Source organism: Schistocerca piceifrons, chromosome 2 (assembly GCF_021461385.2).
Source record: "Schistocerca piceifrons isolate TAMUIC-IGC-003096 chromosome 2, iqSchPice1.1, whole genome shotgun sequence".
Lineage (NCBI taxonomy): Eukaryota > Metazoa > Arthropoda > Insecta > Orthoptera > Acrididae > Schistocerca > Schistocerca piceifrons.
The window spans coordinates 385521070-385593158 of record NC_060139.1 but is presented as its reverse complement, the minus strand read 5'-3'; the positions used below and the strand labels follow the sequence as shown (position 1 = coordinate 385593158).

The following is a 72089-nucleotide window of genomic DNA, read 5'->3' as shown; positions in this document are numbered from 1 at the left end:
CATGGAAGGGGCTTGCACCCCTCGTTTTGTATGGCACAATCACGGCACCGGCCTACATTGATGTTTTAAGCACTTTCTTGCTTCCCACTGTTGAAGAGCAATTTGGGGATGTCGAATGCATCTTTCAACACGATCGAGCACCTGTTTATAATGCACGGCCTGTGGCTGATGGTTACACGACAATAACAACCCTGTAATGGACTGGCCTGCACAGATTCCTGACCTGAATCCTATAGAACACCTTTGGGATGTTTTGGAACGCTGACTTCGTGCCAGGTCTCACCGACCGACATCGATACCTCTCCTCAGTGCAGCACTTCGTGAAGAATGAGCTCCCGTTCCCTAAGAAACCTTCCAGAACCTGTGTGAACATACGCCTGCGAGAGTGGAACTTGGCATCGAGGCTAAGGGGGACCAACACCATATTGAATTCCAGCATTACCGATGGAGGGCGCCATGAACATGTAAGTCATTTTCGGCCAGGTGTCCTGATACTTTTGATCACATAATGTATGCTCTATCAAGAAGACACTGGTATAGAATTTTTAATGCTACTGACATTAATGAGATACCCGTGTAGTTACTTCCTTCTGTTCTGTCTGCTGCCTTCAGTAATGGATGAATTAACGCATTTCTCCAATCTTTTGGAATATGTTCTATGTGCCAAATGTCTTCCATGATTTTGTTGATTTCTTTAATAGTGTTTGAGGCTGATTATTTCAGGTTTTCTGCCATGATTACATCTTCTTCGATGTTTTATTATTCTTGAGTCATCTGGTCTGTCTGGCAATTTATTCTTCATCTGGTGGTAATGAATTTGGATTAGTGTCCTCAGGCGGTAATCTTTGTGTTGGCGCTAGGCAGTGTAATAGTTTTTTGAAATTCCTGGAAAGTTCCTTACAGTTTTCGTGGATCCAACTGCCGATTTTCTTTCTTGAAGCAGAGACTTTGTGTTTGATATCTTACTAGCTTCATTTTGATGTTCCCAGAGAAACTTCGTGTGTTGTTTCTTTCGAGGTCCTTCTCGATTTCAACTATTTGAGTCTTTTTGTATTTTCGTTTGGTATTTCAGGTTAATTTGGCTGTCTCTTTGTCTTGGTGCTAGGCAGTGTAATAGTTGTTTGAAATTCCTGGAAAGTTCCTTACAGTTTTCGTGATTTTTTAGATCCAACTACCGATTTTCTTTCTTGAAGCAGAGACTTTGTGTTTGATATCTTACTAGCTTAATTTTTATGTTCCTACAGAAACTTCGTGTGTTGTTTCTTTCGAGGTCTTTCTCGATTTCAACTATTTGAGTCTTTTTGTATTTTCGTTTGGTATTTCAGGTTAATTTGGCTGTCTCTTTCCTCACTGTCAAGTATATTTTGTATTTATCTTTTGTCTTATTCCTGTTCCAATTCTTGCACCCATTCAGTCGAGATTGAATTGGATGCTCACTTTCCTCATTCCGTGAAGGATGTGCAGAGTAATTAGTGTTTGTGCAGTTTCGATCAATTTTCTTATAAGTTGTTGCCAATTGTTTGATTTCTTTTTTTGCAGCTCTTCCATGAGAGATAGTTGGTTCCTGTTAGTGTCAAATATGGAAATTTTTGTCTTCTTTTTCTGAACCTCTGAGGTTTTAAACGTAGTTATAGTCTCAGTCTATGTTTGTACCCTTTCTGACTTCGGAGTTCGTAATTTCTCTGTGGTTTGAGTAAGAGATTCCAACATGGTCGGTTTAGAATTCCTGGAAGAGTGAGTTCGGTCATCTCTATGAGATTTTTTATGTTTTCGTTTTGTTTGTATTGGCATGATTTTCAGGCTGAATATCCTGCAGGGTTCATCTAATCACCGCTCGTTCAGATTTGTCCATTTATGTTCTCGGAATTTTTCAATTGTTTTCCTGTACATCCTTTCCTTAGCTGTGCACTGAAGTCGTCTAGTAGGATTTTGACATGTTTTGTGGAATTTTAGATATTGTTCTTCTAACCTTTCCCATGATTAGTCTACATTTTGGTTGGTTTTATTTTCAGTATTGATTGCCATGTATGATTTGCTTAATGTACATGGTTTATTCGCATATTTCAGGGCGATTGAGATTAATCTGTTGTTTAAAAGCTCAACAAATGTTAAGCTGGAATTTACACTGCCCACATTGGGATGCGATGTGATGCCTAGCCGAGCCGCGCGATGAAGCACTGACATCGCGTCACAGCGGAGTGAGTGGGTTTAACAACGCAACAGCGTGGTGCTGGTTTAGACTGCAAGCTGAGCCGGGAGGTGTGATGCGATGCGGTGACTTCGTCGTAGTGTAAAGCGAGTTTGTGTCGTGGCGACTGTTTGGAGCGGTTTTTCGCGATAGACGTATTATATGCATCATAGAAACCTTAAAATATTCATGCAAATATGCACGAAAAATGCTTAAAAATGCATGAAAAGTGTCGAAATATGCAAGATCAAATAGTACAAAAACATGGTAGTTACTGTTCGCATTACATCTCGAAGTCGAACCTGTGCATATCAGTTACGAGGAAGAGGGCCGGCCACGCCATAAATCGGTACATTTAGAACGCTGATATCATTTTCTGAATACTTTCTGGTAGAGGTTAGAAAGGGGGCCTTTCTAGGTTTATTCTCTAAAAATGTGCGAAATCGAGACGTATACCGTGTTTTAAGAATTGTTCCTTCTTTGCTATTGTTGTCCGTAACAAGCGGATACGATACGAGTGAGTCACAGCGAAACAATCGATATGAACAGAACCAACTTCGAGATATATCTCACGCAAGACACGCTCAAAAACTCCGTAGTATTTTATTTAATAAATAACAAATAATCATGAATTTTTTTGAACAGTATTAACTTTTAATTAATATTATTGGACCAAAGCATCATTTACAATTTATTTTGCATTTTGCTACTATTGTAAACATAAAGGACCAAGTATAAGCAGAAAAGCACTGTTCTACATCAACTGAAGTAACTGGGCAGCATTTGAATTTGGGTGATATGTTGGCGCTTATTTTTTCTAGTAAAAGTTCACCAATTCCATTAATAAAACTATCAGTTTGGCACAAGGGTTCAAAGCCTGGATTATTGTTTAAAATGAACTTTTCTTTAAGTTTTCTTCGGAATAAATCTGGCAATGAGGACTTTACTAGAATAATTTTATTCATTAACTGAATAGATTCATTCAACGCCAGATCTTGAGTTTCAAGCTCTTTAATACTTGCAGGCATATGGGAAAAATGAGTGCTAATCACAGCAATGTCTTTTATAATACCGGAATCATTAAAAGCTTCCTTGCACTGGCAAACTACCAAAGCTTCTGCACTATCGAAGTCGTTTACTACCCCTCTAATGTCCTCGAAATGTTCATTATAAAACAACACAGCTTCGACCCACATAACCCAACGAGTTACCACTGGTTCGGGAGGTAAAGATACATTTGGTAGTTTTCATTTGTAGATCTTGATGCGAGCAGGAGCTTTTAGAAACAGTGGATGAAATCAGTTTATTTACATTCACAAATGCGGAACGCACTTCTTCAGCAAGGCGATGTACTTCACGCGCAAAGCACGTGACATGAATCAAATTGGGATAAAATACTCAGAAGGCTTTTCTTGCTTTGATCATATAGGGAGCAGCATCTGAAATAAACACAAACACCCTTTCATTGCAGAAGATTCTGGAACTATTTTTCTAATACCCTCATTCACAAATCTAGCGATCGTAGAAGGACTGCTTTTTCAAGTTCTTTGCAGAACCCTAAATAGGAAGAAGCACCAACAATTAAATTTGCAATGTAACGGCCACAAGTGTCTGTACACCTGAAATCCACATAATGCTGTCCTTGAGTTCACTGCGCATTTATTCCAGAACATTTACGTAAATTGTCGGTATGTAATTTTTACGCAATGTTGATTCATCTGGTATATTTTGATTTAAGCAATATTTACGCAGGGAACCTTTAAGGATAGGGTTTGTTAAGTTTGTGAAGAGGTATATTGCTTGCAATGAATGCTTCACATAGATCCATATTAAACCGATTTTTTTGCCAGGATGGCCAGCTATCCAGGAAATGATGATTCATTTTTCGGGCGGCATGACGCACGACAAGTTACACACTGCATGTCGTAAACTCGTTCAACTGTGTACAAGCTAAACTGAAACAATGGACGTGCTACTAAAGGCTTGCGTAGTTTAATTTAATTGTTGCTGACGCCTAGGTATGACAGCGTAGGGGATTAACCGGTGGACGCCTATTCCTGTTCCTCTTCTGTAATGATTTCGCTAGACAGTGGCCTCTCGAACGACTGCAAGCAGTTCTAGGTCGCGGTCAATCTGTGAGACATCAACACTAGATCGAGCTACAGACCAGCCGCCTATTTTTTTAAAATATTGTAAACATAGAGCGAAAATATGCGTCGTGACTAGTCTTTAGTTAAAACGTGCAATAACCGGCGAAGCGGAGCCAAATATTCAAATGCATATGCAACATGCAAATGCATATAATCCGGTGTCTACTCATGAACAACGCGCACGAATACCCCGTGTTGTGGAACCGGGAAAGCAAACATTACCACAACAGGATCTGGTACGTCAAACTTGGAATGCAGTAGCTCTAGACTGCGGAACAGACAGTAGGTACAAAACAGTAAAATAAATAACAGCAAAAATGATACCATTACGTAGAACGAAATTTTTCGTATATTATATCTTAATTATGTCCAGATTTTATCATTTGCACAATGAAATGATGTCCACAACAGTTACAGTATACGAAAAATTAGTCATCAAATATGTTTGCATTAACGACTGTTAATACAGTTTTCGAACACCTCTCTGAATTTCCTCGCTCTGTCTGTTGTTTGCTATGTCATTTTGAAGTGATGCTCCCAAACTTTGTTTTCGATTGTGTACTGACCAACACATAATTGAAGGGAATCGTCGGGCCCATCTTTATCGATTATTATTTGGTGCAAGAAGCAGCTGCAATTAATTATAATACCTCATTGTTCCACAGAAGTTTCAGTTTCCATTCAGTGAAGATGTCACTTTCTGGCCATAATTCAGAATGTGCGTTCCAGCAACATCCTTGCCCTCGCTACCCTCTTGTTAAATAATCTTTCTTCCTCTCCCGGCCGCGCGGGTTAGCCGTGCGGGCAAGGGCGTCTTCTCAAGGTTCGCGCGGTTCCCCCCGTCGGAGGTTCGAGTCCTCCCTCGGGCATGGGTGTGTGTGTTGTCCTTAGCGAAAGTTAGTTTAAGTTAGATTAAGTAGTGCGTAAGCCTAGGGACTGATGACCTCAGCAGTTTGATCCAATAGCCTCTTACCACAAATATCCAAATTCCTCTCTCAGTGACAGTCCAGGAAACCGACGTGTTAAATTTTGCAACAGGATAAGGGCTTCATCTCCAGTCAATACCTACGAGGCTTTTACTGAAGCGCCAGGCAGTTCTCACGACGGTGCCCAGTTTTGCGGAACGCTCAAAATATTATTGCACAGATCACTTGCCCTAAACGCCACCCCACACCCCATTCATATTACTTGCCATAACTTCGAACGACAACTAATATTAAGGTGCAACTAGCGTCGGCTAAAGCTAGTAATGTAAGCGAATTTTTTTATTATAATTGTACACTGTCGCAGAATGTGGGGAGTACTTAACCGGAACGTGCTTACCGTTAATGGCCCCCAGACAATTCGGAATATTTCGACACATGTGTTGTGCAGTGGTTTGTAGCTGTGGTGTAGTAGGAGGAGGCAATCATATAGGTCTCAGAATTTCATCTATTACGGCAAACGTTTCATGCGCACATTGTGCGATTGTAGTAACATCCATCCGAAATAACTGTGACGGTGCGTTGAAAGACATTCCGATCGACAAATATCTGAAAAAGAATGAAACAATCATTACTGAACGATGCAAAGAATCTTTGTAGGATTTGCAATTAATGTGATGAGGACCTGAAATATTGTATTTAGTATAAATGCTGCTTAATTACAGGGTTACAATTATTGAACTGTATGAAAAAACCGTAAATTAGTTACAAATTCCGGAGTGCACACACTTTATTCAACATGTAAACGTCACTACAGATATTCGGATTTAGGTTGTGACATGTTCTACACGCCTGCCATCATTGGCAATGATGTGGCGCAGAGGAATAGCGAAATTCTGCATGACCCGCTCAAGTGTCGGAACATCGATGCTGTCGATGACCTTCTGAATGGCCGTTTTCAGCTCAGCAATGATTCTGGGGTTATTTCTGTCCCCATTGTCTTTAATATAGCCCCACAAAAAGGAGTCACATATGTTCAGATCCGGAGAATACGGCGGCCAATCAAGATGGATGCCAGTAGCCCTTGGGTATTCCAGAGCCAGAATGCGGTCCGCAAAGTGCTTCTCCAGGATGTGAAACAGTCTCCTGCATCGAAGGCGTCGAGCTCCGCCTTGCTTGAACTACATCCTGTCGAAATCAGGGTCACTTTGTACAATGAGGATGAAATCATCTTCCAAAACCTTCACGTACCGTTCGGTAATCACCGTGCCATCAAGGAATATCGCAGCGATTAGTGTGTGACTGGACATTGCACACCACACAGCCACCGCTGAGGGTGAAGAGACTTCTCGATCGCGAAATGCGGATTCTCCGTCCCCCAAAAGCGCCAATTTTGCTTATTGACGAACCCATCCAAATGAAAGTGGGCTTCGTCGCTAAGCCAAACAATACAGTGCATACTAATTCCCACCATGCCCCGTGGCCAACGGTGCAGTTTGAACGCCGTAACGCAAACCGTTCAGAAGGTATGACGATTTTATTTCATATAGTTCAATAATTGTCACCCTGTATTTATGCATATATTCATATCTGTATTTCCAGGCGAGGCGGTGAAGACTACTTACGGAACACGTTCCGTTCGGAAACGAAAAAAACTCGAGCAGAACGTTCAGGAAACGTATTGGCCATGGTATGAGGTGCTGACGTTCCTTACAGACGTTTGACTCCAAGTCAGACAAAAAGTAACATTTCACAGTGGAAAAGACCCACCTCTAAACACGCCAGCTTACGGTTGTCAACAACTGTTACATGTACATAGAGTGCTTCAGCTGATTTGAGCAACAATTGTTCACCACAATTAAGCTATTTGAGGCATTCAGTAAGTTCAAAGGACAGCGTTTGACTACCTCCACCCTCACTCTCCCCGTACTCAGGTAATCAAAATAAGAGACGAAGGTAATTTACAAACATGGAGTTGCTGAATATAGGAAAACAAAAGTTGAAATTTATTGAGCGAAAACTAGAATCTGAAGCTCAGCTGTGTTAAAATCAAAATGCAATAGATTTTATTGGAAGAATTTGAAAGCTCTCCGCCGTCTTCCACTGCACATTCTTTCATTCCATGTTGCTGTTGTTGTTGTGGTCTTCACCCAGAGACTGATTTGATGCAGCTCTCCATGCTACTCTATCCTGTGCAAGTTTCTTCATCTCCCAGTACCTACTGCAACCTACATCCTTCTGAATCTGTTTAGTGTATTCGTCTCTTGGTCTCCCTCTACGATTTTTACCCTCCACGCTGCCCTCCAATACTAAATTGGTGATCCCTTGACGCCTCAGAATATGTCCTAACAACCGATCCCTTCTTCTAGTCAAGTTGTGCCACAAATTTCTCTTATCTCCAGTTCTATTCAATACCTCCTCATTAGTTACGTGATCTACCCATCTAATCTTCAGCATTCTTCTGTAGCATCAAATTTCGAAAGCTACTATTCTCTTCTTGTCTAAACTATTTATCGTCCATGTTTCACTTCCATATACGGCTACACTCCATACAAATACTTTCAGAAACGACTTCCTGACACTTAAATCTCTACTTGATGTTAACAAGTTTCTCTTCTTCAGAAACGCTTTCCTTGCTATTGCCAGTCTACGTTTTATATCCTCTCTACTTCGACCATCATCAGTTATTTTGCTCCCCAAATAGCAAAATTCCTATACTACTTTAAGCGTCTCATTTCGTAATCTAATTCCCGCAGCATCACCCGATTTAATTCGACTACATTCCATTATTCTCGTTTTGCTTTTGTTGATGTTCATCCAACATTCCATGCTACAGACCTGAAAATCCTCAAGATGTATGCTTCATTTCGAACCCTCAACCGTATGTAAACTTCGATACTTTCAATAAACTGTCATGAACATTCTTTCGAATCCTTCAGGCTGTCTTATAATTTATAAAATATTATGAACATATCGCAGACTGTAAATTTCAGATAGCAAAAATTGTTTTGTGAGGTTAATAAAGTGTACTTACCTGACTGTGACCGTAAGTTTCTCTTCAGCGCTAATATCCTAGCTGAAACTCGTGTTTTGCTTCTTTAATTTACAGCCCGACACAATAAAATCAAATATCTCTGTTCTCATTCTGAAATAATTCCAAAAGATTTTCCCAGTCACTATACAAATGATGGATTTGTTAAGTCCTTTCCTTGTAGATTTTATACACCAGTTCACGACTGACTTGAATTGTGAGAACACTATTCTCTAATAGAAACAAATTTATTCAGTCAAGGAAGAACGACATCTTTCCAAGAAAGCAACCGCTGCTCCCCATTGAACAGATCGAGCTATCACATCACATGGCATCGCTTTGTCCTTCGTATCCCGTCATACGACACATCCCATCACTCTGCATGGCACTGTATTGCTCTGTGGAATCTGCTTCGCATTCCACCACATCACATCATTTTATGGAATCTGCTTCATATCACATCGCATCACTTTGCATCACTTTATGGAATCTCCTTCACATCCCATCACATCGCATCACTTTGTGGAATCTGCTTCATATCCCATCACATCACATCACTTTGTGGGATCTGCTTCGTATCCCATGGCATCACATCGCACCACATCGCTTTGTGAAATCTGCGTCATATCCCATCCCATCGCATCACATCGCTTTGTGGAATATGCTTCATGTCATCACATCGCATTACTTTGTAGAATCTGCTTCAAATCACCTCACATCACATCGCATCGCATCGATTTACGGAATCTGCTTCATATCTCACTGCATCGCACCGCATAGCTTTGTGGAATCTGCTTTATATCCCATCGCACCTCATTACTTTGTGGAATCTGCTTTGCATCATAACACATTGCATCACATCGCTTTGTGGAATCTGCTTCGCATCCCATCGCATCGCAACAAACTGCACTGCTTTGCAGAACCTACTTTGCATCCTATCACATCGCATCGCTTTGTGGAATCTGCTTCGCATCGCATCACATCGCATCGCATCGCATCGCTTTATGGAGTCTGCTTCGCATCCCATCGCATTACATCGAATTACATTGCTTTGTGGAATCTGCTTAACCTCCCATCGCACTGCACTCCATCACTTTATGGAATCTACTTCAGTTCCCACCGTATTGCAACAAGTTGCATTGCTTTGTGGAATCTGTTTCATGCATCACATCGCGTGCAGTGTAAACACTCAATTGCATTGCTTTGCACTGCATTGCGTCGCATCGCATTGCATCGTGGGCAGTGTAAATTTTGGCTTATGGAAGTGAGTATGTCTTTCTTGACTTCAAAAGTGACCCCTAAATGTGCTGTGTTTTTCAGCATTCGTTTGTCCGTTTTACTCTTAGAAAGCTGTAGTTCCCAAAATCCATTGCGTTTTCGTCGGTCAGTCTTGTTTTTTGGAGTGCCAGTATTTGTAATTTTTGTTCGTGTAGAGTTGGTTCTAGTTTATGTAACTTCCTTAGTTGTTATTGACTTTTTAGATTTCGTGTGCCGATAAAGTGGTTGGCGTTTGGACGATGTTGGCCTGACGACTCTGATTCCCTCTGTTTGCGTGTCATTCCAGAAGCCCCAGAATCCGACAGTCTAGCTGTACTGTTCTTGACAGTGGTGGACTGGTTCCCGCCTGGTGGTAGACTTAGAACTACTTAAACCTAACTAACCTAAGGGCATTACACACATCCATGCCCGAGGCAGGATTCGAACTTGCGGCCGTAGCGGTCGCGCGGTTCCAGTTTGAAGCGCCTAGAACCGCTCGGCCACACCAGCTGGCCATGGGATAATGATACGCACATATAAAGATGGCGAAAGTATCACGTACACAAGGTATAAAAGGGCAGTGCATTGGCTAAGCTGTTATTTGCACTCAGGTTATTCATGTGAAAATGTTTCCCCACGTGATTATGGCCGCACTACAGGAATTGACAGACTCTGAACGCAGAATAGTAGCTGGAGCTAGACGCATGAGACATACCACTTCTAAAATCGTAAAGGAATTCTATAGTGCGATATCCACAGGGTCAAGAGTGTACCGAGAATACCAAATTTCAGGCATTGCCTCTCATAACGGATAACGCAGTGGCTGACGACCCTCACATAACGGCCGAGAGCAGCAGCGTATCCGTTAGGCAAATGCGGCGAGATTTTGCGTTAATGGGCTGTGGCAACAAACGACCGACGCGAGTGCCTTTGCTAACAGAATGACATCACCTGCGGCGCCTCTCCTAGACTCGTGACAATGTCGGTGGAATTGTAGACGAATGGAAAATCGTGGTCTGCTCAGATGAGTCTCGATCTCGGTTGGTAAGAGTTTATTATAGGGTTCGAATGTGGTGCACAACCCACGAAACCGTGGACCCAGGTTGTCAACAAGGCATTGTGGAAGTTGGTGGTGGCTTCATAATGATGTGGGCTGTGTTTACATGGTAGACTGGGTCCTCTATTCCAACTGAACCGATCATTGACTGTAAATGGGTATGTTCGGCTACATAGAGAACATTTGCAACAAACAACGATGGAATTTTTATGAATGACAAAGCGCCATGTCACCGGGCCACAGTTGTTCGCGGTCGGTTGGAAGAACGTTCTCGACAATTCGAGCGAATGGTTTAGCCACCCAGTCAACCGACAAGAGTCCCATCGAACATTTATGGGATATAATTTAGAGGTCAGTTGGTGCACAAAATACTGCACTCGCAACACTTTCGCAACTATGGACGGCTATAGAGACAACACGAGTCAGTTGTTCTGCATGGAACTTCCAACGACTTTTTGAGTCCATGTCACGGCGTGTTTCCGCACTACACCGGGAAAAAAACGGTGCGATGCGGTATTAGAAGGTATCCCATGTTTTTTGTCACCAGTCTAGGATTCACACCTGTTTCAGTGTTCCATCCTGCGGTTTCATTCTGGTCGTCAAATTTGTTTACTAACGTCGACGGCTTAACGCATCGGCGAAAAATAAAGCGGAAAAGGAAACACGATTGCGATAGCAAAACGAGTTCAATTGTAGGAAGCAGCTAATCACTGGCTTCCTCAGACTGAACAGGTAGTGCCGGGCTCAGGCAATCTCTACGAGAACACGTGTTGGGACCTGTGATAAGCCCTTACTATGTTACACGTCTAATAACCGTCTAGTATACTTAGGGACCGCTATATTTAGGTACACATTTGATAATTAAGTTTTCCAACAACTATTCTTCGTTAAACAGATTGGCATTCGCGCATTAAATATATTATCGTCTTAGAACGACATCTTTCGGTAGCAAAATCAAGAAAACCTTTCCAGGTGGTCTCCAGGCAAAACAAAATGAATCTGATTCTCGAGTCGGAAAAGGAAAAAGTCAAAGAAATAAATGACGAAGTTTTATGGCATTCTTAGTATCAGAGAGTAAATAATAAAAAAGGCTACAAGCTGTATAAGGAATAAAATGTAATATTATGAATGAAAACCACCTAATGCATTTGCTCTTCGAATGCAGATCCAATAACAAGTCGGCGGCCGCGGTGGCCGAGCGGTTCTAGGCGCTACAGTCTGGAACCCCGCAACCGCTACGGTCGCAGGTTCGAATCCTGCCTCAGGCATGGATGTGTGTGATGTCCTTAGGTTAGTTAGGTTTAAGTAGATCTAAGTTCTAGGAGACTGATGACCTCATAAGTGAAGTACCATAGTGCTCAGAGCCATTTGAACCATTTGAACCAGTAATACGTCAGTAACTGTAAATGTAAATAGCAAACAAGTTCATAATACGCAAAGTCAGAAGCAATTCTTCGACTCTTTTGCTAAGTAAACGCTTCCGAGCAAATTCTGTGTCGAAAGCTGGGTGTTAAGTAATATTTTAAGTTTGATGGATTAATAGTAAATAATTAATTACCTCACTCACGTCAGCCGTATGTGCATCATATCACAACCACATGTGCAAAGTTCCGATTCCAGACATGCAGTGGAACACGTCTTTTTAACTCTGCTGTTTAATTTAGTGGCCTAATCTATTAATTATAGTAGCAGTGCTACTTAATTCAACCAAGTTACATATTCTAAATAGCTACACTGTGCTATAGTTTTGACGACATTTACAAGTATCTCGTGATTTTTCCATTACATATTAAGTTATTTACTTGACACTAAACGTTTACTCATGCTGGTGTAATTGTTATTGTCAGTTCAGTAATGCAAAAAAACTGCAAGTCACAGTAGAATGAATTCAATGATAGTTATTCAGCTCCAAAAGGATACTTTAAAAATGTTGTAATGATATAATTCCCCACAGTAGAAACACAGTGCAAAGTAAGCACAATGCAAAGCAAGTAAATATGAACAATCTTAAAATGAAATGCTCATTCATACCTGCGTGCAATTGTTACACGGACTAAGCTCACACATGGTCACTAGTGCACATTTGAGGGTTGTTCGGTGATGATATTGGGTTAGGCAGTGAATGAGCAGCGTACGATTTATATAGTCATAATTAAAATTTGGATTAGTAATTTCGGTATATACTAATATTCGCAATTATTAATGAAAGTAGTGCCTTATAATTTTGATTAATAATGTCAGTACTTACTATTCATTTGCAACTGTTAATTAAAGTATTGGTCGAGTCTCATTGTAATGACAATAGTTATCTGATAAATGGCGAAGGAGCAGGATAAAACAATACTAGTTAAAGCTATAAAAAAAACTTTAAAGCTCACTGTTACTATAATGCGAATGCAGTTTCTTAAAGTAATTGAATTAAATCAGGCAAGTGCATGCCTACACTTCCGTTTTCTAAAAGCTGCGGCTGATGAATCAAACCTTTGTCTTCCATCCACATGCAAGCACAATGCTTGCTCAGGTTAGCATTTCGTACAACGTAAGACTGGTCACTCTATCTCTTGGGTACCACTGGTTTCACAACTCAGAACATGTATCACACTTTCATCACGTTAGCCTAAGTGTCGACCACGTCCATTTCTGTCAACAACTGCATACGTATTTCACTGATACAGAAAGCGGACTGTCTCCTACATTCACATCTCATCTCCTTTTAGATGTCTTATTTGAAATAAAGTTAACGTGAATAGTCACGTCGATTAAATGTTTAGGCATAACGTTGCAAAGCGATATGAAATGGAACAAGCACGTGAGGTCGGTAGCAGAAAGGCCAGTCGTCGACTTCGATTTGTTGGGAGAAAAATATAGCTCAATTATAAAGAAGACCTCGTATAGAACACTAGTGTGACCCGTTCTTGAGTAGTGCTCGAGTGTTTGGGATCCCCATGAGATCAGATTAAAGGAAGACATCGAGGCAATTCAGAGACGGGCTACTAGATTTGTTACCGGTAGGTTCGATCAACAAGCGATGATTACGGAGATGCTTCGCGAACTCAAATGAAGATGCCGGAGGTTCTTATCACGAAACACTGTTGATAAAGTTTAGAGAACCAGCATTTGCAGCTGAATACTGCTGCCAACGTACATTTCACGTAGGGGACGCGAAGATAAGAGAAATTAGGACTCGTAGAAGCACATTGACAATCGCTTTTCCCTCGCTCAACTTGCCAGTGGAGCAGGTGGAACAGGAAACGAAAAGAGTATTAGTGGTACAAGGTACCCTCCGCCACGCATCGTACGGTGGGTTGTAGATGTTGATGTAGCTCTTCATTGGTAGAGAGATTTAGTAGAATATGTTGTTGTACACAAGGCTTCGTTCGTGTGATTGTGACGTGTAAGATAAAGACACAAATTAAAAAAAAAGTTTTCAGCAGAATTTCTGTCTACAAACACCTTCATCTTAAAGTTATTATAAATTGCTCTTTCGTTTGCTAGGGACCTAGGTTTCTAAGTTTCCAGAAGCTATGAAACACAATACAGAAGACAGAGGGTAAATCCAGAACTCCCGTTGTTGTCACGGTTCACCTCCTTGATTGATATGCACTGAACACGGCAGAATTGAACTTGAGCATCATAGTCGTTAAACACAATCGAATGACTTGGCGAAGTAGCGAGGGCTGTGACATCCAGTAAGAGATTGTTTCAAGTAATTTCATATTTTATTCGCGTTATTTGCCGACAATGTTGGATCAGTATAATTATTAATTATTTTAAATTACAATATTTAGAAGATTTTAAGAGAAGTTTAATTATTTAAGACTGTAGGTATGAATTTCGTTCAGTCCAGTTTGCATGGGAGGATAGCTATACGACTTCTCCTCTGCGACAGCGTAGAACATCAAAAATGTGAAACGACACAACAAAATTTTTTCGATCGCAAAAAGCTTTAACGGAGGATTTCATTAGTAACAATCGGTGATCTACGCTACACTATAAATAAGGTACACGGCTTATTGATTACCTTAATTTATTAAAAACCATTCATCGTCGTAAAAAAGTGGTAAGACTCGAAGTGTGAATTGGAAATCCAACCAATATCGTATATATAATGATGTGTGCGATTCCGGGAGCAGCCAAAATTGCTCACTGCTTGCTAGCACGTCCAGACAGGAGCCCGACCACAGGGAGAGTTACACAATCGAAGCGAATAAAGCAAGCGCTAGGAGACAGATTCCCACCAGCGATTTAACATCACCTCTGACAAGGCTTAAAGTTGTTATAGCATAAATAAATTAATTAAACAAAAATTAAATAAATTTACGTCGGAGTAGTGGTGAGTGCTACAGATCACGGCACTCGCATTCGGAGGAAAGGGGTTCATTTCCTCTGTCGGTTATACAGACGTAGGTCAGCAATGATTCTATGCGTCACTCAAGGCGAACGCGGGAATGATTACTTTGATGAGGATACTACCAGTTTACGTCCAAGTTCTGAGCTTCTTTCTCTGCTTTGTCGGCGGCGGAAATTTAACTTTTAATCTCCTTTCATTAACGTCTTCCTTCCTTCATGAATCAACAATAGAGCTCTTCATGTCGAAGCTACTTTTGTGGAAACAGCCCTAGTAAATACGAATTAACTAGTCTTATATTTTGCCGGCGATACAGGTGGTTTTATATAGCAGCACACGTAACGCACCTATTGCTAAGCGAATTATTGGTATTACGTTCTTCTTAGAAGCCCTATTAACTAAACTTCTTCTGCTTCATTTCTATGGGTGCTTTTAATGAGCAGTCGCCTAAACTTAACGTCAACGAGGAATCCTTGCACTGCTTCAGAAGACTAAGGTCACCTGCTGGCGCGGAAGAACCCTGCACTGGATACCTTTCACACGTTGCTCGCAGTAGAATGTATCACGGAACTCGCTGATAAACTGCTTTCGAACTAACGTTGATACGACTGATCGGCAACGTGTAACGAGCTGTATTCTACTGAATAAAAGAATATCATATCCTTCTATGAAAATAAATAGAATCAGCACCGCCATCCTTCTCACAAATCAATCTACCGCTTCCCGTGTTCACAAGCCGTTTTTCAAGTCAGGCAGCAACTTTTTTCAGGAGCCCTCAGACGATTAGTATCTGCGGCACAATACAGCGTAGTTCGCTATTGACTGTCTGCGCAATATGCTGAAGAAGTCTGTCGAGCTTTAAAACTGTCACGCAATGTGTTGTTCCATGTAACGGTAGTATTATGCACTACACGGCAGTTCCCGTCGAGGTCTCGTGCTTTTCAGACGTAACAGAAGGTGCTCCAGCGACAAAAATTAACATGCATACTGCAGGAAAGGCAGATGAAAGACGTCGACTCTTTAAGTGCATTCAGGTGAGTAGTTTCATCATATATGTAATACTTATTCAGTTATTACTTGCAAAAACATTCGATAAAAGTGTACAATTAACGAAATAGCACAGAAGCCGCTTATTTCTTCAGGCTGTTGAATGGCAGAAATACTTATAGCACTACCTATCTACCCGTTCCCTACCAAAATCTATCTTACTCGGCTTACAGATCCCTTCCAGCTATTTGGAAAGTAATAGCTGATGAATATCTGAACATTGAATTAAAAATTGATGCCTACAATGTCCTCCTGAAAGCGTATCAGGAAAGATACCCTTTGGCTACGAAGGAGGATATTAAAAACTGTAATTCCCTTCGTACAAATTTTAGGAAAGAGCTGAAATAAGTCAACGAGAGAAAATCAGGGAGTGGACTTGATAACGTGTATGAAAACACTATCTGGTGTTTTGACAAAATTAAGTTTCTTATAGACCAAGAAACTCTAGATTCCTTATTGTCAGCACCTGCAGGGACAAGAAAAGATCATAGCATCATGATAGTAAGTAGAAATGATTATTTTACTTATATCAGTTCTCAGAATTGACAAATAAGATCACGTCATACGTCCAGGGCACATTCGAGGCGGGTACCCAAAAAAGTCCATTATCCCCTTCAAGATACTCTCCATTACAACTAATATATTTGTCCCACAGGTGCTTCCACTGTTTGAAAAATTTTTTGTAGTCGTCTTTAGAAATAGCTGACAGGTCTTCCCTCGTTTTTTTCTTTACTTCTTCAATGTTGTCAAACCGGTGTCCTTTCATACCCCTTTTCATATGTGGAAATAAGAAAAAGTCGCACGGAGCCAGATCAGGTAAGTAAGGCGAGTGGAGCAACGGAACCGTGCCATACTTAGCCAAAAACTGTCTGACAGAAATGGCTGTGTTTGCAGGTGCGTTGTCGTGGTGAAAGAACCAGTCTCCTGTCTGGCACAAATCGGGTCTCTCTCGGCGAACACTGTTGCGCAACCTTCTTAAAATTTCCAAATGAAAGGTTTGAACACAAGCTTTCGAATTTTTTCAATATTTTCGTCGATTCAGGCAGCTGACATACCGCCATTTTTAAATCGCGCAGACGACTCGTACACATGAGTTTTTCCCATAGCGACATCCTGTTAAGCTGTTTTCAATATTAAAACAGTTTCGGTAGCATTTTTACCGAGTAGAAAACAAAATTTGACAGCTGTACGTTGTTCACTTGAACTTACGATCACAAAAAACGAAACAAAAACAAAACAGTGCTACCAAAAACAATCACTGCAGTTGAATAGAACAAGCCAGGTCGACGACACAGGCTGCTCTAAAACGGCAAAGAATTGCATTATACACGCCTAGCGCCAGAAACGCGAACAACACACAAGCTCCGCCCACGGCTTTGTTATTCAGTTTTTTTTCCAAGGGCGGGGGGGGGGGGAGAGGTAGTCCCTCGTTTATTTTTCTTGCACGGATCTCCCTGTACCCACATAAGGTCATGAAAGCATAACTGTTTTATTCACTTTGCAACAGTTTACAGTAAAGACAGAATGCACATATAAATTATACAGATCACAGGTTTAATTTGAAATTAGTTGTTGGTGTGTTGCACGAATCTATGCTGCCATGAAAGAGCCTCTGGCTACTTAAATATCGCAGAAATGTTCTTGGACTTGCTTCGCTCATTCTGTGTCATTTCAGGGCGTGTTTTATAATACAAGTACTGTAACTCAGCACAGTCGTTTCTTCATGTACTGGCAACTGCATAACCTGTCTCTTCAAGCGCCAGATTCACTGATCCTCTTGCCATGTATTCACATTATACGCACATCAAAAAAAGTTTTGCTCACCTCGGTTCCGAGAGTTCCTGAACCTGCATAGGGAATAGGTATAGAGATCAACATAAACATCATTTCCACCCTTTTTATGGCTCATGAAAACCACACCTTGCTTGTTGTACCATCATACAGCGAGACGTTCAGAGGTGGTGGTCCAGATTGCTGTACACACCGGTACCTCTAATTCCCAGTAGCACGTCCTCTTGCACTGATGCATGCCTGTATTCGTCCTCACATACTATTCACAAGTTCATCAAGGCACTGTTGGTCCTCAACGGCGATTTAGCGTAGATACCTCAGAGTGGCTGGTTGGTGATGTCGTCCATAAACAGCCTTTTCAGTCTATCCCAGGCATGTTCGACGCGGTTCGTGTCTGGAGAACATGCTGGCCACTCTAGTCGAGCGACGTCGTTATCCTGCACGATGATGGCGCGAATTGTCGTCCATGAAGACGTATACCTCGCCAGTATGCTGCCTATATGGTTGCACTATCGGTCGGAGGATGCATTCACGTATCGTACAGCTGTTACAGCGCCTTCCATGACCACCAGCGGCGTACGTCAGCTCCACACAATGCCAGTCCGAAACAGCAGGGAACCTCTACCTTGCTGAACTAGCTGAACAGTATGTCTAAGACGTTCATCCTGAGTGGGGTGCCTCCAAACATGTATCAAACGATTGTATAGTTGAAGGCATATGCGACACTCATCGGTGAAGAGAGCGTGATGCCAACCCTGAGCGGTCCATTCGGCATGTTGTTGGACCCATCTGTACCGTGCTGCTTGGTGTCATGGTTGCAAAGATGAACCTTGCCATGTCGGGAGTAATGTTGCGCATCATGCATGCCTGTATTTGTCGGGAATACTATCCACAAGTTCATCAAGGCACTGTTGGTCCACATTGTCCCACTTCTGCCCTGTGGCTGCATGAAAAGCATTATTCAACGTGGAGGCGTTGCTGTCAGGGATCCTCCGAGCCTTAATCCGTAGGTAGAGGTCATCCCCTGCAGTAGTAGCCCTTGGGCGGCCTGAGCAAGGCATGTCATCGGCAGTTCCAGTCACTCTGTATGTCCATGTCCAAACAACATCGCTTTGGTTCACTCCGAGACGCCTGGACACTTCCCTTGTTGAGGGCCCTTCCTGGCACAAAGTAACAATGCGGACGCCATCGATCGCGATATTGGCCGTCTAGACATGGATTAAATACAGACAACACGAGCAGTGTACCTCCTTCCTGGTGGAATGACTGGAACTGACTGGCTGTCGGACCCCCTCCGTCTAACAGGCGCTGCCCATACATGGTTGTTTACATCTTTGGGCGGGTTTAGTGACATCTCTGAACAGTCAAAGCGACTGTGTCTGTGATACAATATCCACAGTTAACGTCTCTCTTCAGAAGTTTCTGGAACCGTGGTGATGTAGAACTTATTTTGATGTGTGTATTTTCGACCTCAGGTAGTTATGAAAATAACAGCAATTCAGGATAATTTTCTTGTACTTTTCCAGGGAAATGAGGAAAGGTATTTTGAAAACTCCAAAATCCCAAAAGCTATTTCTGAAATGCGACGTGTTATGGTACGACAACTGCATATTCTCTGATGATTGTTCAGTTTCCCTCCAGAATAATGCTTCATTACATTCTCTGACACAGCAAAAGCATCATGGATAAGAAAAACATAAGTCAATTTAGTTGTACAATTGGGAACTGCTTCTGATTTTGGAATGTTCAACCGGTTTTCAGCAAGCAGCTTTGCAATGGCAGACTATCCTAGCACGCCTCCACCATATCCGCGGCCATTTATCCCAATATTAACCATAATGAACTCATAACTAGCATTTACAGTTGACAGCAGCACGACGCTGAACGTCCCTTTGTAGTTGTAATAATACGATCCAGAATGAGGTGGTTTCACAATATGTGCATGTTTCCCACCAACTGCTCCAAGGCAGTGAGGGAAATTCAAGCGACCACTAAACTGTTGTGCAACACTCTTCCATTCAGTGACAGTCGTAGGCATTTGAAAAGTAAAGTTATAACTTGTTCTTCTAGCAATTTTTCTGGGTAGTAATGACGCTTAAGAGGGTAGATTGATTTGGTAGTTGCAGTCTGTTGTACTGTCAGGTTAACAGTAGACAGGTAGGTCTTGCGTTGGTCCATGAAGTGCCTAAAAATCAGGGTAATATTTTCAGTACTTTTAGTTACATCTGCGACACATAAAAATTGATTGAAAAAAGTGTTATTTCTTCAGGACTCTGAAATTTCTGAAGCCGAAATGCTATCGAAGGAATCTCCGACAAGAAAAAGGAATGCAGCACACAAAACAAATGAGGATTTACTGAAATTTGGATGCCAAAGGCTGCGGGAACGGGTGTCACCCCAGAAGTATATTGGAATAACATGAGCCATGAACTACAGAAGGTGGACACAGTTCAACAAACATCAGCAAGAAAATTTACTAACGATATTTTATTTGGAGGGGTTACGGGCACATTGCCTACAGACTCTGTGATAAAAAATGGTGCCACATCAGACACAACACGTACTTCTGCACAGCATAATTTTTCAAGTACATCAAGTTAAAATAGGTTCAAATGGCTCTGAGCACTATGGGACGATACGTAAACAAAGAGCACTTCATCTCAGGTTCATGAGAAGTAAAAACCTAGCTCACAAACAAAAGCTGAACGAAGCGAAAATGAGTGTAAGGAAAGCAACGAGAAAAGCTTTCAATGATTTTGAAAGTAAGACGTTGTCAACCGACCTGAGTAAGAACCAAATGGTTCAAATGGCTCTGAGCACTATGGGACTTAACTTCTGAGATCATCAGTCCCCTAGAACGTAGAACTACTTAAACCTACTAACCTAAGGACATCACACACATCCCTGCGCGAGGGAGGATTCGAACCTGCGACCGTAGCGGTCGCGCGGTTCCAGACTGTAGCGCCTAGAATCGCCCGGCCACCCCGGCCGGCCAAGTACATCAAGTCCTTCAGCAAGTTCGTGCGCTGTGCTATTTTGTATTTTTCACATTTGCATCCTGAGTTTAGTAATTACATATATTTATGGAAGTCTGCTCTTCGTCAATTCATCATTAACCTTACTACGGTTGCACATGCACTTCATATGTTTGGGACAAAATAGACGCATTTTTTCTGTTCTTTTGCAGATTTATGAATGTTAATCATAAAGTTATAATTTAGATAGTTTAATGCATTACTCATTCAAACTGCATACTAGAGTAGTACAAAAATACAATAGTCAAATATTAAAATTGTGTGAGTGTTGAGTTCCTTACCCTATACCCAACATTTACGAACAGTTTTTATATGTGTATGTAAGATGTTTCTTGCAACTGAATTTTTAACACTTAGCACACTTCACTGAACTTATCAGTTTTTTCCATATAGATGAAAAAAAAGATTTGGGCTCTCAAGACAACGACATCATTTTTTACATACTTTACTGCACACATATTCATTCCATTGTTGATAAACTGAATATTGTCAGAACTTACTGTAATAATGAAGGATAAAACAAGATGGGTCTGAAAAGACCCGAACATTTGAGAAGTGCTATTTCTATGAATGCGGCTCTAAGCACCAATATTTTTTATCTGGCAGAATATATTTCAATAAGAGGCAAAGTTAATGCATGAAATTTATTAAAACTGAATATTTTCGAAATTACAGACCATCAAGGATCCTTGTGGGATAAAATAGACCCGAATACCTTACAATGAAGGAAATTTATTAAAACTAAATATTTTCAAAATGACAGAGCATTGAGAAACCTTGTGGGTCAAAGTAGACCCAAACAGCTTATGAAGATTAACCTTTAGATTTAGTGTTTTTCTGTATATATTAATTTCCAATTTTTATCATTTTTCATAACGTAACCATTAAATAATTATTTGTAAACAACGGTGTGGTAGAAAACTTTTGTCATGGAAATGTCAATGGCAGTCGAAAAGCTAAAACTAAATTACAAACCTCTTACTCTCTCATGTGACTGCATGCGTTCGTAGGACGTAAATTGTATATGAAAACCAACCCCACACATACTCCATATACAATTTCACTTAACACCTGAGGACAAAAAGTGACCGTAGACGCCCTGTACAATTGCATATTCAAAAAAGTCAGCGTGGAACATTCACACGTGCAACTGCTCCGTCAAGTCGGAAAGACCCCTCGATAGACCTATCAGATTCTGGCAGTAGGGTAAACGTGAATAAGAAAGCTATGAAACCCTTCTCTGACCAATAAGAGAACGGAATGGAGAGCAGTAAAACTGCAATACAAGTAAATCAACCGACAACGGTGGTATCAGAGTCACTGATGATACACATTATGATGAACACTAGAAAGCGCCTATGGAAGTGTAAGAGGAAGTGAAAACGGTATCAAGCGTTAACGAAACTACAGCCGCAGAACAAGGGAACGGACTGGTGAGCGGCATAGCAAACAATGAAAGTAAATAAATAGACGAAGCGTCCATCATCGTCACTGCCAACGTACAGGATTAGGAATATCAGGATGAGTTTCCAAAAGTGGAAGAGGATATGGAGATGCAGCAAACCTTAGTGCCTTAGAGACTGCAAAGAACGGTTCAGACACGGTGGAACTAGTTAGTCTGAATCCGCAAAAACAAACGTGACGACGAATCTATGAACGACGAGGGCAACATGCTGGAACAATCCGTGAAAAATGGGCTTGATATCAAAACATCTTCTACACTGCGACAATCTTCAAAAATCTTTAGTGCGCAAGTACAAACCAACAACAGTACCTTGCATAAAACACATGCGGCGCGTAGCGCAGACACTGAGCAGAGAAACCCAAACTCCAGTCTTGAATATCAGCAAATATAAAGAGAAAAGAAGGACGATCCCATCACGCCAATCTCCGAGTTGCTTTCAAAGAATTTCATGACCTCCAAGAAAGGGCTGTGGAGCAAAACACCGTATCTTGGGAAGACTAACCATCGGACCCCCCCGGATGAAGTCTAACTTGTGTCTACATGTACACCTACATCATACTCCGCAAGCCACATAATGGTGTGTTGCGGAGAATACTTCCGGTACCACTATCTGATCCCTCCAACCCTGTTCCACTCGTGATTAGTGCGTGGGAAGAATAATTGTCGTTAAGCCTCTGTATTGGCACTAATTTCTCGAATTTTCTCCTCGTGGTCAATATATGGGGGGAAGTAATACGTTGTCCAACTCCTCCTGAAAGACGCTGTCCCGAAATTTCAATAATAAATCTCTCTGTGATGCACAACACCTCTCTTGCAACGTCTGCCAGTGGAGATTGTTTACCATCTCCGTAACGCTCTCTCGGCAGCTAAACGGTCCCGTGATGAAACGCGCCGTTCTTCGTTGGATCTTCGCTGTCTCCTCTATCAGTCCTACCTGACAGGGATCCCATATGAATGAGCAATACTCAAGAATCGGGCGAACAAGCGCCTTATAAGCCACTTCTTCCGTGGGTGAGTTACATTTGCTTAAGATTCCTCCGATGAATCTGGGTCTGGTGTCTGCTTTTCACACTATCTGTTTTATGTGGTCATTCCACTTAAGGTGGCTGTAGATAGTTACGCCTGGATATTTTACGGCAGACGCTGTCTCCAGCTGTTTGTCATCAATAGCGTAGCTGTACAGTAGTGGATTTGGTTTCCTATGTATGCGCAATATGTTACATTTATTTGCGTTCGGGATCAACTGCCAGAGCCTGCACCATTCATAAATTCTCTGCAGGTCGTTCTGCAAATTCTTACCATCTTCTGCCGTTGCTACTTTGGTATAGACAACTGCATGATTTGTCAATAGCCTTAAAGAGCATCCGACACTTTCTACTATATCATTTATTTATACTATAAACAGCAATGGTCCTATCACATTTACCTGTGGCGCTCCGGATATTACATCTGTCGATTTTGTTCCGTTAAGAGCGACGTGTTGAGTTCTATCTGATACAAAGTGTTGAATCCAATCGCAAGTCTGCTCCGATACTCCGTAAGCTCGTATTTTTTCATTAAACAGCAATGCTGGGCGGTACCAAATGCCTCACCAAAAATGAGGAACACGAGGTCAACCTGAGCGCCGTTGTCCACTGCCTTGTGGATCTCATGGAGGAACAGAGCGAGCTGACTTTCGCAGGATCTCTGTTTGCGAAATCCATGTTGATTTTTATAAAGGAGATGTTCATTTTCCAAAAATGTCGTAATTCTGTAGCATAAAACATGTTCCATAATTCTACAACAAATTGACGTGAACGATATAGGTCTATAATTTTGTGTATCTGTCTTACGCCCTTTCTTAAAACCGGGAATGACGAGAACATTTTTCCAGTTATTAGGTATCTTTCGTTGCTCAAGGGGGGAAGTTCTTTCGCTTAATCTTTATAGAATCTTATACGTGTCTCATCTGGTCCTGGCGCCTCTCCACTACTAAGCGATTGTAGCTGTTTTCCAATTCCGCGATCGGTTATATCAATATTTGCCATTTCGACGTTCGTAGGACGATTGAAAGGGTCTTCCGCCATGAAACAACTTCGGAAGACCGAATTCAGTATTTCGGCCGTCTCTCTGTTATCTTCCGTTTCGGTGCCTTTGTGATCGCTGAGAAAATGAATAGACGATTTTGACCCACTTACTGATTTTACATTGGATCAAAATCTCTTAGGGTTATTACTCGCCGGCCGGTGTGGCCGAGCGGTTCTAGGCGCTTCAGTCTGGAACCGCGCGACCGCTACGGTCGCAGATTCGAATCCTGCCTCGGGCATGGACGTGTGTGATGTCAAAAATGGTTCAAATGGCTCTGAGCACTATGGGACTTAACTGCTACGGTCATCAGTCCCCTGGAACTTAGAACTACTTAAACCTAACTAACCTAAGGACAGCACACAACACCCAGCCATCACGAGGCAGAGAAAATCCCTGACCCCGCCGGGAATCGAACCCGGGAACCCGGGCGTGGGAAGCGAGAACGCTACCGCACGACCACGAGATGCGGGCTGTGTGATGTCCTTAGGTTAGTTAGGTTTAAGTAGTTCTAAGTTCCAGGGGACTGATGACCTCAGAAGTTAAGTCCCATAGTGCTCAGAGCCATTTGAACCATTTGGTTCTTACTCAGGTCGGTTGACAACGTCTTACTTTCAAAATCATTGAAAGCTTTTCTCGTTTCTTTCCTTACACTCATTTTCGCTTCGTTCAGCTTTTGTTTGTCAGCTAGGTGTTTACTTCTCATGAACCTGAGATGAAGTGCTCTTTGTTTACGTATCGCTTTTCTAATACGGCTATTAATCCATGGTGAATCTTTCCCATCCGTTATAACTTTACTCGGAACATACATGTCTAAGGCATATTGAACGATGTCTTTGAATTTTTTCCATTTGTGCTCCACATCTTCGTCCTCATCACCGAATATTTGATGCTGATTGTAGAGATATTCTGAAATTTGTATCCTGTCACCCTTGCTGATCAAATATATCTTCCTACCTTTCTTAACCTTTCTGTCACCTTTCTGTCACAGCCTTATGATCACTGATACCTTCACTACTTTAAGTGATTCGATAAGTTCAGGTCTGTTTGTTGCCAGGCGGTCTAAGACGTTACCCTCACGAGTTGGTTCTCTATCTGTTCAAGGTAATTTTCGGACAAGACATCCAGAACAATGCCACACGAATCCTTGTCTCTGGCATCAGTTTTGATGGCATAACACTCCCAATCTGTAACTGGCAAGTTGAAGTCAACCCCTTATTACAATGGCATGATCAGGAAAATTCCTAATGATATTCTGCAAGTTGTGTCGGAAGCGCTCTACAACTACAGATCCTTACCCAGGTGGTCTATAAAAGCATCCGATCACCATTTTTGACCGTTCTTTCCTGCTTAATTTGTCCGTAACTCGTGGTCTAGTGGCTAGCGTTGCTGCCTCTGGGTCACGGGGTCCCGGGTTCGATTCCCGGCCGGGTTGGTGATTTTCTCTGCCCGGAGACTGGGTGCTTGTGTTGTCCTCAACATTTCATCATCATCATTCGTGACAGTGGGTGGATTGGACTGCATAAAAATTGGACTGTGTAATAAAAAGTGGGACTTCGTATGGGAGCTGATGACCGCGCAATTGAGCGCCCCACAAACCAAACAATATCACCTTTCATACTCAACTTCACCCAGATTAATTCACATTCGGAATCCGTGATAACCTCTCTAGATTTTATCGATTTTTTTACTGCAATAAACACACAGCCACCATTGGTGACTAACCTACCTTCACAATTAATATTCCAATCTGAACTCAGAATTTCGTTGTCATTGACGTCTAGTTTCAACCAGCTTTCTGTTCCCAATACTATGTGTGCATTATAACCTTCAGTAAGCGATACTGATTCTGGGATCTTTAATTGGATGCTCCTGCAGTTTAAAAAAATCATATTAATCTTTTCTATCCTGATCTGCGAGGACCATGATTCTCAGAGGTCACTGTGGCTGATTTAACAGACAAATCGTCTTTGATCCCAAGGGAGGGGTTCTCTAAATAGAAAAGCCCCATACGCACGCCACACGTACTCCGCTACCCTAGGAGCCGCTTCTTGCGTGTAGTGCACGCCTGACCTATTAAAGGGAACCTTACAAAGAAGGTCGAGAAATTCGCATCCGATACCGTTACAGAATAGCCTGAACCTCAGGTTTACACCTTCCACTCTGATCCAAACCAGAGAACCGCAATCAGCCGTGGGTACGATGCTACAAACAGACAGCTTAGTCTGCACCCCGCGTGCATTGCTAGTCGCATTCACCAAATCAACCAGCCGCCGAAAGGGACCGAGGATGCCTCGGAATCCAAGCGGTAGGCGTCATCCGTGCCGACATGTGCCACTACAAGCAGCCGGTTGCACCCAGTGCGCTCGATAGCCGGCGTCAGGGCCTCCTCCATATCACAGATGAGACCTCCGAATGCACACTGGAATTCTTTCCCGCCTTGCCTGCTATCTCCTTGTTGGGCTCCATCACCCGCCTAACCTTGAAGCTCCCAATGACAAGCATACCCACCCCCCAGTACTTGTCCGGACTTGGCAGGAAAATCGACTGCTGGCCCAACAGCAGAGGCTTCCCGTGCTGGCTCATAGTTAGCATCCACATTGGGTAGCACCTCGCACCTGTTGCCAAGACATAGGGAGCCAGGAGCACGGCCTGTTCCCTCTCTCGCCTTCCGCCCGGTGACACGCGAACGCACCACTGTTAGTGTCATATCTTGCATATCAGAAGCCGAGTCACCAGGGGATTCCAGTGACACCAAAGGTGTCGCAGGTGTCACTGGCTCCCCGACGTCACCGCAACTTTGAACATTATCTAGACGCTTGTCGACGGTAGCCAATGCAGCTTCCGGCTGTTTACGGACAGCAGCCAACTTTCATTGTGTCCACTCACAACCAGCACAGCCCTTAGCCATATGGTACTGTGTGTAAAATAGATATAAGGTCTCAAATGGAGCTACTGAGTTTGAAAATATACCAAAGGGGAATAAAGTAACACTAAAAGTTGTTGTACAGATTTCTCATTGTACTCTGAGACCGCAAGCTATTAAACAGAAATAAATTTCTCTATTTTACATATACCTGTTACTTGAAACCCTGTATACAGAAAAGTTACAGCACGAAGTAAATATTAAAATTAGAATTCACTGATATAAACTGTATGTTTTCTACTAGCACAAAATTAAAACTTAGTGGCGTGATGGAGTTTCTGGCGACGGGAAAATTTACACTAGGAAGCCGCCCTGCACAAGGATATTCACAAGACTTACGCGAAAACAAAAACTAAGATTAATTTTCCACTGTGCCGTGGAATGTAATGGTACTCTGACGCAGAGTGGTACGGATGATATTGAAATGGTCTTTGCTATGCGCTGGAGGAAGTGAAACTCAACTGCATATGTGAAATACAGGCACACTTTTTCTCTTTTATGCGACTACTTCAATAGGATATGTAAGTGTGGATAGTGAACTGTTTCAAAAATCTCACATTGAGATTAAAGATCACTTTTGCATTTGAGTGAAAGTAATTTTTTTCTGTTCTTTCTGATAGCTAAACGAGATTTTTTAAATTTTCTAATAGTTTCTGTTAATATCTTTAACAATTCCAATGGACTATATTTCTCTGTTCATTCCTAAAAGGAATTGTTTTCTAGTTATGTAGTAGTGTACAACCTAAGGATACTACATTGTTTAAATATACTTACAGGTAATGGCATGAATGTTTAAAAAATAAGAAATGCCGTCAATAACTTTCCTTATAAAGATGAATATTTATTTGCTTATTGACAAAAGAGATGTGCTGTGTGGAAATCAAATGTTTGATCATAGACTTTTTGGCACAATTTTGTGTTCCTGATTCCACAAGAGGCAAAAAACGTAAACTCTTGAACTGCGGCTGTATGGTTTTATTATGTCTGTAGACCTTATGTGCTATAACGTATGTCTATCCTAAAACTAAATAAATCTTTCTAATAATGAAGAAAAAGAGATAACATAGTCGGTAGAGCAACTGCCCGCGAAAGGCAAGGTGTCTGTTGTTTCGTTCGATACACAGTTTTAATCTATCAGGAAGTTTCAAATCAGCGCTCATTCCACTGCAGAGTGCAAATTCATTCTGCGAACAGTTTTTTGGGACTTCCCGTGTTTATTATGTACCACCTGCATGACATAGCACTGAGACAAGTGGAATTTGTCCAAATCTATAGCGAGCAAACATATACTGAATTTACATGCATATAGTTTTCGATTCATTATCTGAAACTGAGAAGCTTTCATAGCCTTTTAGTGTCAACAGGTGCAAGTAGCTATTAGGAAAAATAAAGATCTTGCTGGTGGAGCCGGCCGCGGTGGTGTCGCGGTTCTAGGCGCGCAGTCCGGAACCGCGCGAGTGCTACGGTCGCAGGTTCGAATCCTGCCTCGGGCATGGATGTGTGTGATGTCCTTAGGTTAGTTAGGTTTAAGTAGTTCTAAGTTCTAAGCTGTTAAGTTCTCAGCTGTTAAGTCCCATAGTGCTCAGAGCCATTTTTACTGGTGGAGTTGGGTCGATGCGGGCTATGGAGTTTGCACTGGGTTTCCTTCATTTAGCACTAAACCCTACAAATTGTTTGACGTCAGTCTTCTTCTGTTTTTGCGATCTTCCACAGCGGTCTGATGATCCACAACCTGACCGTTGCACAGTTACGTATAAACGGTTCGGTTTATTGGTCATGTTTAAGTTTGAAAATATTAACTACGACTTTATAGTCTCTGATGTTGGTATTCCAACATTAGGAAACGAAAAGCTAAGAGCAAGACAGATGTCTTATAGCACTGCCTAATGTCCATACAAAAAAAGTCAAAAGGGTGTAAACACTGGTCATGAAATGATTACGATGTCTTTCGCGACGACGTCCCAAGATAAAAAGTTCTCGGTCGCGTCAAATTCCGATAAAATCAGTAGCTTCTGATGATTTCCTGCAACATCGTCGCCAGTGGCTGACTCTGGCTGTCACGAAACTGGCGAGGCTCTCACTTTTATGCCCAGAGGTCGGCATTTGACTGGCTGTGAACCGTTACTCAAGTTGTCTGCCAAGCTAATTCCAAATGATTCCTTACAACTTTATCCCAAAAACTAGTCGTACAGGCTGCTATCAGGGTCTTGTCAGATTTCATCCCGAGTACCTCATTAACACAATGTTTCGCCACCGATGATTTTTCAGGCTATTGTAGCCCCTTGTATAGGAATGCGTTGTGTGTGTTCTTTCGGACACGTACGAAACAAGTATGCGGCTGTGGTACATTATATGTAAATTGAAGGTGGAGCTGGGGGAGAAAGGAAATATGAGGCGTGTTTTTTAAGTAAGGTCCGTTTTGTTGTAGACACTAGTAGTTCGCGCGCATACCGCAACGAGTGCGTGTGTCGTGTACCGGCATGCCTCGGGAACAACTGTGCTCAGTTTCAGCTCTGTAGCTAACCAGTAGGGTTCTGGTCTGTGCTTTCAAAATGTTAAAGACTATCAACTCGCCCGCAGCGTGTGAGGTTCGCTCAGTGATACGGTTTTTGTCAGCAAGGAACCTGTGTGCTGCAGAAATTCTTCGACGGATTTGCGAAGTGTACGGTGATACTGTTAGCGAAAGCAAAGTGCGTAAGTGGGTACTAAAATTCAAAGATGGCCGTGACAACGTCCATGATGAGGACCGCTCCGGTCGCCCTTCTTTGATTGCAGACGATTTGGTGGCTTCAGTTGAAGCGAGGATTCGTGAGAACAGGCGCATCACAATGACAGGTCTCTCAAATGAATTTACTGACGTGACGAGATCAGTGCTTTACAACGTTGTTTCTGAACACCTAAAGTTGGGTCCCGTGCTGCCGGGCTCCCGTTGGGTCCCAAAACTCCTAATAGAGGACCACAAAAAACAAAGATTTGAGTGTGCGATGAAGTTCTTGACTCGTTTTCACGAAGAAGGTGACGGCTTCTTGAGTCACATCGTAACTGAAGACGAAACTTGGGTTTCGCATTTCACGCCCGAATCGAATCAACAGAGCATGGAATGGAGACACACACACTCGCCTGTAAAGGTGAAGGCCAAACCGACTGTGCCCAGCGCAAAATCATGGCGTCGGTTATTTGGGATAGGCATGGTATTTTGTTGGTCGACTTTATGCAACGAGGAACCATTATCAATGCAGAATCATACAGCCAAACCCTGAGAAAGCTACGCAGAGCGATTCAAAACAAAAGATGCGGCATGCTGACAAAGAGAATTGTCCTTCTCCATGAGAATGCAAGACCTCACACTGCAGTTCAGACCCGCGATATATTGGACAGTTTTGGCTGGGAAGTTTTATACTACCCACCCGCCGGCCGCGGTGGTCTAGCGGTTCTAGGTGCGCAGTCCGGAACCGCGCTACTGCTACGGTCGCAGGTTCGAATCCTGTCTCGGGCATGGATGTGTGTGATGTCCTTAGGTTAGTTAGGTTTAAGTAGTTCTAAGTTCTAGGGGACTGATGACCACAGCTGTTAAGTCCCATAGTGCTCAGAGCCATTTGAACCATTTTTTGAACTACCCACCCTACAGTCCTGATCTTACATAGCGATTACCATATGTTCCTCCACCTCAAACAACACCTCAGTGGCAACCGTTTCAGTGATGACGACTACGTGAAAACGGCAGTGAACTTTTGGTTATCGGAGCAGGCGACAAGTTTTTATGAAGAGGGATTTTAAAAATTGGTTGAGAGGTACGATAAGCGTTTCAAAAAACTTGGCAAGTATGTCGAAAAATAGGGTGAAATATGTACTTTCTGAAAATAAATTTATTTTTTTGAAATAACCTTTCGTTGTGTACTTATGTTCAAACGGACCTTGCTAAAGAAAACACGCCTCGACGCGTCGTAAAAGGGAAGGAATTACTGATGTCAGCTGCATCGGGACATTACCTGCAACTAGCGGCGACAAGTGAAAACGATTAGCGGATTGGGATTCGAAGCCGAGATCTCCTGCTTAGTAGGCAGGCGCAATAACCACTGCGCCATTCTGGATGCAGTGTTATCAGCACCGCCTGGATCATGTCGGCACGCCTCACGGCCGACCCTCGTTCCCGGCGAGCGGCACCTACCCGCAGTTCTTGTTCATTTTCTCCGTGCTCGCTACTCTGAGATTCCCATGGGAGGTCGGACGTACTTGTACATCCGCACTGAAGAAGGTGGAGCCATTGCCCATCTAGGCGAATCAGTTATATGAAAGCGTGCTGATTCGCCTAGATGGGCAATGGATCCACCTCCTTCAGCGCGCATGTACAAGTACGTTCGACTTTCTGCGGGAATATCAGAGTAGCGAGCATGGGAGAAATGGAAAGGGAGTGAGGATAGGTGGCGCTCGGTGGGAATGAGGTTCGGCCGTGAGGCGTGCTGAGAATATCCGCCCAGTGGCGCCAACACTCTGTCCCGGATGGAGCAGTGCTTAAAGCTCATGCCTCATAAGCAGGCGATCCTGGGTTCTAATCCCGGTGCAGTACACATTTTCACTGGTCGCCGCTGATTCTGCGTAATGTCCCTATCCAACTGACATCAGTAATTCCTTTCTTTTCTAGCCCTCCCCCCCCCCCCCCCACCACCTTCAATATGCATCTAAGGTAGTCCTATGTGGGGGCCATGTTCCATGCACATATGCTGAACTGTGCGAATCGAGCAGCCGATGTAGGTCTTCCGGTACTGACGCGGACTTTTGTATATATTATGCTTCGTAAGCCCCGAATCATCCATGACACAGTCAAGTAGCGCCCTAATCTTAGCAGGTCGACGGAACACTTATTAATGCCAACGCTCCTTAAAATTCTTCCGGCGTTAAAAGTAGTGCTCCCAGCACAAGGAATGAAGGCTACAGCTCTTGGCCACAGATCTAATTTAGCATTGAGCCTTTATACAATACAATATGTAGTCTTAAGCACACTTAACGTCCTCGCCCCTTGTTCTCTTTCTACCCCTCTTTTTATCTTTTTCTATTTTTCTTGTCCTTATATTTTCACTTTGGTTATGGCTATTATAAACCAAAGATGCGATAGGAGCCAAGTATTTCCATTAATTATCACGCAAATGTATTCATGTCTATTTTGTAAAATGTTTAGTGCTTGATCCGATGTTGTAAAGATCTTAGATAAGGAACCGAATAAACACAATGAATAAATCACGGCCTGTCGTAATCAATTTTATGTACTTCACTACACTATAATTACTCTTAAATATCTTTATTTCACTGGCTATGATGCCCATAATTTCTTTTACTACTTGAAGTATTTTGCATCCATCTTCGCAACTACTAAAAATCAGTCTTTAGCTATCCTTACGACTTTCATGTTATTAGATTTATACATCGTCAGTGATCTGCAAAGGAGTAGGTATATTTACAATTTTCGTCTGATTGTAAATCTATGCCGGCCGCGGTGTCCGAGCGGTTCTAGACGCTTTAGTCCGGAACCGCGCGACAGCTACGGTCTCAGGTTCGAATCCTGCCTCGGGCAAGGATGTGTGTGATGTCCTTAGGTTAGTTAGGTGTTCTAAGTCTAGGGGACTGATGACCTCAGATGTTAAGTCCCATAGTGCTCAGAGCCATTTTGTAAATCTATAAACCGATCCTTTAATTAGCTACTGAAGTGTGCCTCCTTTTACTTACTGCATTTTCGTCTGTTCTCTGCTTGCATCAGGAAGTGTCGATTCTATGTACATTTGCCAAGTATACTTCTCTTTGGCCTTCGCCATTTTGATCAGTTATCACATAACTTTTGAGCACTATCCATTTACTGCAACTACATATAGCACCACAGCTGCACAGAACTATTTGTTCACGTTTCTCTGACGAATCGCAAGTCGGTGAATGTTTGTGTATGTAGTGTTGCCGACTTATCTATTAGATTTGGCTTTTATTGTGACTTAAAAAGTTGTTCAGTACCTGTTGTGCGTTGAGAAAATAGCACACACAAAAGCACACAGACGTCGAAAATTCTGTGGAAAAGTAGGGCAATATTTAGTTTGGTGTTATGTTAGGAATTGCGAGTACTGCAATAATGACATGTGAGAAATATATTAAAACGATTAGTGCCAAAGACAAATATTTAATCAGACGACGCTTACGAATGTAAGCAGAAAACAGACAAAAATGCAGTAAGCGAAATAACCACACTTCAATAACTAAAACTACCATCTAGTGCTCTACAACAAAAGTAGAATTATAGATGCGTTTCATTCCGAACCACGTACAAAATTTTAATCCAATAAAACGGAACGTGTATGTGGAAATAAATACATATTTGTAGTTTTTACATAGACAAATCAAAAATATTCAAAGTATTAATCTTAAAATATTTCCATTTATGAAAGGAGAACATTTCCTTTTATCTTACTTCAGCATGGTCTTTCATGGACTAAAAAGAAGATAGCACTTAGAGGCTCTCGCCACAGTACGAACCAGTGTGAGATAATGCGGTATTAATTCGTGTACAGGTAGTGACGTCGCGATGTGAAGACACAGCTAGAAGTCACGTGCATGGGGAACTGAGAACCGGGTACTTCACTTGAGACGTGACGAAATTCAGCTGCATAGAAGTACCGGGCCCCTTGCTCCCTACCACCGAGATTTCGCGGACTTTGAACGTGGTGACTCCCGCTGCAGTAATATTCAAGCGAAGTGTCCTCCCCCCCCCCCCCCCCCCCACCCTACCAGCAGACATAGTACGTCACTCGACTTGAGTCTCGCGCTTGTAATGTTATGTGTGCCTCACTGCTTTTTTTTAACTAATTTGTGCCTGATTTTATTCTGAGAAGCTCAGTAATGTATGTAAATACAGTAAATCCAAGTGTGATTCAAAAAGTACTTGAAGTGAAGCGCAGCTGGACAGTAAGAAACTCTTTAGCACGCAATCCCCGCAACGATAGTATTAGAGAATCTTTGAGTATGGACTCTAAAAAAAAGTCAATTGATTTATTAAAAAAAAGATGATTGTTAATCTGTATCTTGTGGAAAGAGGGCGTGTTGCTAGGCCGTCGCCCAGAACGTATTGTTACATTTAATGAAAACTGATATTTCAGTGATAAAACCGAGTAAATTATGTGTAAAAGTTGCCAAACATTTATGTATACAAATTTTCTGGAAGTGAAGAATAGAAATATCTTGTTTTTGGAAAAGAAGGTGAGCTTCATTGTCGTCGCCGTCTATAAATCGACAGAATTTAATTGGACTATGTTCTTGAACAATAGTATGGTGCTAAACTTCACTGACCAATTTTGATGTAGCAGGACGTGTAGTTAGAAGGAAGTTTGCGTGCCTAGCAATCTCCTTTTCTCACGTAAAGCAGATTGCTGTTTGATCTTATTTACTTACAACAGTGGTCCCTTAGGTATGAAAAGCTACGAAACCTTGGGCTCAAAGCCATCCGCAATACGGCCAAGTAACTAACAGAGTCGTATTTTTTAAACCTTAAAGAACAGTAACTTCGTCCAAATTATAATACGTCACCAACTGGTGTAGAAGCTGATCATTCAAGGAGGCAGCAACCAAAATTCAGGTACCAGTTACGACTTAAAGTAAAAATCTCAATCAAAAATCAATCTCTCTCTCTCTCTCTCCAAACACATATATAAATATTCATATTATTAAGATAAAAGTCATTTTATACGCTGAGCTTGCTCTTGGATCTTCCATGGAGAGGCATTTGTAGTAGTGCCACTCTCGTCCGCTCTGCTACGACTTGACAGCTTTTACATCTATGTACATATTACTCAAACCTCTTTTCGGTGCATGGCGGAGGGTACATCGTAGCAATCTCATTGGTAGCAGGGGAACCCGGAAGAACGGTAACACTAACATTAAAATGCCAAAGGAAAAACTAAAACAATATTTGCGTGGCATTTAATTTACACTCATTAAACAGTGAAACAAAGAAATCATATACGTTAAATGAGTTCGTAATTGCGAATAAGGACAACCATCAGCTGTAGAATGGAATGACGATAATGAGAATTTGTGTGGAACGGGGACTCGAAGCCGGCTTTCCCGTTCATCGCGAGCGGTCGCCTTACCATTTTGCTATCCGTGCACGTCCAAAGGAACTTCGCATCGAAATAAGATTAACACAGGCACTGCAATATCGTAAAGAAATCGTATCTGAAGGCGCACAGACGGGGAAACAAGCAGTAAGCGCTGAGAGTTTATAATTGGCAGAATGTTTTACTCTAGACATAAAATTCACAGATGCAGTAAAGACACATGGTCAGTCCTGGCTCTCCACTTTTGTTTTATTCTTACTTGCATTTATCGTGTTCCTTTTCTCAGGAATGATTTTTTGTCTCTTTTGAGCCTTTCCTTGCATGAAGTTAATTCTTGTAGGGAGACATCATAATCACAGCACGACCTTTCTTTCCTTTTTTTTTTAACTCTCCTTACTTTCACATCAACATTTAAAATGACAACAAAGTCTTCTTGAGAAACATGGGGAAATGTTGAGGAACTGGAATGGGAAGCTGCTTCTTCAAACTGCCCTACTTCTGTCTTGTGGTTAGCTCTGCTTCGGCAAATCATCAGAGACAGGAGTCACTGCAGGATTTGCGACCGACTAAGTTGATGGACTTGGCGTCTTGGCTTCCATAGGCCACTCAGCTATTCGCTAATGATAAGAAGTCTGCTTTAGTGAAGACACTCATGTCGAAAGGGCATATTCCTTTGGCCTCAAGCCCTTTAACTGTAGATATCATAGTCGCAGTATTTTTAAGTGCTAAGCCAGAAAGAGATTGTACTTGCCAAAGTGTGATTACTTTTCCAGAATGTGTTCTGAGCCACTTCTGAGTTTCTTGCGCATAGCATGAACTAAGTGGCTCCATTTGAGACACATCAAGGAGCTGCAGCCTATGAAAAGAGATGGTGGAAGACATAATATACAGCCACACCATGTTCTCTCGCCAGATCAATGACATGGTGATTCCTTGTGTGCGTTGAGTGGCCATCTGGAATCAATAGCACCACATTTTGTTTGGCTTCATCTGGAAAATACTACGAATTTCTCGAACTACTTGGTAAAACTCTTGGTGTTCATCCAGCCTGATTCACTGCATTCTGCCTAACCACCTACAGAAGGACCCAGCTCCTTCTGAATCCTTTTCATGGGGAAGATCGGCATAGGAGGCACGTGGGCACTGGCAGCTGAAACGCATATTCATTCTGTTACTGCTCCTCCCCTCTCTGATAAAGTAAGAATGCCTTCTTGACGCTTTTCTGAGGATGCAGTTTTCTTTGAACGCCCCTTTGGGTTGACACATATTCCAGTCTCGTCGCACTTATAAATCTGATCTGCAGACAGCTTGTACTTGTCAAGAATTCCTACCAGAAAGTCAAAAAACTGGGAAACGTTTGTACGACAGAAGCCCATTGCTCGGGCACCAGACGTAGCCTCCAGTTTTCTAAGCCTCAAGTCCAAATGCCTTGAAAGAAACTCAATCATTCAGTCTTCACCCGCCATTCTCACTTCTTTATTAAATTGGTGCTTCGTTTTTGGATAATGGGGATGAAATCGTCTTACAAAACCTTCACGTACCGTTCGGTAGTCACCGTGCCATCAGGGGATATCTCATCGATTATTCCGTGACTGGACACTGCACACCACACGATCACCAGTTGAGGTTGAAGAGACTTCTCGATCGTGAAATGCGAATTCTTAGTCCCCGAAATGTGCCAATTTTGCTTATTGACGAACTCATCCAAATGAAAGTGGGCTTCATCGCTAAACCAAACCACACATGAGCATACTAATTTCCATCATGCCCCGTGGCCAACCGTGCAGTTTGAACGTCATAACGCAAACCGTTCAGAAGTCATGACGATTTTACTTCATATAATTCAATTATTGTCACCTTGCACATGTGCTACAATCTTTATGACCGAGCAATTAGCGTATCTCAGTAGCAGTACCAAAGATCAGTTTCACAATACAGTCAACAAGATGCAGTCTAGTATTACGACAGCAACAGTCTATGTCACTATCATGTCTCTCACCCCCCACCACCTCCACACCCAATTTTCTCAAAAAGGCGACTGCATCAAGAATACAACATAGTTTATAAATTATTAAATAGTTAATTTTAGATCATTTCAGCAAGTTTGGTTTTCATAAGTATGCAGTAAAAATGCCTGATGAAGCGCGAAACATCCTGGAAATGTATGGTAATATATTAAATTACATGAATAAATTTAATAATGTGTTCGATAGGAGTACAAATTAAATACTTTTTTGATATTTAGGATTCTCACTAAATAAAAATGTACCTTATGTTTTGTTGTTTATTTTGGTAACAACCTATTTACAGAATTAAGTATAAATTCAACACTGAACTCACACACTCTTCAGTGTTTACAGATAAATAAATGGTCGCAGTACAATAATCAACAATGATCGTGTATCTTCCCAGAATCAACGAGAAATATTCTGGTGATTTTTCCCACATATCAAAATATTGATTAATTTTTCTTGGATGCAGTTCACACTCATATAAAACTTTTCAAAAGACATCATTGTTGCCTCTGAATAAATAATTTTAACAGTTGAAGGTGACCGTCAAGTGTTCAACACAAAAGCACGTTGGGTAAGTTGATCATGAGAGGTGGTTCAGTAATATCTGACCACACAGCCGTAACCTAAGCAACACAGAACACTATGGTCACGTATTAAGGCGAAGAGGAGGAAGACAACTGCTTTCCCCCCTTGTACCAGGGGCAGGCACTCTGGACTCGCATTCGGGAGAGCGACGATTCAAATCCCCGTCTGGTCATCCACATTTAGGTTTTCCGTGATTTCCCTAAATCTCTCCGGGAAAATGCCGGGATGGTTCCTTTCAAAAGAGCGCGACCGATTACCTCTCCATCGTTTCGCAATGAGAGCTTGTGCTCCGTCTGTAATGACTGCACTGTCGACGAGACGTTAAACCCAATCATACTTCCGTTCAGTACCTGGGAAGAGCATACGAACGTACGCATAGCCAAGCATAAGAAGAGGACAACAGATCCACGCCACACACAGCTTGGGCGCCAACGCACAAAGCAGTACGTCGCCTACTTTTGGAAATCACTGAAACCGAATAGCTAATATACATTTCCTTAGTGTGGAAAACTTTCAGCCGGTTCCTTACTGGGACGCCCAGCCAAAGATGCAACCTTACGAAATGATGGGTTCAGAATAGGGAATACTATCTGGTTTATGGCATCCGCAAGCCTTTGTGTGTATTCTCACGACCGTCTAATAGTGGTGATAATTCTACCAACCCAGATCAGCGCACAATGGTAAATTTTATGTTAAACTAGGGCTAGAGCTAACGTCTTGTAACCGTCATTCGAGAAAGATGACAAACTCAGTCGGAAACGATGAGAAAGGCAATCAGCCACACCCCTATTGAAACAATCATCCCGCCATTCGCAGGAAACCTAAATGAAGATGTCCATAACGGGATTTGAAACGCAATCAATCAGCGTACGAGTCCATTGTCTAAACCACTGTTTCACTTTTCTCAGTCACTTTCGAAGAATAAAGACAACAGCTTCTTTATAAGGAATGTAAAAAATTGCTCAGGCACTAAGTCACATAACACGCACACAAGTACGACTGTACAACAAGGTCTGGAGCTGACATTGGTGGCATTGCCTGACTGCCTGTCGTGTACGTTACAAGGTTAAGTGGACACTATAGAAGACTAAGGGGAAGCTGGCGCGGGCGAAACGTCGCTGAAGGACGCTGCGAACACGTTGATGATGGTGACCAGAAAGACGCCCACCACCACGTAGTTGTTGAGTTTATTGGCGTGCGCTTTCTTCTCCTCGCCCTTCAAGTCGGACTTGCCCTTGAAGATGAGCACCACGCCCACGGCCACCTGAAAAAAATGGTTCAAATGGCTCTGAGCACTATTGGACTTAACTTCTGACGTCATCAGTCCTCTAGAACTTAGAACTACTTAAACCTAACCAACGCAAGGACATCACAAACATCCATGCCCGAGGCAGGATTCGAACCTGCGACCGTAGCGGTCGCGCGGTTCCAGACTGTAGCGCCTAGAACCGCTCGGCCACCCCGGATGACGCCACCTGAAAGAAAAGAAGCATTTAACTTCTGCCTTCCGTTTTCGTCATAGGCCACAAAATGTCATTTCGGTTGCTGGAATATCAAAGAATACATTTCATTTTTCCCTTTGTTGTCATTTCACTCCGTCTCCAGTCGTGACGAATATGGGTTGGCGGCGGTCTACTCCCGATTTCAGCTAAGAACAGTAATAAAATAGACAAACATTGTTTCTAAGATATTTAAAAGTATAAAATATGTACATTTTTAAAATTATTAAAACAGGTATTTGCATATTTAAGATTTGAAGTAAAATAACTTTGTTTTTTCTTAAAAATACAGTTAATTGACGATACTCTTTATAAAATAGAACACTCTACTGAAGTTGCAAGAGCAGTAGTGAGGAGGACTATTAGAGGAAAATGTTTTTGAATATGGTCTGGGACTGAGGAATTGAGGACCCCGAGCCAAGCGTTTGGAAAAGGATGCAGCTCCTCCCGCCGGAGGTTCGAGTCCTCCCCTCGGGCATGGGTGTGTGTGCTGTTCTTAGATTAAGTTAGTTTAAGTAGTGTGTAAGTCCAGGGACCGATGACCTCTGCAGTTTGTCTCTTAGGAATTCACACACAGTTAGTTGACAACTCCTTCTATATCATAGATGAATTCTTGAATAGGAATAAATAAATCTATAAATACAGTACATGTATTTTGTGCCATTATATATATATATATATATATATATATATATATATATATATATATATATATATATATATATATTTTACAATACAGAGTTAAAGATTAATGTTTCTATTATTTACCCCATTCCCTTAAATGGCACAAAATAACACATGTACTGTATTTATAGATTTATTTATTCCTATTCAAGAATTCATCTATGGTATAGAAGGAGTTGTCAAGGAGATATGATTTCAATTTATTTTTGAAGCTATTACTGCTGTCTGTCCGACATTTTATTTCATCTGGTAAATAGTCGAAAATTTTTATAGCACCATATTTTGCCCCTTTCTGTGCCAAAGATAGATTGAGTAAAGGAAACTGTAAGTCTTTCTTTTTCCTAGTATTATAATCATGAATATCACTGTTGTTTTTAAACTGGTCCGTGTTGTTGAGAACAAATTTCGTTAGTGAGTAAATTTACTGTGAAGCTGTTGCAAGAATTTGAACATTTTTGAAGGACGGAGGAAAGTGGGAGGGGCGAGGAGTGGGGGCGGTGGGACGGAAGCCCGACAGGGACATGGAAGGACAGTATTTTGTTAAAGTGATACTGGGGCGGATTTTATGGTCAGGTAGGAGTAGTTGTCAAAGTTTCGTCGGGACACGATGTGGCGAGTGTGTAGGTGTAACGATGGAGCGCAGTAGAGGACAAGGATTGACAACTAGGGATGAATCGGTTGGCTACTTGGTATCAAGTTTGCGGGATATAGAGGAAATCCCAAAGTGTTCTGTGTGAGAGGGAAAACTCGGAAGTTTTACATGGGGATGGTGGGTTGATATGGAAGGCAAAGTGCAGTACATGTCGTCCAATAATTTGAAGAGAGTGGCATAATTTTGGTGGAGCATAAGTTCAGGTGACTCTGGGTTGGGGACTGGTCGGATCAAGGCTTTGAATGTCCAGAGTATGGTGGAGAGGTGCATTCCTCATGTTTAATCGCCTAGTGGCTTTAGTCTATTTAGGTATTTCAATTAGGTGGTTAGTAGATGCAGCTTCTAAGTTAGTGTACAGACGGGGATTAGTCCAGAGTGTTTTAGTATCTCAGTTAATCGTACAGTGCGGTCGTAAATTATGAGGTATAAATCATGGGAGTGGAAGGTGCTGGTTTTTCGTTCTCTAACTACTGCCTATATGTTGGAAGGGGTGAGCTTGAGGAGCTAATAGTTGCACCAGAAGGTAAAATGGTTGAGATAGATTTGCAGGGATCGTTAGGTTAGGTTAGGCTAGGTTAGGTTAATATATGCCCATCAGTGGGAGGATGTGCAGGAGCAGAGAACACAGAGCTTTAAGGCACATCTGCAATGGGGTGGAAGGAACCGGAATTAGTGTTATTTATGGTTACAAGGCGAACACAGTTTGTAGAAAGAGAAGATGGCTGACGTTTGTTGGGTGCCATACAAGTATATATGCTTTCTCATGGTCAAGGAATACAAGGATGGCAGATTAACGATTATGCAGTTGATGGGATACGAGCTGGCTAAGTTAGAGGAGCTGGTCGTCAGAGCGAAGTTGGGATGAAAGCCAGCTTGGTTGATACGGACTGTTAGGTGCTGGTTTAGGTGTTTATGAACATGTTGATAATGGATGGATTGGAAAATCTTGATGAACATGAAGGTGAGGTTGATGGGTCGGTAGGAGGACACGTCGCTGGGAGGTTGGATTTAAGGAAGAATGCACTATGAGAAGTTTTTCACAGTATAGTCGACTGTATGAGGGATCACATTGGCAAGGATTTCTAGGAAAGAATTTACACATTCTTTCATGTGCCAATAGGTAATAAAGTCGTGACTAGGAGCAGTGTTTCGTTTATTTTGTAGTATTTGTATGATGTCTTGCAGTGTGACTGAAGTATTAAGATCTGTTCGTGTTATGTGGTCTAGGTTCTGGACACCAAAAGTAAGAGGTGAGACAGGTGTGCCACTTCATTAGCGAAATACGGGAAATCGGTGATGAAAATGAATGTTGTAGTCAAGGATAGAAAAATATGTGAGATGCGGGATGCGAAGCGATTAGCTTAGATTGTTAAGTAAATGGTGATTATTGTGCAGAAGTGGATAGTTGAGATGGAGATTCTTATCAGTAAGGCGGTGTAAGGTATTTAGAGGAGATTATAGGTAGTGTAGTACTAAAAATGACACATGTTTTTTGCCTGTATCAGTTTTTTTCTTGTTTTGCTTTTATTAGGCTTCTGGTGTGTCTCCGTATTTGCATGTGTGTGTATGTTTGTGTGTGGCTAGGTGGTTGGTGGCTGGGTGGGTGGATGGATGAGAGGGCGAGTGGGTGGGTTTCTGGGTGTGTGTATGTATGTGTGTCTCGGCCGTGTGTTTGGAGAAAGCAACAGTCAATATGCGGGGACTCACGGAGAAGGAGATCATGGTGTCGGTGTGTGCGATGAGGAAAGAAGGAGTTGGTTCAGACGTGAGTGGACATGGCGTTTGACAAGGTGTGTTGCAAGAGGGAGGAGGCAATGAAAGCTGTAATCAGTTCAAAAGTTAGCGGATGGCTTCCGATTTGTATGTCAATATATTCCCGGCGGGTACTCCAGCTGGCGTGAAGCAGTCGAGTCGTGGATAGGTTATCAGTGTTTCGAGGGGGGGGGGGGGTGTATGTGCAGCTGTGAGATGTTCTGTGGGGGTTAATGTGTAGGGTGATCACTTCCAGTAGTATCAAGTGTGCGTAATCTTTTAAAATGTTTATTGTTTAACGAAAAATGGACGTAAATAGTAAAGACACTTTTATTGAAGAGTAAATCAACAAGCTCTGGTGATGCTCTGAACGGAATCAAACAAAGTATTTATGTCTGACAAGGGTGAATACGAGTGCGGCAGTTGTTTACGTCCGGAACCGTGAAATAGCCCACTGATTTTGAGCAATGATGCAGCTGAAAGGCTCTTTTTTCCACGCCACAAGTCTTGCAGCCCAGTGAAATGAACTACACTCATGCTCATAAATTACGGATAGTGCTGATACATGGAGAAACAACGTTTTTGGTGGGCGGTTTGCGGGTTTAAACCACCTCTAGGTATGACCATGAGGTGCATTTGATCTGCAGTCGTCGCACAGTGGCGCTGGCAGCAGTCCACATATGCAGAAGTGTGTTCGTGCATGTCAGACTACGGTGCAGCGAGTAAGTGTGCAGACGTTTTCAAACGTGCTAATGGTGACTGTGTGTTGAAAATGGCTCAAAGAACACATATTGATGACGTTATCAGGGGTAGAATACTAGGGCGACTGGAGGCTGGTCAAACACAGCAGGTCGTAGCACGGGCCCTCCGTGTGCCACAAAGTGTGATCTCAAAGTTCCGGCAAAGATTCCAGCAGACAGGAAATGTGTCCAGGTGCTACAGTACGGGACGTCCACAGTGTAAAACACCACAAGAAGACCGATATCTCACCATCAGTGGCCGCAGACGGCCACGGAGTACTGCAGGTAGCCTTGCTTGGGACCTTACCGCAGCCACTGGAACAGTTGTCTCCAGACACACAGTCTACAGACGACTGAGCAAACATGGTTTATGCGCTCGGAGACCTGCAAGGTGCATTCCACTGACCCCTGGTCACAGGAGAGCCCGTAAAGCCTGGTGGCAAGAACACAGTACATGGTCATTGGAACAGTGGTTCCAGGTTATGTTCACGGACGAGTCCAGGTACAGTCTGAACAGTGATTCTCGCCGGGTTTTCATCGGGCGTGAACCAGGAACCTGATAACAATCCCTTAATGTTCTTGAAAGGGACTGTATGGAGGTCGTGGTTTGATGGTGTGGGTTGAGATTATGATTAGTGCACGTACGCCTCTGCATGTCTTTGACAGAGGAACTGTAACAGGGCAGGTGTATAGGGATGTCATTTTGCACCAGTAAGTCCGCCTTTTCAGGGGTGCAGTGGGTCCCATCTTCCTCCTGATGGGTGATAACGCACGGCCCCACCGAGTTGCCATCGTGGAGGAGTACCTTGAAACAGAAGATATCAGGCGAATGCAGTGGCCTGCCTGTTCTCCAGATCTAAACCCCATCGAGCACGTCTGGGATGCTCTCGGTCCACATATCGCTGCACATCTTCAAACCCCTACGACACTTCAGGAGCTCAGACAGGCACTGGTGCAAGAATGGGAGGATATACCCAAGCAGCTGCTCGACCACCTGATCCAGAATATGCCAACCTGTTGTGCGGCCTGTGTACGTGTGCATGGTGATCATATCCCGTACTGATGTCAGGGTACATGCGCAGGAAACAGTGGCGTTTTGTAGCACATGTGTTTCGGGACAGTTTTCTCAACTTATCACCAATACCGTGGACTTACAGATCTGTGTCGTATGTGTCCCCTATGAGCCTATACTATTAGCTCCAGTTTTGTGTAGTGCCACGTTGTGTGGCACCACATTCTGCAATTATCTTTAATTTATGAGCATGAGTGTAGTTGCCGTCTGAGGTAGTGTAACTTAACTCTGCCGTCATGCCCAGTGGACTACACGAAGCTGCCTATAGAATCCTCTATTGTGCTATGCTAAGGCGTCATTGGGCACCGGTATTGAAGGTACAAGTTACTTTCGCATTGTTCTGGTTGTCGTTAATGTAAATATTCGAAACCGGACCGTCTACTTCACTTGAAGTAACTGCTTAGTTGCGCTTTTGAACCTGAACAGACTCCATTCTCTCAAGAAGGAAACATTCTTGTCATTATCGCGATTTGTGGTTGTGAGGGATGGTTGCTGGGAGTGGAAGGAGGGGGAAGGGTGAAGGGGAACCCGGAACCTTCGTGTTGTTGCCGCACAGTGCGTTCGCTCAGAAGCGGCGACCGATCTTTTGAAGTACTTCGAGTATCAATGAGGATGAAGCACGCTGTCGAGCACTGTTAACAGGATCAGTAGCTGTTAAAACCGTTACCGAACCTGAGTAGTTTGCGTTCTGGAACGGGATATCGTCAAAATAAAAGTCTCTGACGTCATCAGAGTATAGCAAACAGATCAGGCCGAACTCAGAATGTCGTTCCTAATGGGGAAGTCTCGTCAGGACAGAGATAGCGTCCAGAATACCCCTACACAAGAGCTATATGGCCGCTGATGTTTACAATATATAGAGCAGAAAAAAGTATTACATACTTTGGGAGTCGGTAGCATGTCCGGTTAACATGAGCCGTAAAAAGCGTAGCTAAAGATCTATGAGAACTTGTTCATCTTTGCTACTGTAAAACACATCTCTTCTACTGTAATCTTTTTGCTGTTATGAGCGATCGACGGACTAGAGTAAACAGACAAGGACGCTTTCTTCTGTTATTGTCCATGAATTCTGCATGCAGTAAGCATCTGTTAGTGTCATTATTGTAAGCCATATTCGCTGTTCTGGCTAAGTGCAGCGCATGCACTAGTTCTAAAGGAACCAGTATGTGTCTTGATAAATTTACGAAATGCTTTTACTTGTAGTTTCATCATTGCACTTACCAGCATAACGAAATCCTGTTATTGCACACGGGAAATGGTGTATATGATGTTCTGTTATAGCCTAGAAGCAACCGTCTTCCCGTGTCCTTAATGCTGGAAAATGTGTTCTCATTTTTCACTCGTATCTGTTGACTGCAGGCTGTAAATCGTTCATAATATCAAGGAGATTACTGTGGAAAAGATGTTTTTCACTATACCGGAGATGAACAAGAACTCATATCTCTCAAGCATGCAAGTTTACTTGATATTGCTGTCTTTTTTTTTTTTTTTTGTCCATTTCTGTCCGTACTACAAATATGGAATACTTTTTCATCATCCTGTACATAAATGCAACGGTGGATAATATCTGTAGCTCTCTGAGGATATTCGCAGATGCCGTATTTGTGCCCAAGGGTATGTTAGAAACTTATTACGAAATGCGAAGGGGCTTGCAGATGATCAGCGCATGCAGTCAAGATCGGCAGCTGAGACGAAACATACAGACGAGGAAGTAGAGAGTGTTTCATCATGAAGCTCCAGTACGATATTTATGAAACTTTATGGAGATGCTCATAAAGTGACGAGTCTTAATTAGTTAAACTTTCATTCCATTCGAAACAGATGGCGAGCTGCAACAGCAGTCTGAGGTGTAAGCCCCAGGGGCATAGATACACTCTTTTAGACGTTGTGGCATGGAAGCAAGAAGCCCCCGCATGCCATCTTGAGGAATTTCTTGGCATGTTCTACCAGTTGATGAAGATCGCCGGTTAGAGGTTGTATGAAATTATAGGTCTTCCTGTGACGTCACAAGCATCGCTCGATGGGTGGCAAACGAGGGGGCTGGGCAGGTCAGTCAAGGATTCGCACATTCCTCAAGATGTCTATGGTGTGAGCTACAGCGTGGGGTCTTGCATTATCCTGCTCGAATATGCCATTTGGTACCGTAGTCATGGAGGGAATAATAACAAGGTTTACCATTCTTACCACATAGTGGCGAGCATTCAGCCTTCTTTCAACAAATTACTCCTGTTGTCATGCCCAGTAGCTCCCAACATCATGATTCCAGGAACTGGGCAGGTATGGGACTCTAGAATCGCTGTTTGCTGTGTCCGTTCACCATTTCGTCTCCGGACACGTTGGCGTCAATCTGATCGCTGCAAACAGAAGCGAGACTCGTCGCTGAACATCAGAGATGCCACTCAGCGTCCTAGTTGATTCTGCTTCTACATGATGCAGGTTTCTGTTGTCTGTGATATTAAGTAAGCGGTAAACGACGCCTGGTAGTTCGACATTTCAACCCAGCTTCCAGTAATCTGTTTCAGACGGCAGACGGTTCGTGGCGACAGTCTGCCTGAAACATCTGCCCGAATGTCGGCTGTTACCATCTATCTGTCGGTCACAGCCAGACTAACACCCTTACTGCCTCAAAAAATCCTTCTGAATGTGTCAGCGCGTCATATGTTCTAAAACTGCCAACGTTTCAGCTCTTACTGCGGGCAGTCTACATCAGGGATCACGAATGGTTGCAATAGCAGACGAAATGTTGCTAGTTTTTTAACAAACCGGGAAGGATTTTATTTAAAATGCAGTCCGGCGCAAAAGTCTACGCTTTTACAATACTACCATCTTCCCGAGGTGTAGTTCTTCTGGAAGGACCCGAGACTACACATCTTGTCACACTGTGTCCCGAGTCCATCTCATCACCATTCGTTCTGCATTCATTGCACTATAGCTGTGCTGTCGGTGTGTTGATTTCACGATTAGAGTTTTATCAAAGTCCGACATATTGAAATAAGCAGCACTTGCTTGTCCTCTGGGTATGCTGTGTTGCCACCTCTATTCGTAATGTCCCAGGAACTGTTGGATGCACCCGTAGTCAACGTGTTCTCACACCATTCTTCATCTACATGAATGGCTTTTTTAACTGGAAATACTGAAAATAAGCTCGTATATCGGTGAAATTTTAATCTAAATATCCCATAGGCATGAAAATACTAAAGCCAATTGGACAGTGTTCGATCATGGTGTTGATGGTGTTCCATTTCCGTCAATATAAATAAACGTTATATAATGCGCTCAAGCAGCCCGAAAGCCCCGATATTATTACTCTGCACCGTCGGAGAACAACCACTGTAATTAGACGTAGCCTTCAAGTATCTATAAGTTTCTATACAGAGTGATTCAATGTGAAACGACCACATCAATCTAGGGATGGGAAATAGTTCCCAAACTCAGATTTATAGAACAAAATTCTGGGAAAGTGTAATTCATGAGCGGAAAACATCGCTTGGAAGACCTTCGTTCAACCAGTTCTTCAATATTTGTTCCTTAGCAACTTGAATTAACGGTAGAGCTGGAAAACATCAAAGAAGAGCTGCACGATTCGTCAGAGGCTTTTTACTCGGAAAGAGTGTATCACGGAAATCGTCAACAAACTGCAGTAAGAGTTATTGTGGGAGAGACTATTTACGTCGCATGGAACCATACTCGCAAGATTCCCAGAGTTCGCGTTCCAGTGAATTAAATTGGAAAGGAGGTGATGGGATGGGGAAGAGGAGGGGAGTGGAAGGCACTATGTACTGTACGCCTCACACCGCACAGCGGCTTGCGAAGTGCAGACGTACTTATCTGATCAAAAATATCCGGAATCTAGTACTGGACTTTAATGTGGGATGCGTCCACCCTTCGCCTTTGTGACAGCTTGAATTCTGCTGGAGACAATTTCAATGAGGTTTCTGAATGACTATGGAGAAATGGCAGCCGATTATTCCCCGACAGCCGAAACCAGGGAAGGTACTGTTTTGGACCCTGGCATCTGGTGCGAAGTCTTTGTTCTAACTCACCCCAAATATACTGTAGTGGGTTCAGCTGGGGACTCTGGACAGACCAATCCATTTCTGGAATGTTATTGTCCACAAACTACTGCGTCACAGATATGCTTTATGACTGAATGGATTGTCATGCTGGTACAAATAATCATCGTCTCTGAACTGTTCCTGTACTGGAAGCATTAATCCATGTCGTAAAATGTGTTCATATCCTTTTTCAATTAACATTTTGTAAAGTACAGTAAAGTGTCCGCACCATAATTACTAAACACCCTCCGCCCCACATACCGCAATACCGCTTGCTCCATTCTTCGTTGTTGGCACTATATATCACCGCAGATATAGTTCTCCAGACATTCACGAATGATTCCTTCCGCTGATTTCATGCGATTTTTTTTTTACAATCAGCGTCCGCAATGTTCGGCTGTCTCAGTCCGTCAGTACATGAGGTCTGCCTGGACGTGGTTTAGCTCCGATTGCTCCTTCGCTTTTCCGCTTCACTACCGCATTACCAACAGTCAACTTGGGCAACTTCAGGGAGGTTGAAATGCCCTTGATAAATCTGTTACTCAGGTGACATCCAATGAGTAGTCTACGACCAAAGTCACAGAGCGCTCGTAACCTACCCATTCTGATGTTACTGCTTTCCTGCTAACAACGCAACACTCCCCGCCTCCTATTATACGGACGAGTCCGCCTGCCTAGTGGTCAATTCCGCAATGCGCGGGTGTGTCTGGATTCTCTTGATAGTGTAGTACAGAAGTAGATGTCGAGAATATCAACTGACCTGCAGTAAGATGCTGATGGCAATGAGTGTGATGCTGATGACGTAGGTGCTGCTCTGCTTGCCGTACATGATGAGGTAGCGCAGCTGGTTGGCGTTGGAGGTGAGCAGCGCAATGTCCATCATTCCCTGCGCCACCGTCTTTTTCGCCGCCCACGCGTTCCCTCTCGGTTTCACAGTCTCCAGATCATCCTCCGTTTCTCCATCCTTTAATGTGGCATACAGACAATCATAAATGAACCGTCCACTATTACTTCTGTGGGAGAAGTCAGCATTGTCAGGTAAAACGATTGAATTGCTTGTGAGATGTCTGCTTCTAGGTACTATTTTTGTCACATATTCTATTACATCTACATATATACTCCGCAACCTCTGTGCAATGCGTAGCTGAAGACACTTTACTCCTAAATTGGGAAATTCCTCATCTCTTACATCCACGTACTGCGTGAGACAGGAATTACTATCTGCTCTATACGCGCACATTCTCCCTCATCTTTTTTCTCATGATCCTTAACGCCAGTTAGACGATGTTGGAAGCGCAGTTGTGATACAGTTTTACGTGAGTACCAGTTCCCTAAATTTACCCGACAGGGTTTCATGATTTAGCAGCACCATCTATCTTCCGATAATTTCCATTTAATTTTCCCATGCAGCTCGGTTACACTTTCATGTGGGCCATACCGATCTGCAACGGCCTCATTGCCAGGTTTCCGTAACTGTTGCTATGACTACCTGATGAAGACTCCAAAGGGTGAACCAGTGCTCGAGAACTGGCCACGCCAGCATCGGGCTTGCAATTTCCTTTCCCAGGACTCTTCCAACAAACTTAGTTCTCCATTCGCCTTCACCACTGCTGATTTTACCTGTTCGACCCAGATCATATCGACTCTTAAGGTTACACTTAAATATTTAAATAATCAGACGATCTCCAGAAATTTACTAATAATTGTATACTTCCGTGTTCTTTTTAATGGATATGACCCTACAGTTATCCACATTAAGAAGTCAGTTGACGTTCATTACATCAACTGTAAATTATGTTCAAGTCTTTCTCCATTTCCTTACTATTATCCAAAGACGATATTTTCTTGCTGGCAACAGCATCTTCGGTCAACACTCTGGTAATGGTGCTGTCACTATCTGGTAAATGGTTTACAGATGCGGAGAGTGTATTCACATACACTAGCACCAATAGCACAAGAATGTAATTAAATATATGACATGGCTTACAAAATACTTTAAAAACTAACGCGACAAATTTATAATGAAATCGTCTCATTGGCGCTGATTATAATAAAATTATATCTTCTTGCAAAAAACTGTATTCAACCATAAACGCAGTTTCACCAAACAGATTACTATCAGTTGTAATTGCTTCCCACCCAACGCCACCACATTAGTACTAGTAAATGTTTCCCGCTGTCAGCTGTTGGTTAATGTAGAAAACCTTAAATTTATGATAAACATACATATTGCGATCTTTTCTTTACACTTTTCAGCAAATCTGTGAAGTTTGTAGTCGTGAATTTACAGAGTGAAAGAAAGATGAATTTGGTGCATCATATACCGGATGGTTAAAACTAAAGTGCTGCTACTCCCAGGGTTCCAGTGTGGGCTATAATTATCGTTAAGCAGTGAAACTTAGTAAATATACTAACGTATTAAAGCGGAACCGATTTACGCTGGAAAAAAATTAATTTCAGTTTTGGTCACCAGAGGCAAATCTAGCGCTGTGAATGCAAGAAAGACGTATAGATGTGTTTCTATATGTAATTGATTAGGAACTGGACGTGGGCAAGAAAGGTCAAACAAGTGAGAGTGGTATATTGTCGATTTTATGATTAACCGGCGCTTACTCAGTTTGTTCAGTACGAGCACCGGAGTCTTCGACGACATGCTGCATCCGCGAAATGACGTGATCTACAGTTGCTCGCAGCAGTTCCGATGGCTTCTGAGCAACGTGGTCCTGTACACTGACCTACGATCAGGCAGAGATGGAACGTGTACCTAGTAAATGCGCTCTTTTAGATATCCCCAGAGCCAAAAGTCTCATGGTTTCAAATCAAGTGACCTTTGCAGGCCTTGCATCTGGAAAGCCTTTAGAGATAACACGTTCGTGGAAGGCTGCATGAAGCAGATCTTTCACTGGGCGAGAGACGTGAGGTATTGCACCATATTGCACGGAAAGAGTGGTTTCTTCACAGTTTCCCCGTCCCAAAGTAAGAATCACATGCTGTACAAGAAGGTCTCGATAACGTGCAGACGCCGCTGTACACATGACAGGCCCTCTGTTTGCATTATCTTCAAAGAAGAACAAACCGAGTGTAAAGGTGCTTAGTCACATAAGGCGAGTGCTATAGCTCTTCATGCACAACACTCAGTTTAACAGTACCTCAAATTCGGCAGTTCTGTTTATTCACTGCACCCTTTAGTGTAACATGTGTCTCGTCACTGCGTAGAATACTGCCCGACCACATGTAATCAACTTCAGTCCGTTGCAGAAACCGAAGAGCAACTTCAGAACTTTATTGTGGGTCATCAGGTTTCAGTTGCTGCACCTCTGGTCTTGTTCGGGTACTAGTGTAATACAGACCGTAAAACGTACCGTACTGTTGACCATGAGATGATCAATTCTCGTGACACTCTACGAGCATTAACACTAGGAAGGGCACGTGCTGCATGCTTAGTTACAGCAACTGCAACCTCGGCAATAACTTCCAGGTGCCACATCAAACTAACCCGTGTTTTCGAATTTTATTATCGTCTTCTTTAAACCATTTAATGACCTCGGGACTCTCCTCAAATTTTTCTGTCAGTGATACTCTCTCAATGCAACACTGTAACTGCTGCCGTTCGCATAAAACAGTTTCATTCACAATGCACAGTCTCTCCTTTCGATAACTATACCGCTACTCTTGTTGCCGGTATTACAAGATAACATCACGAAATTTAGTTGGTGGGAAATCTCTAGCGTTTGGTAGCAGAGCTACGAGCAGACAAAGTGTTCTGAAACAGACTGTTTACTATTACAATCATCGTGGCAACAGTCGAGACAGCAGTCGGCAGGGGCTGTTGTGCATATCTCGGTTTAATTGTTGTAACATATGAACATTGCTACAAGTGTGCAGTACCAGATTTCCATCACAACCTAGACCTGTTGTGAGTGATTCGCCCAAACTCGCGGAGATATTTCTTATTCCCAGTAGCACAAAATATTCCTCTAGTTCAACAAAGAGCAGCAGCTATAGACTGCATGGATTTAGCAAGTGAATAAAAGACGTCAGGGAATGGGTTTGTCCCTCGCAACTACTGGATTCCCTCTGGCTTTATATTCATGACTCTACTCACGATTTTAATTGTAATTAAGTATAGAAAACTACAAAATTGTATTTGATCTCTAATTAAATTATAATACCTTAAGAACAGGTCATCTTAGATCCTAATCCGAAGTAAGTTCTTTATTACCTGATAATCGTACAAATCACAATCTTTATAGTGCCACAGTTTTATGTTGTGTATGACTCATTATTCTATCGGTGACAATATCACTGACTGCAAATGAAGATGTTCTATACAATAATGGGACAAAGATTAACTTTCCAGTTATTAAGTTAGTAAGCTATATCATGGGATGCTCTTTGCAATACCAGGAAAATAGAACACCCTTGGACATTTAATCACATTTTTTCTTTCGAAAAAATAAAGTGAAATGAATTTCATTTCTTTTCCTGGAGCACTGAACAAATCATGGTCTGCGTTACTGTGTTTGCCGATGTTTCGATCACAAATTTATGTAATCGCATAACACTGAAATTTGAAATGGCACCTTGCCGAAGTGAGTGTCTCAACGATACAGGCAGCCGTATTGTAGGTGCAACCACTAAGGAGAGGTATTTGTAGAGAAGCTAGACAAACAAGTGCTTCCTGAAGAAAGGCAGGAGCCTTTTCTGAAGTTTCTGGGGCAACATTCTGGATGATTGATCTGGTAACGTTAGCAATTATCGTCTTGCTGTGCTGGTATTGCGAACGGGAAACAAAGAAAAATTACAGCCGTCGTTTGCCCTGGAGGCACTTAGTTCTTTTATTTGGTAAATGATCATGACATCCTCTTGAGTAAAGTATTACGGGCGTAAAATTGTCCCACATTCAGATCTCCGGGGCGGGGACTACTCAGGAGGATATCGTCAAAAGGAAACCAAAAAGTGGAATTCTAAGGGTCGGAGCGTGAAATGTTGGATCCCATAATCGGTAGGGAGGTTACACATCATTCTGAAACTAAGCTACAGAATAGTACAAGTTTATATGTCAACTAGTTCCGCAGGTGATGAAGGGATTGAAAGAATGTATGATGGGATAAAAGAAATTATTGAAATAGGTGAGAAAGAGAAAATGTAATTGTGACAGGGAATTGGAATTCTATAGCAGTAAAAGGAATAGTAAAAAATAGTAGGAGACTATGGACTAGGGGAAAAGAATGAAAGAGGAAACCACCTGACACAGTTTTTCACAGAACACCGTTTGATCATTGCTATCACTTGGTTTAACAATCATGTAAGAACGTTGTGTACGTGGAAGAAACATGGAGACACTGGAAGGTTTCAGACTTATATGTGGTAGTCAGAAACAGTCTAAAAATCTTTTAAGGTTGGTTCACTTCATTGCTAATTAATTCTGAAACGGCGCAGCGTATCGAATTTTTTTCATGACAATTATTTCTCAGCACAACCTAGCCTGTAACAACCTTACAAGCTTTTCAGACTCTTCCCGACTAACATGCTTAATAATACGACAGTGACTTCTAAACCGTATTTTAAGCTCTAAGACATTTCCAGCAGCAGTTACTGACCATGAACATAGTTTATTGCTTATGGAGTGTAAATTAAAACTTAAGAAACTACACAAAGATAAGAAATTAAGTAGGCGAGAGGTAGATAAACTGAAAAGAACCTTAGGTTTTTGAGAGTTTATGCGGGAGCATCAGGCAACGTTTGACTGAAACAGGGGAAGCGAACACAGTAGAAGACGAACGGGCAGGTTTGAAAGATGAAATAGTGAAGGAAGCAGAGCATCAAATAGGCAAAAAGGTAATTCTTTGATATCACAGGAAATACTGAATTTTATTCATGACAGAAGTAAATATAAAAATGCTGCCAATAAGGCAATCTAAAGAAAATACAGACGTTTAAAAAATTATACTGGCAGAAAGTGTAATCAGGAATGTCTAGAGGAAAAATGCAAAACTGTGGATGAATGTATTCTTTAGAGAAAGATAGGTTCTGCCCGCAGGAAGATTAAAAGGACCTTTGAAGAAAAGAGAAGCAACCTATAAATATTAAGTGCTCATATGGCAAGCCAGTATTGAGCAAAGAAAGAAAAGTTAAAATGTTGTAGAAGGCAAATATATGGAGAGACCACAAGGAAAATGGAAACATTATTGCAGAAAAGGAAAAGGGAGGAGATGAAGGTGAGACGTGAGATACGGTATTGTGAGTAGAATTTGGCAGAGTACTGAGAGAACTAGATCAACACAAGACCGCTAGAGTAGATGACATTCCGTAGGTTCAATCGATGAGTTCACTTGGAAGGGCGATTGTTAATTTCGCTGCTCGAAACTAGGGTTGTCGAATGTCCCGATTACTCGGGACTCCCGGTTGTAACTTTCAAGTCCCAGTGTGCCGGTTACACGTTTCGGGACGTTAAAATGTCCCGGTTTATCGCCTTTTTGATTCTTAACTATGTTTGCATAGTGAAACCGGTAGCACCTTCTCTAGTCGGCGCGCAGCACGCCATGTTTCTCACAATCATCTTCTCGCAGTTCTCAGTCTGCAGATATACATGCAGAGGGTCTGATTCGTACTGTATTTAACTGACTAGAAGGTGTTTGACGACAAAGTCTGAAAAGATGATATTTATGTAGATATCAAATGTTTCTACTGCTTCTGCATACAGCTTGCTACCGACGTTAGTAAATTTTGCAATGGTTAGCAATTATAGTGCGACAATCTAGTGTCGGTAGAAGTCTACGGATATGGTGCCTTTTCTCGCTGTTCTCATCACTTGCGATCTAACAGTCTGACATGGAGTAAATACGCTACTGAAGTTTAAAATATCATTAGTTATCTACTTACTGAGTCATTACTACTTTATTTTATTTAGTATTTATTAGTATAAATAATACCATATTTGAATGTGAGCGTTCTCACATTGCGCAGTCGCGAAACCTTATTATTTGACATTTCTAGCGTAGCGGAAGATCGTCTAAAGTTTATGTTGTCAGCAATGCATGTGATGCTGTTAATTGCTTATCTCTGTGCTGCCCTTCCCCCTCATTCCCCTCTGAGGTGCACTCACTAAAAAGTTTCCCTAATGTACCTAATATACAGTTTTTTTTAAATAAATCAGAAAGTTTCTAAATACTGTATTTTATAAACTTTGAGTCCTGTCCACAATGGCAAAGAGGAAGTGGAAATTTTCGACAAATAGAGCGAGAAATATTCTTTTGTTGAAAAAGGCAGAACAGAACATGAAGCCTTCTATAAACTCTGTAATACATATTTAAGTATTGGTCATGGAGGGTGTCATGGTGGCCCCTTATCTGTTAAAGGGCCCGCACAACAGACAAGCGAGGTGGTCTGCTGACCTCCCTTCAAGAGCTCCCATTAAAACATCGCCAGCGAATGTAAACATCGACAGACCTTCCGCATAAACACGGCACTACTTCGTGAAATGCCATGTGACGGAGACCCGCAGAATCGGTATTATTAGCGCGCCAACAGAGTCAGATCGGTATTGTGTACCTACAGCTAGGACAGCTCTGGCCAATACCTACGCCGACTCTAGTCGACACTCACCGTTGTCTTCTGTAGAAATTTGTATCTTGTTGAGAGTAACACCACTTTGGAATTGTACAGCGTAGTATTTTGGTTGTTATTATTTCTTTTCATTGTCTTGTAACTTATGTCTGGTTTTTACCACCTCAAGAATTATTGTGTTTCTTGTTCTTGAGTTTGGAAATTAGTCCAGGCCAAGAAGGCTCTTTAGTTAAATAAAGTGTGGTCAGACTTGATCGTTAGTTCTTTCCTGCCGACCGCGGAACACTACAGAGGAACTGCAGATAAAAAGGATCCCGTTCGAAAGGAGAAACATAAATCCAACGTATCATCTTTAAGTGCAAATAAAACTTTCACAAACTATTTTATAAAACACGATAGTTAAGAAGAAGAAAAAATTACTACATCAGGTGTTTTGCAAGCCACATGGCCGAAAAACATCAGTCTTTTGCTTCTACAGACTGCCTCAATAAGTTAATACCAAAAATATTTAATGACTCCAAAATTGTCACATAATAGCAAGTTCTTGCACCTCAGTCAACTGATCTCATTCGTAATGAACTTCAAAGTTGCTCATTTTATAGCTTTAGCACCGATGTAAGTAACCATAAAAAGGAAAAAAAGTCACATTTTATTCAGTATTTTACCAAGGCGGACATAAAAATAAAATTATTGAAACTGAGAAGTTTGAGAGGGGAGACGTCAGATATGGCGGTCAATTATAGTGTACAAGTTTTAAGTGGTTTAAAAAGTGACGTGAAAAAATGCACTGGATTTGGAGGCAAGACGAGACAGACATGGTATTAATAAGGTATACCAAAAAAAGGGAAGAAAAAGTCAATCACAGACTTCTAAATGTTGTTACATCGACTAAGAACACAGCAATGGAAAAGTTGAAAATTCAGTTTTTATGTTCTCTGGTTAAAACAATGTAAATTTTCAAGAAACAGAATAACATGTTTAATGAAAAACTTGTAAACTTTTACAAAACGATGGCTGGCTACTTGAAACGGTGGACCATACGATTAAAAAAAGACTTAGTGGTTTCGTGGATGACTGGAAAAAATAACTGAATGGAAAGATTTAGAAAAATCGGTGGAATATTTGAAAACAAAAAATATTATTTTAAATGACACATTTTTATTTAACTGAATCACCTCAGTAAAACCCAACCTAATCTGTGAATTACAGTCTCCAGACTGAGAAAACAAAATGGGTAGTTGTATTTTCCAAACTAGAAACGGAATTTCACGAGAAATATAGGGATTTACTAAGCATGTGCGTTGTTTCCATACCAAGCCACAACGGTAACATAGAAAGAATATTTTCTTTGGTGGAAATACAGTGGAGGGAAGAGAGGAATAAACTTTCAGTCAATACCGTTGTGAGCATTCTTCTATGCTTGGAAAATCATGATTTTGATTGTTCGGAAATGACCGATTATTTATTAAATAATAAGGCTGGATTAAAAATGGCCAAGTCAAATGCAAAGCACAAAAAAATAAAAGTTCAGGTTTATTTCTGTTATAGAGCAGTTAAGGTGTAAAATATGAAATTATTTTGCCCTTATTGTTTCTGTTCCTAAAAACATTTATACGCCATAAAGGCAAAAATATATTTGGCAGACATGTTAGTACATGCATATTTATGCATTTCATTTGCATTTTTAGTTTTTGTTCTTAATAAATGTATTTTATCTTACGATTTCAGAAGCGATTTTTCATTGTGTTCCGGTTTGATGACCGAGAAATCAGAATGTCCTGGTTGGACGACCGAGAAATCTGACAACCCTACTTGCAGCTACTGTAGAGTTACGTTTCGCATAGATTTGTGTACAAGTTGGTTGTCAGTTGTCATCATTATGCGTAGTAGCTATTATTTTAAGTAGTCTATACAAGAGGATGAGTGGTGTGAAAAAGCTATTGGTGTACAAAATAGAAAACCAACAACTGAATGAAAAAAGGTGATACTATTCCAGCTTGAAGTTCTTGCGAATGTTTTTCTAAGCGAATTCCTGAAAGACAGAAAGACCACAGTCATACACAAGCAACAGAAATGAAATTCCTTAGGATACTACTGGGACACACACGCCCTGATAAAATAAACTACCAGGATATACGGAATCAGTTACAAATATTCGCAATGTAGTATAAAATGGACCAATATAGAATCAAGTAGGAAGAGAATTTAGAAAGTGGCACTGTCATACAGACCTGTTATACAGACCTGTTGGCCAAAGAGACTCAGAAGGCTGAGGCAAAGACGGACTGAGGCTGGAACAGGCAGTAGGGCCTAATACCTGAAAGGATAATGATGAAGATGATGAAGGTGATGACGTTTTTCTAAGCGTGAGAATTCAAATTTGCGTTACCTTGTAGGTAGTAATATCATTAACGATCAAAGTGGCATTATAGAAACGTTTAATGAGAGAGCTGATGGCAGTCATGCCTGTGGCGCTGGTATAGTTTGGAGTGGTTGCGATATTATTGTTGGTGTTTATTCCTAAGAGGCATTAAAGGCGAGAGTTGTGATGGTAGTATGGAGCAAGGAAATAGACGACAAAGCAGGGGAAACGTAAGAGTGTTCGGGGGGCAAAAGAAGAAATGAGGCACGTGAGCGCAATTGGAAGTGTGCACATTGTTATGAAACTGTATTTTTAAGACGCAAACAACGAAAACGAAACATTTAATGACCCAACTATCTGAGCATTAAACAACCTACAATGTCACGTTAGGTCTTTCAAGAGTGTTTGTTAGAGACGAACACCATTTCTCATGATCCTTTTTAACAAATCCGTCGAAAATCATGGTATCGCAGGGATATTTATGAACAAAAACAAACCTGTCGTAGTGGGTTGGGGTTGCGGACTCAAAGGACTCAGGGTACGCCGGAAAGTCTTTGGCCTAGGGCGCTGTCGTGTCTAAATCCGGTCGTGGCACTTGCTCGACACGTAATGCATTGTAGCGGAAAGTAAGTTCACCACTCAGTTCGTCGTTCAGGTCTACCTAGTGTGAGCTTGAGCGAATTCCGTAGTCAAGAAAAAAACTTGCTAGTGTAGGCATGTAACATCCTGTATGAACTCCAATCATACAATCTAGTTCAGGTCATCGGTGGGACAAGAGATGAGTAGATTTCTGTTGACTATTACTGCCGGGTTGACTCACCTCGTCATCAATATCCTCCTTGCTTGTCGCGGCTGACAAGTTGGCCAACTCCACTTTGACGACTTTTTCGTCCTGGTCGGCCGGGTCGACGACTGCCAGCGAGTCTGCAGCAGCGCTAGGAGTGGATGCCGCCGCCCCCTGAGCGCCAGTGGAGTGTGAAGAGGCCACCACGTCCAGGGAGTCGACGCTCACGCTGACCGCTCGGCCCTGCATCGCTGGGCTGCTCTGAGTCGTCTCCATCGCCGCCATGGCCACCATAATCACCTGCTGCCATATCCACAAAAGACGCGTATCACCACTGGGAACTGCGCTCAACATCAACTATACTGCCGAAATTGTAATAAATAGTAAGTTTGCAACGTTAATTTATTGGCAACATAACACTCAACGAACTAGTCTTTCATAAGGAACATACACTGGCTGTCAAAAAAGTGATGCCATTCACTGTGAGATGTAGAACGGCTACCAGAATGCATTAGCGACAATCGTATTTAGTGTTGTTACCAGGCCCAGAAAGGTATATAACGTGCGTGAACAGTGTCAGATGGTGAGTGATCATTCTGAAAGACACAGAGTTGCCACCTACTCGTATTATAAAGCCTTTTCAGCATTTTACAGGGTTTGAAGAAAGGCCTTGTTGTGGATTTCCATTTCGGTGGCTGGTCTCATCGTGCGACATCCAGAATTGTAGATCATTCACCTGTGACAGTGGCCCAATGTTGAAATGCATGGCAACGTTAAGGCAGGAATACTCGTCGCCAAGATTGCAGCTGACACGCCTGATCACTACAAGGGAGAATCGCCGTATTGTGCACCAGGCACATGGTAATCCCCTCACATCTGCACCTGCCATCCGACAATAAGTAAAGGGCTCTGCGCAACATTCTATATTGGCCCATATCATTGGTCAGAGACTAACAGCAGCCGGACTATGGAATTACCATTCCATGCGTATCCTGCTGTTAACACCACTACACAAACGGCTGCGTCTGGGCTGGTGCCGTGACCAGAAAGCAATGACTGATGGCGTATGACGCCACAATGTTTTCAGCGATGAATGGCAGTTCTGCACTACCCCGGATGACCGTCGTCGGCGCGTATGGTGGCGACCTGGGGACAGGTCTCATTCTTCCAATGTTTTAAACAAGCACAGCGATGTTACTCCTGGCGTCACGATGTGCGACCGTCAGGTCACGGCCGGTAGTGACTGAGGAAACTCTGATAGTACAATGGTACGTCATGGACATCCTGTGTTCTCAGTTGTTAACTCATGTGTGACAGTATCGTGGCGCCGTTTTTCAACAATACAACATTCTTCCACAGATGCCACGAGTCTCTGTCAGCTTTATGCGGTATTTCCGTTGCCAACAAGATCTCCAGATGTGTCTCCAATAGAAAATGTTTGGGACGAGCTTGAACATCAACTTCATCTCTTGTGGCATTATCCAGGATATCAAAGACCAGTTAAAATAATAATTGACTAGGTCGCCTCAGGGCAGTACACGACGACTTTATGAGACCCTTCCCAACCGAATCAGTGCATGCATCTAGGCCACAGGGGATGCAAAATCATACTGATAAGGGGCTTTCTACTGCGGAGTTCTTTGAAAATTTGACTCGAATTTGGAAGCACTGAAATAACATCACGTACTCTCTAAATCAGTGAAGTTGTGTTTGATTCCTCCTCCTATTCTCGGTGCTTCACTTCTTTTCTCAGGCAATATATATATATATGTACTAACCATTTATAACATATACACCAGAATTGAAATCCATTCAGTATCAACACCTCTAACTCTGGAATAAAATTATTGCATGTTTAATAATCTCTCTCACTTCTATGTATAGCCTTTCCTTAATATCCGTTCTTGGCAGCCAGTGCCTGAGGCCTATCTAATCTGAAGGTCTCCCTGCTGCAAAACATGTTTAAAAGGAAGGAGGGGGTATGCAATTGAACGGAATGCGGATGGTGGTCCTGAAGAAGATGTGTACCAGTCGTTCACGACAGGGAGATAGCGATGAGGGACGACAGCAACGGACAATGGCCAACTGCGTTCGAGTTTTGAGCCTCCCCAACGGAGACCGCGAAAAAAATTTTTATTGTTGTGTAGCGAGCCAGGATGTGAACCGAACATTCAGAGAAGCTGCACTCCACCTTGACTATGTCCTCTACAGATAGGGACAAAACATCAGGTTTCAGCAAGAAGTTCATTGGATCATAGCAAGGAATAGTTCAATGAAGTGACATTTCCGGCAGTGAAAGTTCACATTTTACAGCAAGCACGCATCAGATCGTTATTACAGTACCATATTATGGTACAAGTGACAATAATAACTTAAAATCAAAACTGGCTACATCCAAGTGAAAAAATATACTTGTCCCCCTGATCCACCTGAAGGTTAGAGTGTACGCCCACGAAGAACATCTTGGAAGAGAATAAAAATGACTAACTCAGATAACTGTTTTAATTCATGTAAGAATCTTCATTGGTTCGCCTGCGCAGTGTCTTAGTTCGGTAGTGCCACCTCGTGAGATTCTTGGTAAGACTGGCTTCACCTCATGATATGTCAAGATTACGTATCCCAAACAAGAGAAGGACGAAGAAACTCATCACTGTCCACACGAAATACTTCTTCTACCGTGCACCCCATGTTTGAATTTTTTGTAAGCCCTACTTGTTTCATATGGACTGAGAACCGAAACAACTATGTTGTTCTGTCCTCAAAATATGGACCTGTTCCAGATCGAGCAACACCACGAGACTATGAACTAGCAACATTCTCACTGTTACGATAACGCCAGACACAGGATTGTGGTTTAAGTAACGTCTGATCTGTCTTTCCCCTTTTCCTCCCCTTGTTAAGTTTTGCAAATTAATTTTTGTCCTGTTTGTTTGTTATTATTACTGTCATTTTTCAATCTGGAATTTATAGTTCACCGTTTAGTTCAGATTATTTTTTTCTCTTATTACATTCTGAATATGTTACGACGGGCAATATGGCATTGTATCAAATGGTTCAAATGGCTCTGAGGACTATGCGACTTAACATCTGAGGTCATCAGTCCCCTAGAACTTAGAACTACTTAAACCTAACTAACCTAAGGACATCACACACATCCATGCCCGAGGCAGGATTCGAACCTGCGACCGTAGCGGTCGTGCGGTTCCAGACTGAAGCGCCTAGAACCGCTGGGCCACGTCGGCCGGCGGCAATGTATCGTTGACATAAATATCAAACTGAGTACAAAATTAGCAAACAGTACCTCTTCATCTCTGCATAACTACTGGAACCTACATCCGTTACGTGGTTACTGTATTCAGTCTTGGTCTCTCTCTACGATTGTTAACCTCCGCATTTGTCTTGATTCCTTGATGCCTCAGCACTTTAGGTTGTGACTACACAGCGTTTAAAAGAAAAAAAGACTGAAAGAAAAGCGAAACCAGAAAGATTTTATTACATCGTGAAACACGACCTTTCTTTTTTTCTCCTGTTTATACTTCACGAAATAATTTACATCAAATTCAGAAATGACGCCAGTAGCAGAACGTTTTTTAGTATAGGTTTATTAATCTGGAAGTTTTCGACAGAGTTGGCAATAAAATTCATTCATATGCACAACTTTTACCGCATTTCTGGAGAGCTTGGGAATTTCTGTAGCGCTTACACCACGATGGCAAAGTAACTATTCCATGTCCTTGCTAGAGTATAATTTCATACAAATCAGTCATGTCTTATGATAAAGGTGGAGATTTGAGGCAACTGAAAAAAGTATGGCTACATTAATTCATTTCTGCTGCCATTCTCTGCAGATTTCTTCCCTCGAAACTCCAACGAAGCTGCTTAATTTTTATCTTATTTTATTTTATTCATTTACTTTTTCTTTGTAAACTACTAAAGACGCGCCTTGGGATGATTGCAGCGAAAAATGCTTGATATCCAGGTGACGTTCTTGCATTATTGTATTAAAGTTCTCACACATCTTAATGGTCACAAGATTGTTTCCACATATTGTTGCATGTAAACGCCTTGTTATATCTCTTCTAAATGTAAAGTCTGCTATTAATCAGTCATACCTCAAGTATGGCGTGTCTTCTTCAACATGGTGATTTACTCGGGAATCGGAGGACACAACTCGAAAACAGAGGCTCTTCCAAACCAACATATTCACCATGATTACATACATCACTAAATGCTGACGCCATCTCTGCGGCCAGTAATCCACCAACACTGTTGAGAAAGCCTCGTCTTACAGCATGCGCAGTCGTAAATGAGAAATAGTTGACAGTACAGAATTTTTGAGGATAATCCGAATATACACTGCCCAGCCACATTAATGTGACCACTTGTCGGAAGCCTGAATAACCACTTGTTGTAGCGCGGACCGACGCGAATGGTGCAGGGAGAGTCAGTGAGGCTCTAAAACGCATCGCGGAGGGTGTGGGGCCATGCTGACTCCAGTGCCGTGGCCAGCTGCGATTGACGATTTTCGTGTTCAAGATGTTCAAATGTGTGTGAAATCTTATGGGACTTAACTGCTAAAGTCATCAGTCCCTAAGCTTAAACACTACTTCACCTATTGGGTTTAAATCTGGGGGTTTTTTGGTCAGGGGAGTACGATAAACTCATCCTGATGCTCTTCGAACCAGACACGTACATTCCAACCTATGTGACACATAGCGTTGTCCTACCGCTAGACGCCATCGTGCCGACGAAAGACAAACTGTACATAGGGGTGGATGTGGTCCCTAAGGAGACATGCATACTCGTGTTGATCCAGTGTCCTTCCAGAATGACTAGATCACCCAGCAGTGCCACGAAAACAATCCTAAGACCAAAACGCTCCCTCCTCCGGTCTGGACCACTCCGATGACTGTTGCAGGAGTTTTTTCCTTCCAGACGTATCACGCTGTGCACGTCAACCAACGTTTGCCCGATTCTGCGTGATTCATCTGAAAAGGCCACCCGTCGCCACTCGGTGGACGTCCAGCTGTGATACTGGCATGCAGATTCCAGCCTTCGGCTCCAATGAACAGAAGTCAGCATGGGTGCATGAACCACGCGCTTTCTGCCAGGACCCATAGGCAGCAACGTTCGCTGAATGGTCGTGGAGGAGTCACTGTTGATAGCCCCTCGATTCATCTGGGCGGTCAGTTGCTCAACAGTTTTGCACTTCTATTCACGCGTACACTTCTCCGTAGCCGCCACCCCGTCGTGCATCCCAGTCATCTATGGCTCGAAGTGTACCACAGTTGCTTCGGCGTAGGTTTTGGATAGCGCCAGTTTGCCACGCACGGTGTACTCTAACCACGAGGCCACGCGAGCATTTTATAAACTTAGCTATTTCGGAACGGCATGCATTTTTGCCCCGAAAACCAATGATCATGCTCTTCTGGACGTCAAATAAGTCGATCCGTTTCAGCATTACAACGATTGCACTGTTTCCGTGTCCCGCTGACACGCCTCATGTATCGTCCAATGCCAGTGCTGTCACCTGGCGTCTGTGCACGTTGACGTGGAACATAGGCGGTGGTCACATTAATGTGACTGGACCGTGCATTTTAACGGAAGTAGCAATGATGTACTCAGTACATTGGGGAAGTTAAATGTATGAGAGTGAGAACTGACTGACAAAAATGACAGTATTGTATAACGTGGATTGATAGCCTGTCTAGACATTTCTGTAGAATATCAGAAGACTTTAATGAGATACGAAATCAGTGTGTTACTTTGTACTGGTTCAACTCCACACAGAAAAAATAGCTGTCTAATGTTAGTAAGATAAAAAAGCGTTTATTGACAATGACTGTAGTGCAACAGTTCTTTTATGAACCAGTTTTTATGAACCAAATCTGTTGATTTTCAACTAGTATTTTATGACAGAATGCAAGAATATTTGGCAACAGTTTGAAATTTCTAAACTAAACTTTAAATACTCGTCGTATTGTAATAAAATGATGTACATCACATTTATAGCCCAGTAGAATAGGATCAATAGTATCGCATTGTAGTCCAAGTACTCAAAGTCGGTGTGACATAGGTCTATCTTTGTTAAGTCGCGTGGAAGAGTGATAGCATAGCAAAGATGATTACGTTTGCACTAAGCACCATAATAATACCGTGCACCAAAACGAATTTTCACTCGACAGCGAAATGTGTACCTAGTCCGCCTCGCTAGCTGCGCAGTCAGTGCGACGGATTGCAAACGGAAGCGGCCCGGCTTCGATTTCTGGCCGAGTCGGAGATTTTTCTATGCTTGGGGACTGTGTGCTGTGCTGTCCTTACGTTCATATCGTCATAACTGACATTCCACTATTGAGGTAGCTGTATATGCAACCTCGAAAGCAAATGAATAGAAAAAAAGTGTGCGCTGATCCGAAAACCCCTGGCGGATTGAAACTAACTAACGGGACGCGACCTCGCAATGTCCCAGATTCGAATCCCGGTTCGGCAAACAATTTCAGTCTGCCAGGGAGTTTCAGCACAATACCCGTCACTGTCTCCGTGAGTTGTGAAGCAGTTAATAAGGTTTACGTATAGGGAGGTCAGCACGCAGAGGCAGATTGGTGTACATCGCCATCTCATAATTTTCTTTCTTCGTTGTTTGGCTTGGTGTCAGTTCTGCTTAAAGAGAGCAAGACGTTCCCGGTAATTATGTGGTTACTTCAAATTTCAAAATGGTTCAAATGGCTCTGAGCACTATGGGACTTAACATCTTAGGTCATCAGTCCCCTAGACTTAGAACTACTTAAACCTAACTAACCTAAGGACATCACACACATCCATGCCCGAGGCACGATTCGAACCTACTACCGTAGCAGCAGCGCGGTTTCGGATTGAAGCGCCTAGATCCGTTCGGCCACAGCGGCCGGCTACTTCAAATTTATGTCATAAATAAATCACAGTACATGTAGTGTGCGCTGGCCGTTTCTGTCATATAGTGTCTTTTGTAGTGTGAGGAATATTCTTAGACTGGACAAAATTTCAAGTAGCTGCATCCCATTCAAATCCAAGGCAAACTGCTGTCAGTGATACTTTCTGCGTACGTTCGTCAGCAGCTTACCGCATTTAGCCAAACAGATGTAGACTGCTTGTGCGTCTACACTAAAGGCTTACGTGTTATGGTGTTTCTGAGTAAACGTTGTTGCTTTCCTCTGCACTCACCAAATGCCTGGTTGTGCACCATAGTAGGTCTGAAGAGTGTATGTGGTATCTGGCAGAATCTTGCAGAGTTTCGGAGTCCCGGATCGGAAGCAGGAAAGTCACTGCCCTTACACGTTCAACATCCCTTGCTTTTCTGGATTTAAGGCCAAACTAGGAACCCTCTCCCATATCGTTCACAATTGTTACTGCCATTACCCCTACCGCTACAAAAACGTAATGTCGTCGGAGGTATCATAGATTTCAGACCTTCACAAGCGCTTCCAAATACAAAAAAAGTCTTCTTCCCAAAACCGGAAACTTAAAATAAGAAATTAAAATCAAGAAAGGCTATATAATGTGAAGAAGTTTTAGACAAAAGGAAAAGTGCCATTGTACCAAGAAACCAGAGCTATTCTCTGTACTCAGTAACAGTCATGACTGTATTAGTGATTGACAGAAACATTGTGCAAAGTTAGTTACTTTCGAATATGCGTGATCATTAGGGGGAAACGATTGATTGTCACCAATAAAAAATTTTTGTTTGACGAGATCGTCATTTGCTGACATTTTCAATTTCGCTCAAAATAAAAGTAGGAAAATTCTGACAACTGTTCGAAAATTCAATTCACACACAGCGGCAGTAGAGGATGACGTCAGCTTGTAGTGCACGACATGGGAGTATCACTCCTTTTATGTGCCTCATACGAAATCAGAAGCAATATGCTGGTAGCTGCGCGATTTTCAATCTTTTGTCAGCAAACAGGTTCGATCTGCTGGCATAGATGGAAGGAGGGAACATGCCTACCAAAACTTCGCGGGCACTCTGCGGATTTACCCGGCAAGAAACGCGAGAAGATATTGCGCTGAAACGTCGCTAGAACTTTCAATTGCAAACAACTTCCAGTTTTTTTATGCAGTTAGACTACAAGTTTTACTATCTGCGAACCACTTAAACCATACGCATTAAGGTGCAAAAAAAGCAGAAAAAGAAAGAAAATTTGAGAAAATCTGTGGGCAGAACACTTCATCAGCAATTAATGAAATTTTCACATCAGCGGTGTGGAACTTTTAAGTTCAAATGTATTGACAGTACATACATACATAACTCATTATTATTATTATTATTGGAGTTTGTTGTAACCGTGCTGGCCAGTCCTCGGATCCTCCTCTCCAATATGCGCTACGAATCTCCTCGCATTCGTGATCTTGCCAATATTAACATCACTTGTTTTGTCCGGTCTTCTCTCGGTCTTCTTCTTACTTGTGGCTGCCAACCCCATACTCTCCTTGGCGCACGATCTTGGCCCGTTCTTCTTATGTGGACTCATAATTTTCACCCTTCCTTTCCCTAGCTCTTCAAGTATATCTTTTTACACCCCTTTCATTCATTTCGATTCTTAGTTGGTCTTTTGAGACAGTTTCGGTAATGAACGACTTCTCACAAAATTATTTGGCACTGCTGCTAATTTGTATCGCTCTTCTGCTACAAAAGTGTAAGAACGCGATCGTTTTGACTGATTGTGTAGTGTAGGGATAGATCATTGACTTAAAGTTTTGGTCATTCTCATTTGTTGGAATCTATCAAATTAATATGCAATTTGACCGTCTCTAAGTGGAATAACGTTTATTAACGACTAAACATGCAATTCTTTCGAATGTCATAGTACAAGTCAGGTTCGTATTCCTTCTTATCCCGCAGATGCTGTACTACATATACATTGTTCATAAGTTATACCAGCAGAGACGAGTGACGGATCGGAAGATTTCTTAAGAATCAGAGCTCAGTTCATCTCTCAGGACGGTGTTCATTAAGAAACATAAAAGTGGACTCACGCCACTACGTTCTTACCTGACGGTGTTTGGAAACGCTGACAGTTCCTCAGACGCGAAGATTAAGGCCGATGCGCGGATTCAGTCACTAGTAACAATATAACGGACGAAAGAAATGCCCGTTAACACATGACAGGTTTCTCCTCGCAATGCTCAACAAAATTATGTCCGCACTTGCACCGTGCTCGGGGGAAACTGACGTCTCGAAACTGGACTGGCGACGCATACGCAGCCACGATAAGGCGCCCACCGCAGGGAGGATGTGCGTATCGCCTTGGCCAATGGTGCCTTCTCACGTGCAGCAGTGAGTTCCCGCACGAATCCGATAGTCACTGCGCAGAATTCGCCACTGTGTCACGGCCAGTCCCGGTAGGTCCTCGACCTATACCTGGAACAAAGACGTCGGAATCTGGGGCACCATTCTGAACGTGCATGTCCTCTCAACGTACATAGGACGGGGATACAGCGAAATCACAAGTCTTGTCCATTTCATTCTGAAGAACTTTCCACTGTCGACTACCCCCTCCCTCACCCCCTCCCCACACCCCCTCCTCATGGCCCCTTCCCGGTACCTATCGAGAGCGAGAAGGCGCAGTGGACTTACATTTGGGAGAGCGGTGGTATAAGCCCTCATCGGCCATAAAGTTGTAAAATTTAGGATTTCCATGGTCTCCCTGTACGCTAGTATGGCTTCAATGAGAATGAAACGGCTCGTTTCTTTTCACATTCTCTCCAACATACACTCCTGGAAATTGAAATAAGAACACCGTGAATTCATTGTCCCAGGAAGGGGAAACTTTATTGACACATTCCTGGGGTCAGATACATCACATGATCACACTGACAGAACCACAGGCACATAGACACAGGCAACAGAGCATGCACAATGTCGGCACTAGTACAGTGTATATCCACCTTTCGCAGCAATACAGGCTGCTATTCTCCCATGGAGACGATCGTAGAGATGCTGGATGTAGTCCTGTGGAACGGCTTGCCATGCCATTTCCACCTGGCGCCTCAGTTGGACCAGCGTTCGTGCTGGACGTGCAGACCGCGTGGGACGACGCTTCATCCAGTCCCAAACATGCTCAATGGGGGACAGATCCGGAGATCTTGCTGGCCAGGGTAGTTGACTTACACCTTCTAGAGCACGTTGGGTGGCACGGGATACATGCGGACGTGCATTGTCCTGTTGGAACAGCAAGTTCCCTTGCCGGTCTAGGAATGGTAGAACGCTGGGTTCGATGACGGTTTGGATGTACCGTGCACTATTCAGTGTCCCCTCGACGATCACCAGTGGTGTACGGCCAGTGTAGGAGATCGCTCCCCACACCATGATGCCGGGTGTTGGCCCTGTGTGCCTCGGTCGTATGCAGTCCTGATTGTGGCGCTCACCTGCACGGCGCCAAACACGCATACGACCATCATTGGCACCAAGGCAGAAGCGACTCTCATCGCTGAAGACGACACGTCTCCATTCGTCCCTCCATTCACGCCTGTCGCGACACCACTGGAGGCGGGCTGCACGATGTTGGGGCGTGAGCAGAAGACGGCCTAACGGTGTGCGGGACCGTAGCCCAGCTTCATGGAGACGGTTGTGAATGGTCCTCGCCGATACCCCAGGAGCAACAGTGTCCCTAATTTGCTGGGAAGTGGCGGTGCGGTCCCCTACGGCACTGCGTAGGATCCTACGGTCTTGGCGTGCATCCGTGTGTCGCTGCGGTCCGGTCCCAGGTCGACGGGCACGTGCACCTTCCGCCGACCACTGGCGACAACATCGATGTACTGTGGAGACCTCACGCCCCACGTGTTGAGCAATTCGGCGGTACGTCCACCCGGCCTCCCGCATGCCCACTATACGCCCTCGCTCAAAGTCCGTCAACTGCACATACGGTTCACGTCCACGCTGTCGCGGCATGCTAACAGTGTTAAAGACTGCGATGGAGCTCCGTATGCCACGGCAAACTGGCTGACACTGACGGCGGCGGTGCACAAATGCTGCGCAGCTAGCGCCATTCGACGGCCAACACCGCGGTTCCTGGTGGGTCCGCTGTGCCGTGCGTGTGATCATTGCTTGTACAGCCCTCTCGCAGTGTCCGGAGCAAGTATGGTGGGTCTGACACACCGGTGTCAATGTGTTCTTTTTTCCATTTCCAGGAGTGTAGAATGTGCTCCATCTTTAACGAAATGGTCATCGAGGGACGCCGAACGATAACATTCCTTCCACATTTTCTCCCGTTATTCTCTCCTCTACCTGTGTACTTTAGTACTTTATTTAGCTTTCTTTAGCCCTCTCTGCTAACATATTCTTGCACATTCTCTTCATTTTCTATTTTACCTGTCCATATAATTCTATGATACTTCTGTAAGCCGGCCGGAGTGGCCGAGCGGTTCTAGGCGCGACAGTCTGGAACCGCGCGACCGCTATGGTCGCAGGTTCGAATCCTGCCTCGGGCGTGGATGTGTGTAATGTCCTTAGGTAAGTTAGGTTTAAGTAGTTCTAAGTTCTAGGGGACTGATGACCTCAGAAGTTAAGTCCCATAGTGCTCAGAGCCATTTGAATCATATGTAACACGATGTCTTAAATTGTCGCATTACCCTATTCGCCAATTACCCACTGAATAAACAACTCTGTTCACAGCGGACAGCTGTTACTTAGAAAGACATATCATTTCATACAAACAAAAATTATTTACTAGTATCATAAATATAGGCTACATTAATAGTAATTTACGAAACGAAACATCACGTGCAAAATTCATCAGCGTCTAGATGGATAACATGCTGAACTGGAGTAAACCTACAGAAACACGGGTGAATAAGCTCTGTTCATAATGTTTTGCACTTAGCAGTTTCTCTCACTGTAGCCGGCCGCAGTGGCCGTGCGGTTCTAGGCGCTCCAGTCCGAAGCCACGCTGTTGCTACGGTCGCAGGTTCGAATCCTGCCTCGGGCATGGGTGTATGTGATGTCCTTAGGTTAGTTAGGTTTAAGTAGTTCTAAGTTCTAGGGGACTGATGAGCGCAGCAGTTGAGTCCCATAGTGCTCAGAGCCATTTGAACCATCTCTCACTGCGTTGACGGTAAGCCTAAGGTTTTAGCTTATTTTGAAATTTAGCACTACATGTTGCCTTACGGAATTATCCTGTGCCGCAACGCAGCAAAAGCAAGGAATGAATTTCTTCATCAAAATCAAGCAGCAAAAATACCACGTACTGTAGATAGTAGAACGCCATGCAGCGGTCTCTTCAAACATGTTGAAATTCTTGCACTTACTTCCCAGTACATTTTCTTCTTAATGGCGTTTTCTGCTAGAAATAAAAGCATTTTAACTAAATTATAAATTACACAAGTACATAAAATTAGTGTCCCTGTGAATTTTATCTCTTAATTTAGGATTCAGAGTGGGGTCTAATGTAAGGAAAGAAACTGATACTCTCCCTAATTCAATAAAAACAAAAAAATAAAAACTTATTAGCCACTCCTTCCATAAAATATCTGATTTTCTAGATTCAAGAAATAAAACTTTCTGTTAGTTGTTTGGCAAGTAGCTCTGTTCGCTTTAAGTGAGCCCCTGTTGTTACAGCACACCGAGGGAGTTCACTCGTACGACACATATACCACATGCCACGGACCCTGAGCTCTCGTGGTCCCTCACACCAGCAATGTCCAATTTTGAGCAGAAAGTTAACTGTTGGCAGTTTTAATTCTAAAATAATAATACCCGTTTAGGATTATACGTAAATGATTGTGCACGATTTTTAACGAACTGTAAGTACTGGATTGTTGACGTAAAATGGTGTTTTTCGGTAGTTTCAAGTGCTCATGCGCCGCATTTATCCTTTGTTAAACCACATCTTACGTACTACAAATTGGCACAAGATTTGCGTGTCCTGTTCTCTAGTCTCTGTTCAATATCAACAGCGACTGTTTGCATCACAT

The 72089-nt window shown here is 42.6% G+C and overlaps 1 protein-coding gene across 1 annotated transcript; it reads right to left on the bottom strand.

Moving 5' to 3' along the window:
• Window positions 1-37708: 37708 nt before the first annotated feature.
• LOC124776774 (ninjurin-B-like) lies at window positions 37709-68333 on the bottom strand. The gene is made up of 4 exons (XM_047251911.1): window positions 68170-68333; window positions 59178-59444; window positions 49187-49390; window positions 37709-39236 (listed from the first exon to the last, which is right to left on the bottom strand). The coding sequence occupies exons 2-4, from the start codon at window positions 59433-59435 to the stop codon at window positions 39060-39062; spliced, it is 639 nt and encodes a 212-aa protein (XP_047107867.1). The 5' UTR covers window positions 59436-59444; window positions 68170-68333; the 3' UTR covers window positions 37709-39059.
• Window positions 68334-72089: the final 3756 nt, after the last annotated feature.

What these genes read in the sequence shown, in the direction of transcription:
- LOC124776774 (XM_047251911.1), bottom strand. Translation starts at nt 59,435, where the DNA reads ATGGTGGCCATGGCGGCGATGGAGACGACTCAGAGCAGCCCAGCGATG. An exon ending in AGGAGGATATTGATGACGAG is followed by an intron (nt 49,391 to 59,177) that starts GTGAGTCAACCC and finishes GCCACATTAAAG; the next exon opens with GATGGAGAAACGGAGGATGA. An exon ending in CCATCAGCATCTTACTGCAG is followed by an intron (nt 39,237 to 49,186) that starts GTCAGTTGATAT and finishes CATTTTTTTCAG; the next exon opens with GTGGCCGTGGGCGTGGTGCT.